At 35.9% G+C, this 72,089-nt stretch overlaps 4 protein-coding genes and 2 pseudogenes across 4 annotated transcripts; 1 reads left to right on the top strand and 5 right to left on the bottom strand.

The window, feature by feature from the left end:
* Positions 1–2,751: 2,751 nt before the first annotated feature.
* On the bottom strand, positions 2,752–4,207 carry LOC113913566 (annotated as a pseudogene).
* Positions 4,208–8,328: 4,121 nt separating this feature from the next.
* Positions 8,329–9,297, bottom strand: LOC113914945 (olfactory receptor 10AG1-like). Its single transcript, XM_027580573.1, has one exon. It carries the CDS (start codon positions 9,277–9,279, stop codon positions 8,329–8,331), a length of 951 nt encoding a protein of 316 aa, XP_027436374.1. The 5' UTR covers positions 9,280–9,297.
* An 11,897-nt stretch (positions 9,298–21,194) lies between these two features.
* Positions 21,195–22,142, bottom strand: LOC113913565 (olfactory receptor 10AG1-like). The gene has a single exon (XM_027577867.2). It carries the CDS (start codon positions 22,125–22,127, stop codon positions 21,195–21,197), a length of 933 nt encoding a protein of 310 aa, XP_027433668.2. The 5' UTR covers positions 22,128–22,142.
* Positions 22,143–38,999: 16,857 nt separating this feature from the next.
* LOC113913564 lies at positions 39,000–40,007 on the top strand (annotated as a pseudogene).
* Positions 40,008–54,136: 14,129 nt separating this feature from the next.
* Positions 54,137–55,015, bottom strand: LOC113914951 (olfactory receptor 10AG1-like). The gene has a single exon (XM_035723012.1). The coding sequence runs from the start codon at positions 55,013–55,015 to the stop codon at positions 54,137–54,139; it is 879 nt and encodes a 292-aa protein (XP_035578905.1).
* Positions 55,016–65,238: 10,223 nt separating this feature from the next.
* On the bottom strand, positions 65,239–66,196 carry LOC113913563 (olfactory receptor 5F1-like). Its single transcript, XM_027577866.2, is given in 2 exon segments — positions 65,239–66,114; positions 66,116–66,196. Coding segments are annotated over 2 exon segments (957 nt in total).
* Between the last annotated feature and the right edge of the window lie 5,893 nt (positions 66,197–72,089).

Genomic DNA, 72,089 nt, shown 5'->3' on the forward strand with positions numbered 1-72,089 from the left:
TTGGAGATGTCCCCTGGCACATATATGCTTGCATTTCTGCTGGTACATACCTAAGAGTAATATTTTCAAGATGAAAGCAGGCTGTCATACCAGCGTGGGGCAAGAGTTCCCATTGCTCCACATATTTTATGCATGTGATATGATTGGTCCTTTATTTTGTTTTGTTTTATTTAATTTTTGTCTTTCTGGTGGGTATGGTTGTGATATTGTGACCTTAATAAGAAATACATAGTGACCTCTGGCCCTGACTGCTGACACCAGGCTCCTGGAACTCTTGTTATTTCCTAAGTGATAAGCACACTTGGAGCATCTTTTGTTCTAATATTTGGTCTTTAACCCTGGTTCCTGACACAGTGCTCCTGAAACTCTTGTAATTTTTTGGGCAGTAGGAGTGTCTTTTGTTCTAAAGAAGCAACTTTGGGTGAGCTCCTGGATAGCTTTCACATGAGGATTAATTGATCACCAGAAAAACCAAGCTATGATTAGAAACTTAGAATTTTCAGCTCCCCTTACCTCCATTTTGTTGAGAAGAGAGAGGGGCTGAAAATGAAGTTAATGGCCCGCCTTGCCTATGTAATGAAGCCTCCATACACATCCCCAAAGCTGGGGCTTGGAAAGCTCCCAGGGGGGTAAACATATCCATGTGTCTGAAAAGTGACAGATCCCACTGCATGGGGACAGAAGTTCGTACACTCAGGAACCTCCCAGACCTTGCCCTATGTATACATTTTTTCATGGCTATTCATCTATATCCTTTGTCATATTCCTTAATAAACTAGTAAACTAGTAAACTTTGTCATATTCCTTAATAAACTAGTAAACGAAAGTAAGTATTTCCTTGAATTCTATGAACCACTCTAGGTATCTCATTGAAGCCTAGGAGGAGGTCATGGAAAACTCCAATCTATAGCTGGTTGTGGTGGGAAACCTCCATCTATTTGTGACCAGAAGTGTCAGAAGTGAAGCATTATCTGTGAGTAGTAAAGGAGACTCACAGGAAAGAAACATACAGTAGGGAGGAATGGGGTTTTCCTTACAACAGCAGGGAAAGACTGAGTTTTTCCAAAAGAGTCCTAGTTTCTCATTTGGTTTTCATTATGATGGTTTCTCTCTCTTTTTCTTTCTTTCTTTCTTTTTCTTTCTTTCTTTCTTTCTTTCTTTCTTTTTTCTTTCTTTCTTCTTTCTTTTTCTCTTTCTTTCTTTCTTTCTTTCTTTTTTCTTCTTTCTTTCTTCTTTCTTTCTTTTTTCTTTTTTCTTTCTTTCTTTCTTTCTTTCTTTCTTTCCTTCCTTCCTTCCTTCCTTCCTTCCTTCCTTCCTTCCTTCCTTCCTTCCTTCCTCCTTCTTTCTTTCTTCTTTCTTTCTTCTTTCTTCTTTCTTTCTTTCTTTTCTTTCTTTCTTTCTTTCTTTCTTTCTTCTTTCTTTCTTCTTCTTTCTTTCTTCTTCCTTTCTTTCTTTCTTCTTTCTTTTCTTTCTTCTTTTTTCCTGATTATTTGGATTATTCTCTTTTGTGAAATACCTCCTTAAGTTTCCTGTCAATTTTTCTCCTGAATTTCCTTTGTTTGTAATTTGGAACACTTCTTTATATATGATGCATTTGAAACCCTCGTGTTGAAAAATGTCTCTCTGAATGGCTCCCTTGGACGAAGAAGTATTTATTTTATGCAGTTCAACTTATTAGTGTTTTCCACTATGGCTGCTAATTTTATTAAAATATTTTTCTCACCCAAGGTCATAAAGATAATTATCCATTACCTTTGAAAAGATTCATTGTGTTGCATTTCAAGTTCCGTTTTACTGAAAAGGTATTCAAAGTATTCAAAGTATCAAAGTATTCAAAGTATTTAAAGTATCTAGAATTTTTTTTATAGATGACATGAAGTAAGGGTCAAGTTCTTTTCTCTTTCTTTCTTTCTTTCTTTCTTTCTTTCTTTTTCTTCTTTCTTTCTTTCTTTCCTTTCCACACTTACATCCATTTAAATCAATATGATTTAAAAGGCCATCTTTTCTACACTAGTCTGCAGTACAAACTTGTACATGTTCAGATGTGTGCATATTCTATAGTCATTCAACAAATATTCTTTAAAAGCTTCCCATATATACTAATCTTGGTTAGTTGATTTTTTAAGAAAATGAATTTTTAAGAAAATGATAATGATAAAGATAATGATAAAGAGGGACAGGAACTAGAATATACATTAAGAATTTTAGGGAAAAATTTGGAACATGAATTACTAGATAAAAGGTACTATATATTTTAGTAAATTCTCAGATCAGTATTGAATTTGTGTTGACAGAAATTAGTCCACCAAATATGAAATTTAATGAAAAATTCATTTCTAGTTTTAAATACAACTACTTTGGATATAACCCTGCTACCAGAAAGTCCAGCATAAAATGCCAAATTCAAGAATGAGTAAAGATAGTCAATTCATATTCAAGCAGGAAAGTAAGCTACAAAACAACTTCTGATTAGACAACAGCAAAATGAAGTGGAAAGACAAATTAGTTCAAATCATTCACTAATGCAGGAAACATTAAGGTAGCCATTTTCTCAAGGTCATTACGAATCCTTATCTTCAGAGTGTATATCATGGGGTTAAACATCAGAATGACAGTGGTATAGAAAGAGACATAAATTTGTCTGTTCTGAAAAATATGTTTGGATTTAGGTCATAAATATGTAACAATTTCAGACATGTAGAATAAAGCCACAACTATGACATGAGATGATCAGGTGGAAAAAGCTTTGATTCATCCTGTTGCTGATGGCAACCTCAGGATGGTAGAGATTATTTTACTGTAGGATCCAAGTATCAACAGAAAAGGGATCATAACAAAGAGCACAGTGACTGTCAAAGCCAACATCTCATCCAGGAAAGTGTCCCCACAGGCCAGTTTGAGTAGTGGGGGAATGTCACAGAAGAAGTAGCTGATTTGGTTAGACCCACAAAATGGTAGAGAAAATCTGGCATGTCCTCCCTATTTTGACTAGAACTCTACTGATCCAAGAGTCAGTCAACATCAGCTGGATACAGAGTTATGGTTCATAATTAGAGGACTTGGCAGAATATGACAAATGACCATATAGTGGTCATAGGCCATCACTGTCAGGAGAAAGCAATCTATGTTTCCAAGCATAAAAAAAGAACATATTTTTGTAACACAAGCAGAAAAAGAAATGTTTCTTTTCTGAATCCAAAGGTTAGGAGAATTCTACAAAGAATGACGAATACATAACAGATTTTCAGGAAGGAAAAAATAAAGAACCTGGTCAACTCTGGTTATGAGAATAATGATACCATTTCCCATAAAGATTATCATGTAGACAAGAAAAATATCACAAAAAGAAACATTCAGATTGGGAATTCAAGAAAATCCCAAAACAACAAATTCCATCATTGAAGTGAGATTTGCTTCTGTGTGTGTGTGTGTGTGTGTGTGTGTGTTCCATCTGTGAAAATAGTGAAATTATTCATTTATGCTCTTAGCTTAAACCATTTTCTATCCACTAGAGGAGTTTGAGGAATTAATATATATCATTTATCTCCATTCAAATTCCAGCATTTGATATCCTAGCATCAAAGAGCAAAACTGAATCCAAAGGTGAATGTATGCTAAATCCTAAGCATATCAACATCGTTAACATATATTAGTAGGTTTGAATTTTATAGTGTTCTAAAATAAGTGAAGAATATTAATACAAAATGAAATTGACAAAAAATAATTCATACTTTCTCTTCTAGGTTTAGTTATGGCTGCTTTTTCCTCCCTCAGTAGAACAGTTTAAGTAAATACATTTTATATATATATTATATAGATAATATATAATATAAATATATACAAATATGTATATAATCATATATATGCAAGAAATTTGTTTTAATAAGAAATTTATCTTTTCTCTCATAACTGAAACTCATATTTATTTCAAAATATACATGCTTTCAAAATACCAAGTTTCTTTTAAATAAAAACATCCCTTTTTTTCTACTGGTTTTATTTCTTTTTCATGTATCATCTTAACTTTTTGTTTACCATTCATTCTAATTTGCTTTTCCAGACATTCTGGACAAAGGCATTCTTATGGACAGTCACCCTATGGAATTCAGGTCCCCTGGTCATCCACCTTACCCCCATACCAGATCTTGGCAGGGAGCAAGAAAGCTCTTGAGAAAGCAGCACCACTTAATTGTCCATTAATATTCATTGGAGAATATCCAAACTCAAATTGTGCATGTGAGACCCTTTTTTTTAATCTCCAGTTTTCTTAATGTTTCTCCCTTGATCTTCCACCTGAGCCTTGAATAAAGCAACACTAGACTTCTATCATTATTACATGTGTGTGTTTTATTTGTGATTTATTAATTTTCCTTTTTTTTTCCTTTTAACTGACACAATCCTGACTGGAATATTAATTAATTATTTTTTAAAAGATTTACTTATTTATTTATTTATTTATTTATTTATTTATTATATGATGAAATCTCAGAGAGAGAGAGAACATGAGCACGCATGAAGGGGAAGAGGACCAGAGCGAGAGGGACAAGTAGACTCTGCTCCAACCCACAACCCTGAGATCATGACCTGAGCTGAAATTAAGAGTTGGATCCTTAACTATCTGGTCTGCGCCACCCAAGCACCCCTAATTAATCATTTTTTAATGGTTGTCCAAAATAAGTGTTCTTTCTTTTTTAAAAAAAGATTTTATTTACTTATTTGAGAGAGAGAATGACAGAGAGAGAGCATGAGAGGGAGGAAGTTCAGAGGGAGAAGCCAACTGAGCTGGGAGAAGGGGCCCGACACGGGACTCGATCCCGGGACTCCAGGATCATGACCCGAGCCAAAGGCAGTCGCCCAACCAAGTAAGCCAGCCAGGTGCCCCAAAATAAGCATTCTATTTCAATTTATACCTCCAGTCTGTGTTCAAAATAAATATTTTAAATAGAAAATTTATCAGAAGAAAAAAAAAAAACTACAGTGGCTGCTATGGTTGCCAGTCTACTTCCTTAATCTGTGTGAAAATTATCTGTTGGATATAACTGAGATGTGTCAATTTACTCCCATAGCACGTTCTAATTTGCAATGAAATGTTTGGCTCATGTTCTTTCTTTCTTTTTTTCCCCTTTTCTCTCTCTCTCTCTCCCTCTGGTTCCAAGACAAAACTCCCCAGGCTTGCCTCAGTTTCTAAATTTTTAAATGAAAGTAAGATACATTTTCGATTGATTTTCAAAAAATTTCGAGAAAATCTTTTGCCTTTTTCTTTGAGTTATAATTGCAATAAATTATATTATAATTCTAAAATAACTGTAAAGGCATTGGGCAGATGTAATTAAGGTGAAATATTAGTTGACCTTCAATTAGGGAGGTTATCCAAGTGGGCTGACCTAATGACATAAGTCCTTAAAATCCAGGTATAGCTGTCTGATCCAGAAAAAGTAGCAAAGATTCAAGGTGAGTGAAGTGGAAGAAGGAAGGAGGCAAGGAATGCTTTTGGCTTCCTGCAGCCCAGGGCTGGAGTGTTGGAAATGGTGGAAACTGGTACATATTATTTGCCTTTAAATAAAATCCTTGTGTGAGTACATTCTGTGGAGTCTGATGAATCCTTCCATCATCAAACTGGAGAAAAGAATGCAACTGTGTTTATTTTTTTAGGGTTAATAATAACTATTTTCATGGATAGAAAATATTTGATTAATGATTTGGCATATTCAGAAATATATAATTTCTTAATTGGATCAATATGGTGAAATCTCAAAAAATTAACTCTTTTATTGTCATTAAGTCTTAATTTGATGTTTCATATAAGCTTTATTTAATGAGATTTAATTTCTAATATTTTTAGGTTTCTTTGGAAGATTTACATTTTTGCTTTTTTTATTCTCTTATTTTTTCAATTTGCAAATTATTATTGTCACAAGTACATAAAAGCATTTTTATACATCGTTTTTAGTACTGAAAGAGAGTAATGCCCAATTTATAAATTTACCACCTATTTAATCTCTGATAATCATGCACATTCATTTTTTTATTTGATTTGTAAAAGTCCAAAAAGTTCTATTTATTAATATTTGTATAATTTTTGTATTCTATATTGTCTTTCTGATTTGTCAAATCCTGAGAATCCCTTCATTAATTCTATACTCATTGACATTTTTCTCTTTTCTTCCTTTTTTGATTTGAAGATTTTCTTATTTATTATCATCATTCAATGATGACTGACAGGCATTTATTTTTAACTATGTCCAGTTTTATAATCTTAGATTTGTCCATCTTTACATCTATTGTAAAAGGCCTTTTAGTTAATTTTATTTTTATTTTCTTTTAGTTATTTTTAAAATAAATTACCCTAAATGTTATATATCCCAATTCCTTTTAGTTCATAAAAAAATCTGTTGATTCTTTCAAAAATTTAAGATGATTTGGCTGATATTGAAATTTCTCTGCTAGATGCTAAATATTCTTTAAGACTTCAGTAACAATAAGAAAGAGAGTAATGTAAGAGTTTTCTTTTATGAGTTTTATGTCTACTGAGTAAAAAGTTATTATTTCTCATAATTTACATATTCCATTCTTTTTGTAATACATCCAAACTATAAATAAAATATAATAAAAAATGAGAAATCACTGAAATCCTGGCAGTGTAAGGAAGTCAATATTTTCCTTAAATCCACATCCTCCCAAATACAAAGTGGGCTAATATGCATAACACCCACTATCGACTTGCACATGTAAAATATTGTATGAGATAATGGAATGCTAACCTTCTTCGTTTTATAAACATAGTTATGTTTTATACATACATTTACTTTCTCACATGTCAGGAAAGCTTGGAATTTCTTCAGTGAAGGGGCTCTAAAACATTATCTTGGAAGGCTGTGTTTTACTATATGATGTAGATGTACTCCAGTGTCTTAATACGTTCCAACTGAGAGCACCTTCCCTTTGCTTCTTGTTTTCTTTTGCACTATAAAATAAACCTTTAATAAACACTCTTGAACAAACACACTTAATAAAAATTCTTAAACAAATACAGGCAGTAATTATTCTTGGAAAATATTATTTCTACAAGATGAGTTTTCATTGATACAGTTTTTAAAATAAAAGGATAAGTATTTTGATTTTTAATTCGAAAGAAAAATGCCAAATTACTTCCCAGGAAGGATACAGAATTTATTCCAGAGGATTCAAACAGAAGCACTTCAATGAAAAGACTATTTACATGGTGCATTACTTTCCTAGTAATCTATAGTAACAAAATATCATAAGTTGAATGGCTTACAACAACAAAGACTGAATCTCTCACAGTTCTAGAGTCCAGACTCCAAAAATCACAGTGTCGGCAGTCTCTCTTCATTCCCTCTAAAAGACCGAAGGGAGACTCATTCTTTGTTTCTTCCAGCTCCTGGTGGCTCTTGATCTGTTTTTGGCTCTTGGTTGTATTACTTACATCTCTACCTCCACCTTCACATGGTGTTCTTCTCTGTGACTCTATTTTTTAAACTTCCTTTACCTTTCTGTCTGAGGACATTGGTCAAGGGATATAGTGCCCACCTTAAATCAGGGTGATCTCATTTCCTTGACTTGATTACATCCACAAAGTCTTTTTTCTTTTTTTCCAAATAAGGCACATTTGCAGATTCTAAATGGACATTTACTTTAGAGGGACAAACATTTCAATGTGCTACACATTCATTTGGATAGTTTATAGTGAAAATTCCAGAGATTTAGAATACTAAATAGATATTATCAAAGCAAAACCTGAAGCTACAAAGGGAGGGAATGATGTCACCAGAGTAAAGGGGAAAATTCTCAGGATTTGTAGTCTTAAAGCAGTATGGACAGTGACAAGAGAGAGAAAGAAGGGCAAATGCAAAGAAAATACTAAGATTCTTCTGCTTCCACCATCTTGGTTATTGCTGGGTTTTGTCATTGGCTAAATTCAATCATAGGTACAAAGAATGGCAGCAAATATATCTGAAGGAATGGGAAGTTTAAAAAAAATGATCACAGCACATGACCTTAATCCTTGGTTATAAGACACACCGAGTTAACTATCATTGTATTGCTCAGGCAACCTCTTAATTCACTAGCTCACAGTAGAGGACAGATGGATCTTCAAATTAGACTGTTGCAATTGACATAATTTGTGCTTTGATTATACAGAAGCCCTTAACTTAATCCTATGAAACTAAGGTTCCTTAACATAATATGAAGATGCTATGACGGCGTTAATAATCATTATTGAGAAATAAAACTAGAAGACTTTTTTTTTCTGTTGCCACTACATGAGGAACATATAAGCAAATTCTGTAAATTCAAGTATTTGAGTCACGTTAATAATTTTGTTAGTAGTTTTCTCAGTGCTACCATGATGTCTTTGTTCCTCAGAGTATATATAATGGGATTCAATGTTGGGATCAAAACAGTGTAGAAAAGAGAGATCAATTTCCCAACTCCTTCAGATTGATTTGGTTTGGGTCGTAAATAAGTGATGGTAGCCGTTCCATAGAATGAAACTACAACTATCAGGTGAGAAGAACAGGTAGAGAAGGCTTTAGCTCTCCCTTTGGCTGATGACAATTTCAGAATGCTGGATATAATTTTGCCATAGGAGAAAACAATCAACAGAAATGGAACCATGATGAAGACCACTGCAACTACATAGATTGTTATCTCATTCACAAATGTGTCCCCACAAGCAAGCTTGAGTACTGGGGGGATGTCACAGAAGAAATGATTAATTGTGTTAGACCCACAAAAAGGCAGCGAGAAAATCTGGCATGTTTGCCCAATTACAACTGGAACCGCGCTGATCCAGGACGCAGTCACCAGCTGGATACAGACCTTCTGGTTCATGACTAGAGTATAGTGCAGAGGGTTACAAATGGCCACGTAGCGGTCATAGGCCATCACTGTCAGGAGAAGACACTCTGAGCCTCCAAACATAAGGACAAAACACATTTGTGCAGCACAGGCAAAGAAAGAAATATTTCCTTTCTGGGTCAATAGGTCCATGAGCATTTTTGGGATAGTGACTGTTACATAACAGATTTCTAAGAAGGAAAAATTGCTAAGAAAAAAATACATGGGGGTCTGGAGAGCAGAGTCAATTCTTATTATCAATATTATGATGCTATTGCACACCAGGATAGTTAGGTAGATGACTAAAAATACCCCAAAAAGAATCCACTGGAGATTAGGAATATCAGAAAACCCCAAGAGAACAAACTCCACAATGGTGGTTATATTCAAAATTTCTGTTTTTAATTTGTTCTCCATCCGCAGATATGGTAAATTCAAGATAGTTAATTCACTAACATTTTTTGTTTGTTTGTTTTAGAGAGTGCAAGCAGGGTTGGAGGGGAGGGAGAACAGAGAGAGAGAGAGAGAGAGAGAGAGAGAATCTCAAGCAAGCTCTGCACCAGAGTGGAGCCGGACACATGGCTCAATCTCATGACCCTGAGATCATGACCAGAGTCGAAATCGGGGTCGGAAGCTTAACCAACTGAGCCACACGGGTGACCTGATTCATTAACATTTTTGAACCACATTTTTCTCTCCTGTTACCTAGAGTAGATGCATGAATGTATTTATGTAATCTCAAATTATTTCCATCATTACTTTGCTCTGTTTCTAGGAAATGATATGTGAAACCTCAGAAATGAACTGATGTGCAGTTAAAATCAATTCAAGAAATAAAATCCTAATATATATGTTTTATACTTGCATGTAATAATACTAGAGATAATGAGAAGTGTGCATTGTTATTTACAACATATTGTGCAGGAATAATATGTAGTTATTTCACCCCTATTAAAAGTGGAATTGTTTTTCTATTGCTTTTGTCTGGGTTCATCATTTTTTTTCTGTATTGGTTGGGTTATTCCATCTTCTTTCAATTCAAATATTTTCCCTTAAAATTTTGTTTAATTTTTATTCAAAATGAGTTTTAAATTTTCCCATTTATATTCCAATGAGACTCAATTTCTTAAGCCAATCCTTTGTTCCTGAGGGAATAAATATATGCAATATTATTGTTCTACTTTATGCACCTCTCCCATCACTTCTGCTAAATATTGAAAACATTAATCTCATCATGCTGCTCAATAACCTTCCCTATTAGCACACCCTGTGCAATGCATGATAAATATCAATTAAACTTTAATCCGATCAATAAAAATGACCCATTCATCACAATCTTTTTCCATATATTGCTCCTTACCTATGTAAGATTCCATTGCAACCAAATGCAACTCCCTTTCTTTATATCCCTTTCTTTTTAAGATTTTATTTATTTATTCATGAGAGACAGAGAGAGAGAGAGAGAAGCAGAGGGAGAAGCAGGCTCCCAAGGAGCAGGGAGCCTGATGTGGGACTCGATCCCAGGACCCTGGGATCATGACCTGAGCTGAAGGCAGACGCTTAACCATCTGAGCCACCCAGGCGCCCTATATCCCTTTTTTTAATGTAACCTATTAAAGTGCAATTTTTATTAAACCTAATTATTATTTATTCTCAACATGCAAATGGTCAGAGCATTAGAATGAGACTAACACACACGCGCGCGCGCACACACACACACACACACTGTCTTACTTCACTTCATATTGTCATCTAATATTAGACAGTCAATACTGCTTAACAATTCCATTACACTTTATTAATATTTGTTCTCCAACTTTCCAAAACAAATATGTGTTTTCCTACTTCATCAAAACCACTACTCCCATCTCTACCTTATATCCCTCTCAACTGATGTTTTTGCCTTAATACTTTGATAAATAAAACTGAGCAAAAAATTTTTTTAAAAAATAAAATAAATAAAACTGAGCGAATTCTCTCATATCTTCCCATTTCCATTACAACTAGTTTTCAAAATTATCTTAAATGAATAATCTTTATAATAAATATAATAATTACTGTTATTGTACATATATCTAATATTGCTTTATCATTAAGAAAGGTAAGAACTATATGGATTATGTTAAGTAGTGGGGAGTGCAGGGCAGGCTGCCTCAAAATATGCCAAATTGGCATAATGATTATTTTGTATTAAAGTTCCTTAAGAAACAGCCAGTGCAAGAACACTCTGACATACCCTTCTTTTGTCTCCAGAAAGCAGGAAATAAATTTCCCATATGAAAGGAGCTGTAGCAGGATGTAGAGAGACATTCTTATCTTCAGAGATAGGGAACTCAGGGTGGAAGAAACCTATTTAAACAAATCTTGTTACTTTTACTAATTACGACCCCAGCCCAAATTCTGTTTGGAATTCCTTTGTCTAAAATGCATAAAAGCAAAATGATCACTTCTTTAGGTCTCAATTTATTTACTGGGCTTCTGTGCACACAGAATTAAATTTTCTCTTCTCTTAATCCGTCTCATGTCAGTTTCTCTTAGGCCAGCCAGAAGGATCTTGAGGGATAGAGAAAAATATTTCCTCCCCAAGAGTAGTTAACTCATTTTCAGATAAAGATCTCAAAATTTTATGCTTTTCTATTTTGTTCTTTGTCTCTTGAGCCTCAAATTTAGAAGTATCCTTAAATAAAATTGTCTAGCAGCACAATTATAGCTTACCTTTATGGATTTGCATGAAGCTATCTATGTGAGAGTAGGTGTTTTGTAAACTGTAAATTTTTAAGTTATTTTTTTCTGTCAGTAATTCACTGTAATTCTACAGTACTATTGGTGGCTTCAAACATTAGTTGCTTTTAAATAGGAAGTCATCATGCTCATCCTGGGGGACATCTTCTCTCGTGTATCATTTTGATTTCCAGGAAACTTCTTTTGTTGAGCAATCATTTGAGTTTATTTTTTAAAAATTTCTCTGTAGATGACCTGTCCTTCTCTTCAGGCCTTTCTGGGCAAAAAGCTCCCCCACTTGGGGGGACTCCCTAGGTAGAGAAATGCCACTTCATTGTCTAGTATTACTTTCAGGAAAAAGTTTAAAAATCTTTCTATTAGTTTTCATACCTTTAATAATTGGTGTGGATTTGCTTTTCTTACTTTCATTCTGTAATTCATCCAGATCTAGATCATCCACAACCTTGGGAAAAATGTGTCACATGTTTTATCAAATGAACGTGGTATGCTTGGTTCTTAAATATATTAGGTGGTGAGATCCATTTTCAGAAGTAGAGAGCTCTGTTTCTAGATTAAATTTTGTGGAAATTGAAGCATGTCGTGTCTGCTGACAAAAATCAAGATGCCTTTATGTTATGGCATCTACTCAGGCATCAGGGAAAGTATCTGACTGATTCAAAATGTAAACTACCTCAAAAATAAGCATTTTAAACAAAATTATTTAAGAAAGAAAGAGAGAGAAAAGAAAAAAAGAAACTTTCCTGTCAAAGTTATTTTCCTAATTCAGTTACTTCTAGGTAGGTTTGGAGATAAAATTATCATGCATAAAGTTGCAAACTCAATAACTACTTCTACTTGCAATTATATTTGTTTATTCCTTCTTGGTGTTCTTTGACTATTTGTGAAAATTGTGTGCTTCCATTTGTCAAAATAGTGCTTTCTATTTGTCCAGATAGTATGTTTCCAAAACTGCCTTTCCTTTCTGTATTTTAAGCCTGGTTCTCTTCACTATAACATGCTTCTTATACATTGGCCCTCTGTACTCTATTGTGACTAATTTGATATTGCTGGGGGACTTCCTTCATGTTTATATCCAAATAGGAACTTCATTCATGATTTGCCTCAAATAAGATGTCAGTTACTTACAGGCTGGGCATATTGAATGTCCATCCCCTATTGGAGTAGACTGAGCTAATCCCTATCCTATCCTTAAGACAGAAAATTGAGTGTTTCCTTATTCAATTACGTATCACTATCACTAAAAAAAATAATAATTTAAAAACTGAATGCCTTAGATATATCAGTGGTTTAACAAAATAAAGAAGCATCTTTCACTTTTACTACAGTACAATTTTGCGATTAGTAATTAAGAAACTATGGTTTCTTTCATCTAATGATCCCATTGTCCCACATCTTTGTAGTTCCTTATTGGACCTTCAGCATTCAGACAGCTGAGGGTAAAGATAGAAGATAAGGAAACCAATACGGTCTTAGGAGCCTCAACACAGAATAGACACATCACTTCTATCCTGTGCTATTGTAGAAACTAATCACATGGTCTAATGTTAATATGAGAAGGCTAGGAAATATTGTTTACTGCAAGTCAAAGAAATGGAAATATATTTGGAGAGCATCAAGTCAGACTCTGGCACAGGGTTCGTTTTCGGTCACTGGCAGTGTGCTATAGCATGCTATAACATGTAAACCTTTCGACTGAAGTTCTAACATAGCATTTACCTAACAGTAATTATTTGTGGTACATATCTATATTTTAGCATTTTTCAAGATATACTCATGTCTAATGCAATGTCATATTATTTTTATTCTTAAATTAGCAACATTATTGAGACATAGTTTATATAAAATAAAGTACAACCTTTAAAATACATTCAATGAAATTTAAAATTTGATGAAATCCAACAAGTATATATATATATATATATATATACACTTGTGAAACTATCACCACATTCAAGATACAGAATATTCACATCATCTTGAAACATTCTGATGTACAGCCTCATAATCTATTTCCCTTCTATGCCCAAACCCAAGAAATCACAGATCATATTTCTGTAACTTTAGATCATTCATAATAAGTTAGAAAGAATAGAAAAGGAAAGGAAAGGAAAAGAAAGGAAAAAGAAAAGGGCTGACTAAATGAAAAAACAGCTTACAGCTAAGGGAGGGAAATCATCCTTTAACCATATGAGAAGACAGTCAAATCCATTCATGAAAAAGTAAAGGAATTTTATTTATTTATTTTTATTTATTTATTTATTTATTCTTTTAAAGATTTTATTTTTTTGACAGAGAGAGACACAGCGAGAGAGGGAACACAAGCAGGGGGAGTGGGAGATGGAGAAGCAGGTTTCCCGCTGAGCGGGAAGCCCAATGTGGGGCTCCATCCTAGGACCCTGGGATCATGACCTGAGCTGAAGGCAGCCGATTAACGACTGAGCCACCCAGGCATCCCAAGGAAAGAAATTTTAAACTGCACGGAGGTTCAGTTTATTAAAAACTAAACATTTCTATGCAGTCACTTAGGAAAACACATTATTTGCCCTGATGTGTGCACTCTGAATCAAACCAACTTGCATGCCTGTGAGTTTAAGCAGGTTTGCATTTGGCAACACTATTGTATCTGCAAAAGATGTACTGTATGGTGAATAACATAACATAATAAAAAAATTATAAAAAAAAGATGGTCAACCAACTAAGTATGATCATGTCAGTTATCACTCTCTGACTTAATGAGCCTTAATTTTGATATTGTCATCTATTCTATTTTTCTTCCACAGCTAATCTGATACCTTCCAAATAGAACTTTTATAGGTTATCTAAATTTGTCTAATGGTTTCAGCAGAAAAATCAGCTTGCTGTGACCATGTGCATCACAACCAGAAATGGAAATTATTTTTGTATTTGTTTTAAATGTTGGAAATTATATGTGATTTGGTTTTAATTATGTCCCTTATACACATTTGATTCCTTTATCCAGCACAATTCAGTGGTATCACCAGTGCTGGATCATGAAATTTTTGTTTAGTTATTATGATTGTTAAGGAAAAGGGCGATTGATTTTACTGACTTGGTTTCAGGCCAAAACAAAAGCATGACATTAAAAGAATAAAGAGCATTAGGTTTTTGTTTTCATTACCAACAAGATGTATTCATTAAAGAAAATGAAGACAGGAGGGGGAAAATCTAAAACAACAAAACTGTCTCTTATGTGTGAACATTTTGATTCATCTCTTCCATCTTTTTAATACAGAGTGTGTTTGATTCACATCCTATGTGCTGCAGAAAAATTTATGAATTGTCATCCATGTGAATCTATATAAAGCAAACATCCTTGTAACCACTGCTCAAGTCTGCTAAAGAAAAATATAAAGGATGTAGCTGCCTCATATTCCTCTTCCTAATGGGAGCCATTAAATCTGTAGGCATCCCCAAATATTGTCTTTTAACATTACCTAAAAGGACATATACAGTATGCTTATGTTTATGGTTTATTTTGTTCACTGATAGACTTCATTCAGGTTGTATATAATTGTGTTCTGTTCATTTAGATAGATCTCTGCTTTTTCTTTGGGTGAAATTTACACAGTTATGTTACAATTTTGATTTGATAAGTGTTTGCTATTCTGAAGGATCCTAAAATAAACATTCTTAGAGGGGTCCCCAGCATCCATGTGTATGCAATTTTGCCGGATACATACCTAAGAGTAGGATTCTCTAAATGAAGGCAGACTCTAAATGGGATCACAATTCATATGCGAGCATCAGATGAGAGTTTCCATAGCTCCACATCTTTAACACATATTCTATGATGTTTTCTCGTTTTTCTTTTATCATTTCATGTTTTTCATCATGATAAGTATACTCTTTCATACAAGTCCCCTATTTCACCCATCCCCCCACCTACCTCCCCTCTGGTAATCATCAATTTGTACTTTATCAGTTGAAAGTCTGTTTCGTAATTTGTCTCTCTATAATTTTCCCTTACTTATTTGTTTTGTTTCTTAAATTCCACCTATTAGTGAGATCATATGGTATTTGTCTTTCTCTGACTGACATTTTGCTTAGCTTAATACACTCCAGCTCTGTCCACGTCATTGCAAATGGCAAGATTTTATTCTTTTTGATGGCTGAGTAATATCCCATTGTATATTTATACCACATCTTCTTTATCCATTCATCAGTCAATGGACATTTTGGTTCTTTCCATAACTTGGCTATTGTAAATAATACTGAAAAAATATAGGGGTGCATGTGCCCCTTTGAATCAGTATTTTTGTATCTTTTGGATAAATACCTAGGAGTGCAATTGTTGGGTTGTAGGGTAGTCCTATTTTCTTTAAAGCTTTATTGTGTTGCATTTCATATTCAGGTTTACAAACTACCTGCATTTTTTTTTTTTTATAAATAGTGTGAAGTATGGGTTGCTTTTTTAAAACACATTCACTTCTAATTAAATTAGCACAATTTATAAAAAAACTTATTTTTTCTACATTATTCTGCAATTTTTACATATTCAAGTGAGTCCATGAACTGGGTATGTGTTGGGCTCTCTATTATGTGTCACTGGTCTCTTTATTGTTGAATTCTTTCCTTTTGTCTGAATTCTCAGTTTAGAATGTGTCATGATGCCCAATAAAGTAGGTGCTCCCACTTTACTTCTCTTCAGCAGTGGTTTGGCTATTGCTGGCTGTCTTCATTTCCACAATGGTTTTAGAATCAGCTTGATAAGTTACACACACACTCATGCACACACAGATGAGATTTATTATATTTTATTGAATTTGTGGTTCATACTGAGGAAAACTGACATCTTTTCAATATTGAGTTTTAATCCATGAACATGTCATCGCAATCCATTTACTTTTTTCTCCAAAACTTCCCTTGAATTATCTTTTAGTTTACTGGGTAGACTTCCGGCATGTTTTTTTTATTAGATTTCTCTTAAGTATTTGATATATTTGATCCTATTTACATAGTGTTTTAATGTTAGCTTATGTTTGCTTCTTTTATATGGAAATAAATTGATTTTTCTAATTGATTATGAAATCAGCACATATGTTGAATTAATTTATTAACTAATAATTTCAATGTAGATTCTGGAATATTTCTATATTTACATTTATATAATTTTCCAATAATTAGTTTAATATCTATCTTTCCAATTCTCATATTATTTCTTTTTCACTGCAGAAGCTAGTATTGCCTGTAAAATGATGACTACAAACTCTAAGGAAAAGCATCTTTTTCTTGGTCCCAATTGCAGAAAGACACATTTCAATATTTTTTTACATAATTATGTTTATCAGCTCATATTGCAACACATGTCTCTTTCTTATTGCCATGTATATGTGCTGTACCTTATATGAACTAGTGAGTGTGGGACCCTTCCTCTCTTTCTTATCATTTCTTCATTGTCTTCACTTATCATTTTTAACTTAATAATATTTTTTTCCCTAGGTGAGTCTTATTGGTGAGATAAAAAAAGATACTTTAGTGCCACTCCTGATGAAAAATATTCCTTAACCTCTGATTACCTAAAGTAAATTAAAAAGTGTTCTAAAACAAATGCAATCTCAATCACTTTACTGTACATAATTTTTGACTATCTTATTAATGTATTTTTTAAAAGATTTATTTATTTATTTTGGAGAGAGAGAGAACATGAGTGAGGGGGAAGGACAGGAGACAATCCCCAAGCGGACTCTCCACCAAGTGTGGGGCCCTAAGTAGGGTTTGACCTCACAACCCATGAGATCATGACCTGAGCTGAAACCAAGTTGGATGCTCTCAACTGACTGAGCCACCTAGGCTTCTCTCTTACTAATGTATTTATTTAAGTATTTAACTCTTTCTTCCCATGTATACATAAGTTACATAACAACTAGATTTTTTTTCGCTGAAATCCACCATTGTAACCATATCATATTGTAATACATAGTAATATATAGTAATACAAAACTATTTTAGAAATTACAGATCAGACCAGTTACCATCTGATACTCCTTAGTGACCACAGTCAGTGTCACATGGCAGAATATCACTCAGTGGATCCCGACCCAATTCCGGACCCATATTCTTATGAGGTACCATAAAGTGATGTTTTAAGCTACAAACCTAGGGTGTGATTTGTTATGCAACAATAGAAATCTGAAACTGGGCACTTCAAAATGGTTACAAAATCAACATTCTTACCTTTTCTTCCATTCTTTCTCTAGATGGGTAATATGTTATTGTCACAGTTGCTGTCTGAACATTCTCTTCTCTGAAACGAGTGCCGTAATTGTTCTGTGTTTTTAGATCTTTATTGACACCATGATACCACTTTATTTTTTTAAATTTTTTATTGTTATGTTAATCACCATACATTACATCATTAGTTTTTGATGTAGTGTTCCATGATTCATTGTTTGTGCATAACACCCAGTGCTCCACGCAGAACGTGCCCTCTTTAATACCCATCACGAGGCTAACCAGTCCCCCGACCCCGCTCCCCTCTAAAACCCTCAGTTTGTTTTTCAGAGTCCATCGTCGTTCATGGTTCATCTCCCCCTCCGACTTACTCCCCTTCATTCTTTCCCTCCTGCTATCTTTTTCTTCTTTTTTTTTCTTAACATATATTGCAATATTAGTTTCAGAAGTACAGATCTGTGATTCAACAGTCTTGCACAATTCACAGCGCTCACCATAGCACATACACTCCCCAATGTCTATCACCCCGCCACCCCATCCCTCCCACCCCCCACCACTCCAGCAACCCTCAGTTTGTTTCCTGAGATTAAGAATTCCTCATATCAGTGAGGTCATATGATACATGTCTTTCTCTGATTGACTTATTTCGCTCAGCATAACACCCTCCAGTTCCATCCACGTCGTTGCAAATGGCAAGATCTCATTCCTTTTGATGGCTGCATAATACTCCATTACTCCATTGTGTAGATATACCACTTGTTCTTTATCCATTCATCTGTCGAAGGACATCTTGGCTCTTTCCACAGTTTGGCTATTGTGGACATTGCTGCTATAAACATTGGGGTGCACGTACCCCTTTGGATCCCTACATTTGTATCTTTGGGGTAAATACCCAGTAGTGCATTTGCTGGATCATATGGTAGCTCTATTATCAACTGTTTGAGGAACCTCCATACTGTTTTCCAGAGTGATTGCACCAGCTTGCATTCCCACCAACAGTGTAGGAGGGTTCCCCTTTCTCTGCATCCCCACCAACATCTGTCATTTCCTGACTTGTTAATTTTAGCCATTCTGACTGGTGTGAGGTGGTATCTCATTGAGGTTTTGATTTAGATTTCCCTGATGCCGAGCAATGTTGAGCACTTTTTCATGTGCCTCTTGGCCATTTGGATGTTTTCTTTGGAAAAATGTCTGTTCATGTCTTCTGCCCATTTCTTGATTGGATTATTTGTTCTTTGGGTGTTGAGTTTGATAAGTTCTTTAGAGATTTTGGATACTAGCCCTTTATCTGATATGTCATTTGCAGAAATCTTCTCCCATTCTGTCGGTTGTCTTTTGGTTTTGTGGACTGTTTCTTTTGCTGTGCAAAAGCTTTTTATCTTGATGAAGTCCCAAAGTTCATTTTTGCCCTTGCTTCCCTTGCCTTTGGCGATGTTTCTAGGAAGAAGTTGCTGCAGCTGAGGTCGAAGAGGTTGCTGCCTGTGTTCTCCTTGAGGATTTTGATGGACTCCTGTCTCACGTTTAGGTCTTTCAACCATTTGGAGTCTATTTTTGTGTGTGGTGTAAGGAAATGGTCCAGTTTCATTCTTCTGCATGTGGCTGTCCAATTTTCCCAACACCATTTGTGGAAGAGACTGTCTTTTTTCCATTGGACATTCTTTCCTGCTTTGTCAAAGATGAGTTTACCATAGAGTTGAGGGTCCATTTCTGGGCTCTCGATTCGTTCCATTGATCTATGTGTCTGTTTTTGTGCCAGTACCATACGGTCCTTGATGATGACAGCTTTGTAATAGAGCTGGAAGTCCGGAATTGTGATGCCGCCAGCTTTGCTTTTCTTTTTCAGTATTCCTCTGGCTATTTGGGGTCTCTTCTGGTTTCATTCAAATTTTAGGATTATTTGTTCCATTTCTTTGAAAAAAGTGGATGGTATTTTGATGAGGATTGCATTGAATGTGTAGATTTCTCTAGGTAGCATTGATATCTTCACAATGTTTGTTCGTCCAATCCATGAGCATGGAACATTTTTCCATTTCTTTGTGTCTTCTTCAATTTCTTTCATGAGTACTTTATAGTTTTCTGAGTACAGATCCGTTGCCTCTTTGGTTAAATTTATTCCTAGGTATCTTATGGATGATACCTCTTTAAACAAGAGAACTAACTGATGTATAAATTATGGATATTATTTAAGCATATATTATAGAAAAAAGATACAGAGTTTAAAACAATAAAATTAAGAAAAACAAACTGTATACATACTGCATTATTTTCCAACCAAGTTTGATTGAAAATAGATCCAAATGGGTTTCCTGTATTTTAATGGGAAACACCTAAATAAATGCCAGACTTTTGCTTCTTAATGGTAACTTTTGTTTTAGTATAATGATTCTCTCTTCTCAGTTTACCTCTTTTCATCCAGAAGAACTTGGAAAAATAATGCAGTAAATATCTGAAGTGCTTCTATATTAATCTCTATTATGTACTCCACCAAAAGAATAAAAAAAAAATCAAGTAGTCTTTGAGAATGGGTGAATCCATTTGGGAACAAAATAGTTCAATCCCATACATATTGTATCTCTGAAAAGCACAGTGCACTCATATTTTTTACATTAGTGAAATATAAGGTAAAAATTACCAAAATGTCATGATTCAGCCATGTAGAAAAAGCATATGTCAAAGAGAAAATCAGGCTGGCATGTAGGAAAAAAGCAGGTGGTAATAGATTCATTGCCATCCTATCAATTTCTAAGTATCAATCATCAGAGGGTTTTTGTATATTTTAGTCTTTCCTTTGGTTTTCTCTAAATCATAACAAGGAAAATTCTGTTTGATGAATGGTAAAATGTCTAAAAGTATAAGCATATAGACATTTAACAAATATTCTCTAAAGGCTACAATATACACATCCTTTACAATCTAATAATTTCATGAAAAGTAAAAAAGAGTGTTACATAAAGGGGAAAGTATCAAAACATTCACTATACCACCCTTAATTGCAAGTTCCAGAAATAAAGCCTATTTTCTGTAAGTTAAAAAAAAAATGACTATAGTTTTTATGTGGAAAAAAGTATGCGACATTAATATACTAGATAAGAGATATTACATTTTTCAGCAAAACGTACCCATCACTAGTGACTTTGAGGGAGAAGCAGAGTGGTGGCCTGAATATGAGATTGGCTGAATACTTAGTGTCTTAATTTCTTAATGTTCATGACAACCCTGCAGATATAATCCTGATATCAGAGTCCAGCACAGAACAACAAGCTCAACAATGAGTAGAAGTAATCAATGTAGAGTAAGGTAGGAAAAAAAAACCTGAATATTAATTTTTGATTGCACAACTGCAGAATTAAATAAGAAAACTGACAAGGAGTTCAAATTGGCAGCTAATACATTAAATATCAAGGCAACAATTTTCTCAAGGCTATCATGGCATCCTTATTTCTCAGAGTGTATATCATGGGATTAAACATTGGGGTGACTATGGTATAGAAAAGAGAGAGAAACTTGTCTGTTCTGGAAGAATGTTTAGATTTGGGTCGTAAATATGTAATAATTGCAGATCCAAAGAACATGGCCACAACTATGACATGAGATGAGCAGGTGGAGAAAGCTTTGATTCGTCCTGTTGTTGATGGCAACCTCAGGATGGTAGAGATTATTTTACTGTAGGATCCAAGTATCAACAGAAAAGGGATCATAACAAAGAGCACAGCAGCGGTAAACACTAACATCTCATTCAGGAAAGTGTCCCCACAGGCCAGCTTGAGTAGTGGGGGGATGTCACAGAAGAAGTGATTGATTTGGTTAGACACACAAAATGGCAGAGAGAAAATCTGGCATGTCTGCCCTATCTCGACAGGAACTCCAGTGATCCAGCAGGCTGCCACCAGCTGGACACAGACCTTGTAGTTCATAACTAGAGGGTAGTGCAGAGGGCTACAAATGGCCACATAGCGGTCATAGGCCATCACAGTCAGAAGGAAGCACTCTATGTTTCCAAGCATAAGCACAAAACCCATTTGTGTTGCGCAGGCAAACAAAGAGATATTTCTTTTCTGAGTCCAAAGATTTGTGAGCATTCTGGGGAGAGTGGCAGATACAAAACAGATTTCCAAGAAGGAAAAATTACTAAGGAAAAAATACATGGGAGTCTGGAGAGTCTGGTCAACCTTGGTTATGAGAACAATAATGCCATTTCCCATCAGAATTATCACATAGACAAAGAAGAATATTACAAAAAGAAAAATTTGAAGATTGGGATAATCAGAAAATCCCAAAAGAGTAAATTCCGTCATTGAAGTGAAATTTACTTCTGTTGGTTTTTTTTCCATCTGTGAAAACAGTGAAATTAGCCATTTATCTTTTGAGGCCTGTTTTCTAATTTGTTTTCTAATTTCTAATGGACTAAAGGGATGTGGGGGAATTAGCACATAAAATTTCTATTGTTTACTAATTCCCATCTTTTTATATCCTGGGCTCAAAGAACACAACTGAGGTCTAATGGAGAATACAGGCTAAATTCTAAATATATCAACATATTTAACACTTAATACTAGGTTTAGATTTGAATTAAAGTGATGTGTTCTAGAATTATTAATTTTGAATTTTTGTATGTATGCAGACCAAATTAGTCCATTTTTTTCTTCATATTAACAAACGGAATACTGAGGCAGAAACTTTTACATTACATTTTCTCAGTGGTATGTTACCATCAAATTTCACATTATATTTTTTTGTAATTTCTCAATTCTTCCATGAAGCCTTCTGTAAGTACAAGGCATGCCTTCCTTTCTGCATGGTACAGCTGTAGTTGTTATTATTCGTGCATGCATGTTATTTGAAACCATTCTGGTTTCATTTATTTATCAAAATAAAATAAACAACATGGTCATCGTGTATTATAATGCAAGATCTTTTATTTATCTTATTCAAAGATGCAGTAAATGTTTGATAAGTATTTTTTGACCTATTGGTTATTTAAGTAATAATAACAATATTGAAGGAATTACACTGATGATACGATTTTTGAAACTCTGCCTAGTAAATTTATCCTCCAGTGACTTGCTACCTGCCATGGGCCATTTTCATTTAACAATTTTCATTTTAATAATATGTCAGAGATGAAAAACACAAAAATCATAATGGAATGCTATAATTATTTAAAAATATCATTATTAGTTTCCAGAAATACCAAAGGCAGAGAATATATATTTTAGCTAGAGAGTGAGCAAGTGTATGATCATGAGTAATTAATAAGACCTACAGAGACTCAATAATCTTCTCATGTATTGAGATATAGGTGGACAATATAAAACTTTAAACAAGAAAGACAATTATATTATACCATTAAATAATATCTGGGAAAACAAAGGACAAAACTCATTTTAGTTAAGCTACTATTGTGTTGATCAAGGGCGTGCAATAAGATCTCTCATTTAGTCTAAAATAATTTTGAATTAAATGTTGGTGTCCTCATGGTACATTATAGATGGAAGTACTTAGGCTCAAAGGGTTGTATGACTAAACTAAAATTAAACTGTTCTATTTGGGTCCCAAGATTCATGAGCATTCTGGGAGGGTAATAGATACATAGCAGATTTCCAAGAAGGAAAAACTTTTTTTTAAAGATTTTATAAGGAAAAACTTTTAAGAAAAAAAAAAAAACCTACCTGGTAATCTGGAGAGCAGGGTCCAGTTCTTTTTTTAGAAATATGGTGCCATTGTCCATCAGCATAAGGATATAGACAACTAAGAACAATCCAAGTAGAAACCACTGGAGATAGGGACATCAGCAAAGTCTAAGAGAACAAATTCCATGAATTTGGTTCGATTTTCCTTCAGGTCATTTTTCCTGTCTTTTTATCTGTGGAGAGAGAAATTTAACATGAGCTTTTCAATTTACCTTCCTTGACATTGATTGTTCTTCAGATTGCCTCAGTGTCCAAATGGGCTTTTGTGATCATTGCAATTGTTACAAGTTTAAGGGTGTTACTATTTATATGTGTCCCACTGTTCAGGTTAAATCCTGTGGATTATCACTATAAAAGCTTCCCTGAAAATTCCTTTAGGGCCATTCCATTATACTTTCTGAATACAGTCCAGAATAAACAAACTATACCCCACTCAGCAGAGGTTCTGGAACATTGGCTACAGTGGAGACAGACTCAGAGCTTTGCTATATGACCTTACACTTAATTAACTACACTTTTTGACAGTCCTATTGTACTTCCCCATGCATTTTTCTGTTCAGTAGCACTTTTTCTTAAAGTGTCTTTTCACATATATTTTCAGCTACCTATTTCAGGCCTTCATTCCTCCGTCCTCACTTTTTGATCTTGAGCAGAAATATCCCTGTTATTCAGTCCCAATTATTAGATTTTTTTAAAATTTTTTATTGTTATGTTAATCACCATATATTACATAATTTGTTTTGGTGTACTGTTCCATGATTCATTGTTTGTTCATAACACCCAGTGCTTTTTTAAAATGGTTAGAACTCTTATCGTGCTCATGAGACTATCTCTTAGAAGGCTTCTAGGTGGAAAACATAAGAGCGTTTTATTCAGAAAAATTAACTGGAGAACACTGATTCAGGGAAAAAACATTAAAGGCAGTGGGCCCTGGGCAAACAGGGATAGCCAGGAACGTGTTCACTACCCGTGGTCTGTATGTGTGTGGGTGCAAGGAAAAAAGGTGTCTGCATCTGGTTTAACCTTGTGCTATGTGCACCCTCCATTGTCTTTGTTGGTGCTCCAAACATACTCCCTCATCACCGTTCCTAAACTCCCTTCTTTAGAGATAAGGATATTGAGTATCATGAAATGTGGATCGTTGACCGATTCCGTACATGTTCGTAATTGCAAGCTAGCAACTTTTTTTTTTAATCTTTGAATCCTTTTACCATGATTTATCATTTGCGTGATATTAAGCAATCATTCAAGCTTCCTAATTTTTGCTTCCTCATTTGTGAGAAATGAATGGGAGACGACTGATAACATTATTACCTATCAAATTTAAACTGATTACTTATTAGTTGGGATTAAATAATTACAATTATGATTATATTTTTTCTTTGACTGTACTCTCCAGGGTTATAGTGCATTGCCTAGCAAAATTGCATGTAATAGAGTTATTGCAGGCCCTTGTCAGTGATTACTCTTTTCCACTCTTCCCTTTCACCTGGGCCAGGACTAGCGAGGAGAGGGAGGCTCTGGAGAGTGACTTTAAGAGGGGCTCAGTCACGCTCAGTTCTGCTCCTGGGCTTGTACAGATCTATCTCCGTGTGACCGCCTCCTTGGATATTGCACCCCCATGATGCTTGGCTCACCACGAGGTCCTCAGCCTGTCTCTCATCTCTCCATCTTGATGGGAGTGGACATCGTCCATGAAATTTAGCATCTGTGCAATGTCATAGGTAAGGAGTAGAGTCTTCTCCAGATAGACGGAACTGAAGCATGACCACTCCACTGCTAGTTTGTGACCTGATGCAAGTTACTCCAATCTCTCAGCCAAAAGCGGTCCAGCTGTTGTTCCAATGTTTTGGGTCTTTACTTGAATTAAATCATTTAACAAATGCAAAAAACTTGAAGAAGCCCTGGCGTTTATAAAAGTTTACACAAATGCTAGTTATGATTGTTATAATTAAAAACTAGGTTTTATTCTTCTGAATTACACTCAAAATTCTACACAACCTGGAAAAATACCCTCTAAGTAACTTTTCTTTGTATCACACAATTATTCGAAAAATTCAGTGAAATTTTAAAGAAATCATCAAATGTTATAAAAATCCCAAACAATTCAACACTCAAGTTGTAAATTCTCCTGAATTCTCATGCCAATATATAGAGTTTTGAACTATTATCTTTGTCTACAAGATGCATAACTATTCAAGCCTTAGTGCTGCAATTTGCTAAATTCCTTTTGTTTGCCTTTCTTTCACTGATACTAAATTATCTGAGAGAAAGGGCTGTAATTCCTTTTCTACTTGGAATCCATATAGATCCAAAAAAAAAAAAAAATACAATGTACCTAACACGGTGCTCAATATTTGATTCTACAATGAACTGAAGAGGTGGATGCTATTTAAATGGAATCATCACTCTTAAAAGGGATAAAAGAATTAGTGCAAGAAAGAATAAGAATCTAATATTTGTGCATCGCTTTTAAGAATGACAGCATTTAGTTTAAATATTTCACTCTAATTACTTCAATGTAACAGCCTCCAGTGCTGAATAAAATATGATTTCTAGTTGCACAAATCCAAATTTTTGACACTTAAATTACCAAGGTAAAACATGAAACATGTAAGATTTGCATGTTACTCTCATGTGGGAACAGAGTAGAAAGAGCAAATATTCACTCTGTGTGCTCTCACAAAATTCTATTATTCTCCTTTTTTGTAAATGTTTAAGTATTCATCAAGAAAAAAATAAAAATGTTCTAATATAGCTATTTTTTCAAACTCAAGCTTCTATTCTCTGGAAAAATCCAAATGATTGAGGGACGGGGCAATATTACTCTAAATCAGTTTGATATTGGTCATATCAACATCTCTACCTACTTCAGTTATGTTTGTATATTTACTATTAATTAACAAATTAAAGCCTGTAATTAATTTTAAAAACATTTTTTTATTTTAAGGAATAAAATATTCCTTGGATTCCCCTAAAATTGTGATTGTATTAACTGAATTGCTTCATTTTAAAATCTCTTAGTACAATATCACCAAGACTAAAATTAAGAAATAAATGTGTATTCATTACCAAGTCTTGGTTCAAAAGGAAGTTTGTCTCTATTATTTATTTACCATACTTAGAGAAAATATATTATTATTATTCAAGTTTTCAGTATTTCAAAGAGATTTAATATCACTATTTAATATTATTAACTGTAAATTTTATTTAATATAAGAAATATGTAGGACTTGCTTTAATATGACACATTTGTTACTATATATTTAATATTAATTTTTAAAACTTAAATATGACTAAAGCTTTTATTAGTATAGAACAGTTTTTATTTACCTTTCTTAGCTGGGATGATGCTGATTTTTTTTCTCACTGTAGAGGGTTTAAATATTCATATTACTTTAGATGAAATCATTTACTCCATCAAAGACATTCAACTATAAATTGTTCTGTTCTTTCCAAAAATAAAGTGCTCTTTAAGTAAAAAAAATAGTTATCTTTACACTATGGGATCTCTCCAATCAGACACACTTAAATTACCAATTAAAAGCATCACTTTGGCACTGTGTAATTTGTTACATTTTTTCCAGATAGCTCTCACTCTACCCAGAATACGTTCTCTTCAGCCTCTCCATGGAATAAGGTGCACAGCACATCTTATTTGTTACCTATGAATAGGGTATTGAGGAATATCATTTAAGAACATCCAAAATTGACATGCATCCAATTCATCCTCTGTTATGAACACTCCATATTGAGCTTCTGTTTCTATGGACTCGCTCCCATCACACTTTCCTAAACCGTTTTTCTCTTACTCTCCTCTATAATAGATCCCTTCCTCCATATTCAGGGTTCTGCCTGAGTAATAGTTGTAAACGTCCTGATGACAGATAATATTTTAACTTATCAAACTGATATTTTATTGACTTCTTCATGAGCACCAAGGCAGCCTGAAAGCTAGCTGTTGGATGTATTATATCTACTTTAAAAAATTAATTTGGGGGGAGTGCACCTGGGTGTGGCTCAATCAATTAAGCCCTCAGCCTTCAGCTCAGGTCATGATCCTGGAGTCCCAGGATGGAACCCCACCCTCGGATCCCTGCTCAGCGAAGAGTCTGCTTCTCCCTCTGCCCCTCACTCTGCTCATGCTCTTTTTCTCTCACTCTCTCAGATAAATAAACAAAATCTTAAAAAAATAATTTTGGTATCAATAGCACTATTGATACAGGGAAATTCTTTTTAATACAGCATTTTGCCATCTTCCCCTAATTTTATTTCCAGTTTGAACCCACTTTTAAGTGGAAATACTACCAAATATCATGTAGGATAATAAATTATTTGATTTTTCCAATTGAAGGGGTAGCAAAGATGCCAGGAAGAGTTGGTGTCTTCTAGGCTTCAATTCTGGAAAAGGCAATGGTTTCCAACACTTAGATTGTTTAAGAATCATGGCTTGGGATCAATTCCTCATGTCAAAAACAGGATGTTGCTTCTTGTTATTTAACAAATAGTGATTTCTATGAGTTTATGATTAGGAAGAGAAAATATTTCCGAGAGAGAGAACTCCTACAAGTAATGTGATAAGAGAGAGTGATCAGGAAAGCTAATTAGGATATATCAGGAGGAGGGTGACAGTTCACACAGGGAAGGCAGAGGGGACCGAGCTAGTGAGTGAAAGGTGGGCCAGGCAGGAGCTACTGAGGATGTGCAACCAAGAGGCAGCTCTGCTGAAAGGCTCAAAGCCTCATAATCAACACAGTGTAGTACCAGGCGTGGGTATGGAGATCTTCTGATGCCATAGAGTAGAAAAAGCTCAAATACGAATGAGAGTTTGTCATTCAATAAAGCTAGCCTACCAAATTGGCAAAATGTGGACATTTAAAATACATGTTATTGGGCTAGCACAGAAACCTTTGAAGAAAAAGTACAGATTTTTAGTAATACATCATACTACAGTAAGGAAATTTTCTAATGAGCCATATGTTTAAATATTTTAGAAAATAAGATCACGAAAGAGTTCTAGAATTTTGAAGCACTGAAAGTTATGTAGCTTTGGCTCAAGATTAGAAATGCAGGACATAAAAATTGAACAAAAAAGAAAACAGCTACATAAAAATAAGCAATTCTACGTGGTAGAAACAAACTTGAACCAAAAGTAAAATCAAAATACTATTGATATTGTTGGTAAAACGTAATATCTCAGATAAAGTGCTATTTGCCATTATTAATAACCTCTACTTAAATATCAAGAAGTCCAAAAAGAAAGAGAAAGAAAAAAAGGAAGGAAGGAAGGAAGGAAGGCCAAATAAATGAAATGACAATTTATAAAAAGGGGAGGAAAATCATCCTTTAAACATATGAAAAGATGTCCAATTTCATTCAAGAAAAAAGAATACAATTTTAAAGGACACAGATATTTAGTTTATAAGAAACCCTAGGACACTTTCCCAATGTAATCACTTGGAAAAACACATTATACATACTAATGGTGAGGGTGTACAAGCCTTGTGGGGAGGGGGGGCACTATCACTTATTCCTTGAACAATAAAACTTGCACACATACGAGTTTGAACAGTTTTGCCTGTGGAAACGTAAGCAATTCTGCTGGATACATACCTAAGAATAAGAGTCTCTAGACGAAGGCAAGCTTTTTCTAATTGGAGTACCAGTGTTTGAACATCCATTTATTTATTTCTCTTTAAATTCCTTCAAATTATTTTATAGTTTACTGGATGAACTTCCCACACATTTTTATTAGAACTATAATACTCAAGTATTTGATATATTTGGTCCTATTTGCACAGGATTATTTTGCACAGCACTTTAAATATCTAATTATGTTTGCTTCTTTTAAAAAATAAATTGATTTTGTTTACTGACTGTTTTCAGCAAACATGTTAAACTCATTTATAAACTATAATAATTTCATTGAAGATTTTAGAATATTTTCTCTATATACATACATTTACATCCTATGACAATTATAGTAGGTGTAGAAATTTTTACTCTTTCTCTCCCTCTTTTACATCTGCACTTTACTATCTTTTTTCTTTTTTTAAAAAAAAACTTAATCACATGAAAATTTCTGTTGTCTAGATGGAAGTTTCATTGGTGACATAAATGAAATGCATAATGACATTTATAATGGGAAAATGTTTTGTAATCTCTCATTACCCAAAATAAACACCACCAAATACCGCAAATACAATTTTTATGCATATGATTGGGTTTGATTTATTTCATTATTTTATATAGTCTTAACAATTTTTTTTTTATTTTAACTGTTTTTCCCCAATAGAATATAAGTTACACAAAACTGGATTTTTGTCAGGCCATTTTGTACATTCTAGATCAGGCTCATCACCATCTGAATACCCCTGAGTGACCACCGTCAGAGCCACAGGAGATAGAATAATCACCCAGCCATGCTCTGCCTGAATTCTTGACCTATATACATTTATGAGGTACAATGAAGTGACATTATTCTAAATTAAAAAGTCTGGAGTACTTTTTTATGCAGTAGTGGAATACTGGAACAGAAGCATTCCATATTGTTATTAAATCAACTTTCTTGGTGGCTTTTCTTCCATTATTTCTCTAGATTGGCACCATGTATAGACATTTGATCATCAGTTACTATTAACATTATGAGCTCTGAAATCATTGTCTTCATTGGTGTTGTTTTTGTAAAATGATATTACTGGAACCATATCTATTTAGATTACAAAAGAACTAGCTAGGTAAGTTAGGGTGTATCAAAAATAAATAGTTCAAACAAGTATTATGTTAAAGGAGAGAGAGATTACAGAAAAAAAAAAAACCCTCGCTCATACTTCATTCAGTACTATTGAAAATGGATCCAAATGAGTTGGCAGTGTTTAGTGGGAAACATCTGAAGGAGAACAAATAAACAAAACTTGGCTTCCTTAAATGTAACTTCTTGCTATTTGTTTGAGCACCATAATGATCTCCTTTTCAGATGTCATCTTTCTCAACCAGGAAGACTTGGCAAAATGATGCAGTGAATGTTTCTAGCACAATGATTTTAATTCCTATTAATATTCTCCACCAAAAGAATTAATAGTTAAGTCATGAAATTTTAGAGAATAGGTGATTCCATATTTGAGCAATATAACTAAATTCATCTCATATTATTTCTCAAAAAGCAAGCATGCGTTCATATTTTTTGTATTAGTAAAAGGCATAAAGCTCTGGGGATTTCAATATATGATTCCATCATATATTCAAAGCATTTCTACAAACAGAAAATAAGGTTAACAGAAAAATAAAACAGAGAGATGCAAAAAAAAAAAAAATCCTGAACTTGTTCAAATAACTAGTTCCAATTTCTCCTAAGGTCTATCCATCTCCATTAGTTTAAAATTTTAGCAGTTGGAAAAACAAGCAATACATTACCATACTGAAAAACCTCTACAATGTCTTTTTGTAAAGGTTTTATTGTTCATTTGTTCTTAGATTAATTATAAGTTAAATTTTAAATCAGAAAGAGACAACATCCATCTGTTGAATGGGTAAAACTTGTAAAAATATAAGCTAGAATCATTCAGAAGTTATTCTCCAAAGGCTTACCATACAATATTCTTTATTAGTTGATGTCTTTTTGAAATGAATATAAAGTACATGATGGAGGGAAGGATATTCACAATAACTTTTTTTAGGGAAATAGTATCGGGACATTAACTATTAAATAAGAAATACTTTATTTTCTCAGTAACACATTCCCTAATTACCAGTGTTGGGTTGGGGAAAGTAGACTAGCTCACTAAATATGAGATTTGATGAAAAATTAGTTTCTTATGGGCAGCAGAAATGCTGTGGGTATATCAGAAATTCCAGCATAAAACAACAAGCTCAGGTATGAGTAAGGATAATGGGTGTACACAGTTTATCCATTCACTAGTTGATGGATATTTGGATTATTTCTAGGATTCAAATAAATTGAATAAAGCTGTTATAAATATTGCAATAAGGACTTTGTATGAACATATGTTTTCTTTTGTCTTGGGTAAATAACACAGAGAGAGATTTCCAGGATATATGGTAAGCATATTTTCACTATGTAGGAAACTGTTAGATTGTTTTTTTAATGTGGCTGCTCCATTTTGCTTCTTACTAGCAATGGATGAGGGCTCCATTTGCTCTGTATCGTTGTGAGTACTTTCTGTTGTCATTTACTATTATACTTTAAAAATTCTAGTCCTTCTAATAAGTGTATGAGGTCATATTGTGGTTTTAAATTATATTTCCCTAATCTCAAATGCTATTGAACAATTTTTCATGCACTTAGTTGACAGCTGTGTATCTTCTATGATGATGTGTTTAAGTTTATGTCCATTTTTATTTATTTTCTTTTATTTTCATATTATTGAGTATTAGGGTCTTTACATATTCTGGATATACACTCTTTATTGGGTAGCTATCTAGCAAATATTTTGTACAAGTCAGTGGCTGGTTCATTCCCTCAACAGTGTCTTCCACTAAGCAAAGATTTTAATTATGATGGACAGTTTATCATTTTTTCTCTCCTATGATTCATGAATTTTGGGTTTTATGTGCAGGTTTGTGACTAACCCATAGTCACACAAATATTTTTTCCTCTCTCTACAAACATTATAGTATAAGGTTTTATATTAAGGTCTAAGATCCATTTTGAGACAAGGTTTTTATATGGTGCAAAGAATGAGTCACTGTCTCCTTTTTGTGGTATAAGGTCATTCTTCATATTCAGCATCATTGTTTTAAAGACTATCTTTCCTCCATGGATTTTCCTTAGAAACTGTCAAAAATTGGTTATATTCTGCGAATGAAATTCTGAAGACTATTGCACTCCATTGATCTAGATGTCTATCTTTTCACCAATGCCACACCCTTTATTATTTTAGCTTTGTAGTAAATCTTGATGGACTCATGTGACTCCTTCTAACACTTTTATCCTTTTTCAAAATTGCTTTGACTACCTTATTTCCTTTGAGAGTCCATATGAATTGCAGAACTACCCAGTCAATTTCTGCGAAAATGCTTGTTAATTTTAATTAGAGTTACATTGAATGTGTGGATAATTTGGAATTGCATTTGATGAATAGATCCTTTGTTCATAATTGGACTGGTTACAAACACCATCTTCTCAGCTGGGATGTCTACAGATTTTTTCTTCCTTCCTGTCTCCCTATCTTCCTTTCTTTTCCTTTCTTTTCCTTTCTTTTTTCTTTTCTTTTCTTTTTTCTTTTTTCTTTTCCTTTCTTTTCTTTTTCTTTTCTTTTCTTTCTTTCTTTCTCCCTCTCTCTCTCTTCCTTCCTTTCCCCCTTTCTTTCTTTGTTTCCTTTCTTTTTCTTTCTCTCTCTCTTCCTCTCTTCATCCCTTCTTCCCTTTCTCCTTTTATCTCTTTCTCTCTTTCTTTCGTCTTTCTCACCTGGATTCCATGGTCAACATTCTTTAACTACTAATTTAGAATCTCTGAGTGTACAGTTCAGGCATCTATGCATTGTTTACAATTTTAAAAATTTAAGTACATAACTAGGTACTAATATATAGATTAGTATATGGGATCCCCAAGAGAACACAAAACCATACACAATGCAAAATGTTTGACATTTATTTCTGCCAGATCTCTAATATTCTAATGTTGTACTATATAAAATATGACAGTCTTCTGTACACTGCATTATATCTCCTGTCGATACTTTCTTTTCACGTATTTTTATTGTAGCTCCTCGAACTGCCAATGAACTTAAATATATCTCTTGTACCACTTAGATGTATAGCACTTTAAAAGTTAAATAAGGGGGTGCCTGGGTGGCTCAGAGGGTTAAGCGTCTGCCTTCGGCTCAGGTCATGATCTCCAGGTCCTGGGATCAAGCCCTGCATCGGGCTCCCCGGCTGGCTCAGCGGGGAGCCTGCTTCTCCCTCTCCCTCTGCCTCTCCCTGTTTATGTGCTCTCTCTCACTCTCTCTCTCTCTCTCAAATGAATAAATAAAATCTTAAAAAATAAAATAAAAATTTGAAAAAATAAATAAATAAAAGTTAAATAAGTATGGTAAGATTTATTAAGTGATTTTGAAGTGTGTTCTAGGTTATGCTTTCATATTATTCATTATGTACATGCTTACAGAATTTTGAAAGACGTAAACAGGTGTTAGTCCCAGGAAGAGGAAGCTGGATTTTCAGAGAATTTAAGTCATCAGCCCAATGGCACATAATTATTTAGTATCAGAACCAGGATTATGTCATGTTGTTTTAGATTTCTTTTCCAGCTCTATGCATTTTTTTTTTCCCACTGAGGATCAGGTTATTCCAGAGGCCAAAGTGCATCATATAATCATTGTTCTCATGTAGTTAATTACTCTGGAACTAGTCACCTGTTCATTATGGAAAAAAAAATAAGTCATCTTGTTACTTTTCTGTCCCAGAAGAGTTTATTGTGTTTTGTCCTTGTGGCATTGTTGTGGACTTCAAGAAGACCTTGATAATCTGGCATACAAGTCCAAATGCTTAATATTTATAGTGTGCCTTAACTGAGCGAGCAGTTCATTTCCACAGGTAAGAGGAAAGGATTTCCATCACTTACAAAATATTTTAGAAGCTATGACCTTAAATCTCAAACTAGATTCTACATTTTAAGTTTAGATCTAAGATAGAAATTTCTGGTCAACTCACTGTTGAATTAAAAATTGAATGAGGGTATTCCAGGGAACATAGTAGGGGAAATAGGAAACACTTCCCTTATATTTAGGTCACTAGAGCTATAAATGAGAAAATTGCTTCAATTTATTTGATGGAAAGTAACAGTGAGAATGAGGATAGTAGAAAAAAAATGGCTGTATTTAAAATTTAGGAAAATTATTAAGTAGAAAAATTATCAACCAGCCATTGAGTATATGTCATTTTGGGATCATAAATCAACTTAAAATTTATTTTACTAGTTAGTTAATTGATCTACAAGCTACTGCAGGTTTTTATTTTGTGTGTTTTAATATTGTAGTGTACTTAAGCCTGATGGCTTCCTAAAGAAATTCAAGTATACGTAGATGTTATATTGTATTGATTCTAGGGGATAACATTTCCAGAATAGGGCATGTCACAATGAGTCTGCAATATGGACAAGTGGAAGTAGCTTAAAATGTGTGACAGTACCTGGTGCCATCTGATCATCCCAAAGGCAACTCCATTCCCCAAGGATAGGTGCTTCCCCTGCTCCCCAGCAACGACATCTGGGCAACGGCCATTAAGCTGCATTAGTAAAGATGCTCCAGGAGTGTGGTCCAGCCAAGGCTCTTTCCAGCTCTAAATACTAGTGATGCCACCATCTTCTTGTGCTGTAGACTAAACCACAACCTCTAAGCTCCGTGTGGCATTGCCTTACCCAGAAGTTATGTTTTCCTTTCATGGTCTGTCCTGGCAAGAGACGCCTCTTGAATCAGGAGATTAATATGGTTCTTCAGGAAAGGACCTAGGTGAACTGGGGTTATTACCACAGGCAGTGGCCTTGGTTCACCAAATTTGTCTCTGTTTTGAAGGGGCTTGGTCCAGAGTGACTTGCTAATTTACTCTTAACTGCCTTGTGTGGTGATGGGTAAGTATACTCCATACACTCAATGCAAGTGTCCACTGGGTAGATTTAGCAGCCCTTCCCCCACTACTGAGTGTGAAGGCAGGCTTGATTCAAAACTTCCTTACCCTCCCTACCCAGAGAACTCTCTGACTTCTAGGAGGAAAGGTCAGAAATACCTTATCTTTGGTTTTGTGACTCCCACTTTTGGTGTAACTTGAGAGGCAGCAGGCTGCAGGCTAGGCTGGCAGAAAAGCTCAGTGGCCTAGTCTGGTAGTCCTGAGGAGAACTTGGAAAACCTGTACACATACTGGATTGTGGTTTAATGGATAATGGATAAAGGCTGCATTTTCCCATGTGAGAAGGATCCTAACAAAAACGCCTGTTTTTTTAAGTTCCTGGAGGTCTTAAATGTTCAGAATCCCCAACGATAGACATTTATTTCCCTATGGGAGTGGAACCGTAACCTCACTCAGTCACATTGTAGGGGCCGGTATAGCTGTGGAATTTTCTTAGAAACGCAAGCTTCCAAAAACACCTATGTAGTTAAAGCTGGGAAGAAAGCAGATAAGAATAAAATCAAATTTATTTTTTTATATTCATTAATAAATGTTGTTGTGCCTGGAAATGATCGATCATATAACATGTCAGGGGTTTGTTTTGTTTTGCTCTTTGTCATCTATTGTGTTATTTATATTTCCAAAAAGCTGAATAAATACAATTTTTATTTAAAAAAAAAAAACAAATGTGTGACAGAGACACCTGGACTTTAATCCTGCCTCTGTTAGTAATTTACTGTGTGAGTTGAGTTAAGTTACAGCTCTAGTTGGTTCTCAGTGATCTCATTTATAAAAGGATCCGAATTATTTAGTTTTAGGTTGCACAAGATGAAATACACAAAATTCCTAAACTCTCATGGCCACTTTATAATTTGTGGTAGTTGCCATAATAGCTTGCTTTCTTCTCAAGCTTAGTGTTTGTAGTAGAGTTCTCATGGGTGACCATATGGTCTGTTTCTAACTGTGTTAGAGTTGAGGAACTCATTTGATTTTAGTTTGGGATCTGTATTTTTGCCTTTCAAACTTCTGTATCTCAAAGCAAAATCAGCTAGATGTAAAAACAATCAGTTCTAATTTCTTTAAATATTAGTTGACAGAAATGCCTGTTTGAAGAGCCATCTTGAGTGAAGTAAATGAGCCTCATATTTTGTGTCCACATAATTTCTCTAATGGGGCATTATTTGGAATAAAATTTACCTTCATTCATAAACTACCTTCTTGCCCTACACATATGATCAGATATCAAGAGTTATGAGAAATTATTATGGATAAAATTATGAGGGGGATTTAAATAAACATAGTATTATTTTATTGACATGCTCAAAGCCAGAATGCAGTGACAGAGATGCATTTTTAAAATGTCTGATACCATAGAATATTGGAATTCATTGGGTTTAGTTTCATGAGAATGGTATTTTAATATGTGTCCTATAACACACATATGCATAATAAAAGAAGAAACACTTGGGATCCTTTCATTGCTCAATGCTTTGATGAAAAATTGATTTTATAACTCCCTATTTATTTTGCTGTAGTTAAATAAAATTTGGAAGTCCTATATCATATGTATGCATCCCTCACATATAACAAACACTTTACTAAAACATATTTCAGTGCATCTCATATATAAGCACTCTGCAGTCATATGGTGTTCATGTAGCTGAACAAAACATGCACAAAAATTTTGGTTAATCTTAATTATTCTTTGGTTAGGGGGATAAAGTTACTATTCCCAGGTCATACTAGGTGCTAAATCTGGGAGTTTAATCCAGGGTTTTAGAGTCCAAGTATAATGTTCTTTGTCTTCTACAGGTGTGCTACCTCAGACACATCAATTAAGGTTAGAATTGTATTGAAGCTGGAATTTCCCATGTGTATGTCAGTCAACATGAATTTTTATTGGATTCCTTTAGTAAACCACTTATTAGTCCATTTTTCAAAATTTGCTTGCATATTTCAATTTCTTTTCACTCTGCTTCTTTCTATCCGCTTAATTCCTATTTTGTATCTGATTCTCCTTAGTAAATATTTTTGTATGTAATACATGGATTCTGGGAAAAAAAAGAGAGAAAGAGAGAGAAAACAAAATTTTTTTAAACATAAATGTATTTTTTATGGTCAAACAATACATTAATACATTTTAATGTTGCTAACTGATGGTTTTATGCTGGTTTATTCACATAACCAAACTAAGCTAAAATTTTTTATAAAGCATTTGTGTGTGTGTGTGTGTGTTCTTCTTGAGAAATGTATGAATTATCTGAATTAACACAAAAGTCACTATTTAGCTTAATTACATTTTTTTTTTTTTTTGCTTTGTAATTCTCTAAGGGTCACAAAAACTTTTTTTTTTTTGGTTTCATAATCCCACATTTAAAAAGATATTTATTCTACATATTGAGAAAATTTTCCACATGAATCTGGGAGGGATTTTTGGGGGAAAATAAAGAAATGTGGATTTCTTTTCCTTCTAATAATAGTTTTAAGCTGATTTGCTCATTCTCTCCTTGATGTATGGATGTCTCGATATAATAAAAATAGTGTGTTTAATGTTAGCAATATAAATCATTGCTACTCACTGAATTCAACCAAGTCCTATGCACCACAGATTTTTCACTCCTTTATAAATGTTGGTCTATGACATGCTGAGGAAAAGCAGGAGTCGACATGCTAAAGTCTTGCTTTAAATATGGTAGGTGCAATATTTAATTATGTTTCAGGAACGGAGGCTTTCAGGCCAGATACTGGTGACTCCTCAACATTCTGTTATGCACTTTCTTTTCTACATGCTCCACTGAGTAAGAAACAATCTGACAGTACAGAAAGATGGAGTAATAATAAAACACTATGTTGTGGCTTATGAAATGATTTTATTGTTTTAGCAATCACTTCTATAAGCAATTTTATTATCTATTATCAAGTGATATTTGTTTTATAGTAAACACAGAAACTCTATAACATAGTAAAGTAATGGCCGTGAATTATTTTTCAAGGAAATGTATCTTAAAATACACCCAAGGACTTTGCAGGGATAATGACTATACCTGCAGAGGAAAATCTTAAATTGGTGCTAAGTAAAAATTTGAAAAACAGTAAGAGTAAAATAAACAGGGACAATAATAAACAGGCCAAATGGGGCAACTTACTGTTATGTGTTTCAAGAAACAAGACTGGGAAAACAAACAAACAAACAAAAACATTGCTCTGTCTTTGTTTGCAAACAAGGTGCATCTAGTTCCATAAGGTCTTTGGTTCTGCCCATCACTGTTCTCTAGAAATACTAATGAAATGACATAATAGCCAGAAAACAGGACATAAAACAGTTTGGTTGGAAAAGCCTGCCCCATATGACAACTTGCAAAATAAGTCTATTTTCCTAGTAGGGGAAACTTAAAAATTAAATAATTTTCACATTGCTTTTGTCATGTAAACCCAATCCAATCTTGTGAGGTAAGTGTATTTGCTCTCATTCCACCAGTTGTGAACATTAAGGAAAGACATTCCATGTACACCATGAAGTATCTAGGATTAGCACTCAGATGCCTATTTTCTATTATATTTTTGTATTCAAAAATTCCTATATTTAAGTGTCTTTCTGAATGTTAAGATGATGTAATATGTAAACAAGAGGTATTAAATTTAACAGAAAATAAACTGGAAGTTCAACCACATAAAGTGCCACTACTTTTCACACAGCAAATTTAGCTGACAATGAAGTGAAATAATTTATTTAATCTGTTTGTACAGGGTAATGCATTCACTTGGACCCCACTTTTTCATCGCTGCCTATCTCTTCAGGACCAAAGGTATCCATACATCATTGTAAGAGACAAACATGAGGATATGATTGAGTAAATCATATATTCAAAAAAATATTGTCTTTAAAATCTATAAATAAAAACCGAAATGTCAGTGGTGCCATCAGATTTAGGCTTATATAGGATTTGAATGGAAAATGTAACTGAAGTCACCACATTTATATTGATGGGCTTCACAGATGATTTTAAGCTGCAAGTTTTCCTATTTTTGCTATTTCTAGCAATCTATCTTTTTACTCTGGTAGGAAATTTGGGACTGGTTATATTAGTCATTGAGGATTCTCGGCTCCATAACCCCATGTACTATTTTCTGAGCATGTTATCATTCCTGGATGCCTGCTATTCTTCAGCTGTCACCCCAAAAATGTTAGTAAATTTCTTATCCGAAGATAAAACCATTTCATTCCTTGGATGTGCAGCAGAAATGTTCTTTTTTATTACTTTTGGGACCACGAAATGCTTTATTTTAGCTGCAGTGCCATATGATCACTTCGAAGCAATCTACAACCCTCTCCTGTATTCAGTTAGAATGTCACCCAGAGTCTACGTGCCACTCATAATTTCCTGCTATGTTGCTGACATCCTACATGGTACTTTACACACTATGGCTACTTTTACTCTATCCTTCTGTGCATCCAATGAAATTAGGCATGTCTTTTGTGACATCCCTCCACTACTCGCCATTTCTTGTTCTGACACCCACACAAACCAGCTGCTAGTTTTCTACTTTGCCGGCTCTATTGAGATATCCACTATCCTGATAGTCTTGGTCTCTTATGGTTTCATTCTGTTGGCCATTCTGAGGATGCATTCTGCTGAAGGGAGGCAGAAAGTCTTTTCTACATGTGGCTCACACCTAACTGGAGTGTCAATTTTTCATGGTACGGTTCTCTTCATGTATGTGAGACCTAATTCCAGCTACATTTTGGATCATGATATGATAGTGTCAGTGTTTTACACAATTGTGATTCCCATGCTGAATCCCATCATCTATAGTTTGAGGAACAAAGATGTGAAAGACGCAATGAAAAGAGTATTTGGTAAAAACTGCTTTGCCAATAAAGTATACTTTTCACACTAAACATCAAATTGAAAAAAATTAAGACTGATGTAATTGTCTTCATATCAAAGAACTATGATTAAATTGTTTTGTTTTCATTTATTAGTGTCTTTCTATTCTTCTTGGACATTTTTAAAATAAAGATCAGAGTTAACTCACTGCCAATGGAGTTTTTAAACAAGCAGAAACTGTCATCGATTTGCTTCTCTGGACTGAATAAAGGAAAACCCATTTAAGATGGAGTGAGGAGGCCAGCAGGAGGAGCATTACACTCTACCACTTGTGGTCAGCAACAGAACCAACAGGAAGAGATGTATCTTGTATTTCCAGCAGGAAGAATTCTATACTTTACTAACCACAGCAAGAGGAAGAAAGGTTTCCTCCTCCCCTGCAAACAGCCCAGCCAATGAAAGATTGTCACAACCCAGCCAATGAAAAACCACTGTACTTGGAACTCTCAATTTAATCCAATAGACTTTTGCTCATAACAGCCTTTCCCAACTCCCGTCTTCCTCTATAGAAGAGCAGCTCCTCTCCTTTGTTGTCTGGACTTGCCAATGTTTTAACCCTAGCCTGCATGGCCCAAAGTGCAATTCTCTGCTACTCTTGAATAAACCCATTTTGCCACTAAAATAACCGGCTGTTTTATTTTTAAGGTTAGCACTCCTTAATTATATGCGCATAAACATGCACAAGCACACATGCTTATAAAATATATATGCCGATACTTGTATTGGTTTGCTAGGGCTGCCACAACAAAGTACCACAGGCAGGTTGGTTAAACAACAAAAATTTTATTTTCTCACTGTTCTGGATACCAGAAACCTAAGGTCAAGGGGATGCCAGGGTTGATTTCTCCTGAGACCTCCCTCCTACATTTATAGATGGTAGTCTTCATCCTTTGTCTTTAAGTGATCTTTTTTCTCATGTCAGTGTCTTAATCTCTTCTTCTTAAGAGGCTAAGTCATATTGGATACAACATCGTTTGAAGCTAGTTACTCCTCAAAAACCCTATCTCTATATACAGTTATATTCTGACGTATTAGGGGATAAGATTTCAGCATACAAATATTGGGTTTATTTACACCCACACATACACACTCGTGGAGTCCATATGCATGTAATCTTTACGTTTAATTGTCTAGTATTATCTTTCATCTCCATATAACTCAAATTGGATAGGTACCCATAGTTGTAATTTTAAGTAAACGTTATACTTATATCTGACTAGCTTGAGCAAATACCACCTCATTCATAGCAAAACCACAGATCACATAATCCCAATTCACTTTTCAAGGAGTCACTCGTACCCAACTCCTGATCAAACGCTCCGGTCTAACCTTGAATATGTGCGTTGGTAGCAGTCTGATCCGAGCCTCTGATTCTGGGACAACAGATCGTGTGTTCAAGTGCCTGGGGTCATTACTGTGCTCTTTGTGAGGATGCATTTCTCCCCCTTTTATTATGTCATACAGAGCATGGACATTAAATCCACTTTTACTTCCACATAGACCACAGAGACCAGGCTTTAGCAATAATCTAAATTATACTTAAAATCACAAAAAAACAAAAGACAAGCACAATTCAGGATAAGGAAAAAATAGCTAAACACAACTAAACCCCAACCCATCTTGACAGGTTTCTCTACAGTCTTGCTTGGTTCAAACTCAGCTTTGGCTCTGGTCTCCCTACCACCCTCTGATGCCCTTTCACGTGGCACCACTCCTCAGTGCCTAGACCTGAGAACCAAGGCACAGAAGAGAGTCTCTACTATACAGACCTTTAGCCCTGCTTTCAACAGGCCTTATTTGCACTGTAAGGATAGATCCCCTTCAAAGTTAATTATAGGCACACCTCAGAGACATTGCGGATTTAGTTCCAGACCACTGTAATGAAGTGAATATCACAAGTAAGCAAGTCAAATGAGTTTTTTGGGGTTTTTTTTTCTTGGTTTCTCAGTGCATATAAGAGTTATGTTTACACTATACTGTAGCTTAAGTGTGCAATAACATTATGTCTAAAAAAACAATGTTCATACCTCAAGTTAAACATACTTTATTGCTAAAAAATGCTAACCATTATTTCAACTTTCAACAAGTTATAATCTTTTGGCTGGTGGAGCGTCTTGCCTCAGGGTTGATGGCTGCCCACTGATCAGGGTGGTGGCTGATGAAGGTGGGGGCGGCTGTGACAATATCTTAAAATAAGACAACAGCGAAGTTTGCTGCATTACTGACTCTTCCTTTCATGAACGATTTCCCTGTAGCAGGTAATGTTGTGTGATAGCATTTGACCCACAGTAAAAGTTTCCAGATTGGAGTTAATCCTCACAAAAACCTGCTGCTGCTTTATCACCTAAGTTTTCAATTCAACAATCTTTACAGCTTCACCAGGAGTAGCTTCCATTTCCAAAGACCACTTTCTTTGTTCATCCATATAAAGCATCTCTTCATTCGTTAGTCTGATCTTGAGATTGCAGCAGTTCAATCACATGTTCTTACTCCCCTTCAAATTCTGGCTTTCTTGCTATTTCCACCACAGCTGGAATTCCTTCCTTCACTAAAGTCTTGAATCCTGCTGCTTCCTCCACTAGAGGTATTTGGAATGGTGAATCCTTTCCAGAGGGTTTTTCAGTTTATTTTGCCCAGATCCATCAGAGGAATCACTATGAATGGCAACTATAGCCTTACAAAATGCATTTCTTAAATAATAAAACTTGAAAGTTGTAATTCCTACCTGATCCATGAGCTGCAGAATGGATGTTGTATTAACAGGCATGAAAACATTAATCTTGTCCATCTCCATCAGAGCTCTTGGGTGATCAGATGCATTGTCAATGAGCAGTAGTATTTTTTTTTTAATTTTTTATTGTTATGTTAATCACCATACATTACATCATTACTTCTTGATGTAGTGTTCCATGATTCATTGTTTGTGCATAACACCCAGTGCTCCATTCAGAACGTGCCCTCCTTAATACCCATCACCAGGCTAACCCATCCCCCCACCCTCCTCCCCTCTAGAACCCTCAGTTTGTTTTTCAGAGTCCATCGTCTTTCATGGTTCGTCTCCCCCTCCGACTTACTCCCCTTCATTCTTCCCCTCCTGCTATCTTCTTCTTCTTTTTCTTTTTTCTTAACATATCTTCCATTATTTGTTTCAGAAGTACAGATCTGTGATTCAATAGTCTTGCACAATTCACAGCGCTCACCATAGCACATACCCTCCCCAATGTCTATCACCCAACCACCCCATCCCTCCCACCCCCCACCACTCAGCAACACTCAGTTTGTTTCCTGAGATTAAGAATTCCTCATATCAGTGAGGTCATATGATACATGTTTTTCTCTGATTGACTTATTTCACTCAGCATAACACCCTCCAGTTCTATCCACGTCATTGCAAATGGCAAGATCTCATTCCTTTTGATGGCTGCATAATATTCCATTGTGTATATATACCACATCTTCTTTATCCATTCATCTGTCGATGGACATCTTGGCTCTTTCCACAGTTTGGCAGCAGCTGTATTAGCTCCTGATGGGAGAGTCAGCCTGTCCTTTGAAGCTTTGAAGCCAAGCATTGACTTCTCTCTAGCCTAGATGGCATCTTTCAATAGAAGGTTATTTCATCTATATTGAAAATCTGTTGTTTAGTGAGGCCACTGTCATGAACATCATAGCTAGATCTTGTGGATAACCTGCTGCAGATTCTCTCTCAGCACTTGGTGCTTTACCCTGCACTTTGATGTTATGGAGACATCTTCTTTCTTAAATCTCATGAGTAAACCTCTCCTCGCTTCAGACTTTTCTTCTGCATCTTCACCTCTCTCAGCCTTCATGAAATTAAAGGGAGTCAGGGCCTTGCTCTGGATTGGGCTTTGGCTTAAGGGAATGTTGTGGCTGGTTTGATCTTCTATGCCAACAACTGAAACTTTCTCCATGTTGGGAGGAAGGCTGTTTCACTTTTTCATCATTTATTTGTAGGTTCACCAGAGAAGCACTTTTAATTTCCTTCAAGAACTTTTCTTCTGCATTTACAACTTGGCTGTTTGGTGCAAGAGGCCTACCTCTCAGCCTATCTTGGCATGGACCTTGCCTTCCTCACTGAGCCTAATCATTTCTAGCTTTTGATTTAAAGTGAGAGATGCTGGGCGCCTGGGTGGCTCAGTTGGTTAAGCGACTGCCTTCGGCTCAGGTCATGATCCTGAGTCCTGGGATCAAGTCCCACATCGGGCTCCCTGCTCAGCAGGGAGTCTGCTTCTCCCTCTGACCCTCTTCCCTCTTGTGCTATCTCTCATTCTCTCTCTCTCAAATAAATAAATAAAATCTTTAAAAAAAAATAAAGTGAGAGATGTGTGACTCTCCCTTTCACTTGAACACTTGGAGGCCATTATAGGATTATTAATTGGCCTAATTTCAATATCGCTGTCTTTCAGGGGACAAGGAGGCCTGAGGGGAGGAAGAGAGACAGGGGAACGGCCTGTTGGTGAAGTAGTCAGAGCACACACATTTATTGATGAAGTTCATTGTCTTATACACATACAGTTCATGACATCCCCCAAAATTACAAATGTAACATCAAAGATCAGATCACAGAGCGCTATAACATATATAATAATGATGAAAAAGGTTGAAATTGCAAAAGTGACCAAAATGTGATACAGAGACATGAAGTGGACAAAGGCTGTTGGGAAGAGAGTGCCAAAAGTCTTGCTCATTGCAGGGCTGCCACAAATCTTCAATTGGTGTAAATGCAGTGCCTTGTGAAGCACAATAAAGCAAAGCACATAAAGTGAGGTGTGCCTGTATAGACATCTTGGCAGGGCATCATTTCCCAAGAGTACCTGGCTTCTTCACTCCAGAAACATGTTTTGAATGTTGCCTCCACGAGACGTGTTCAAAAGATAAATAGCCACAACCTCCTGGACTCGTCTCTGGCATGGCTGCTCTCCTCATCCAGGAAGTCAAGGTGAACCTAGAAACTCCACCTTTTTCTGTGGCATTCACATGACTAAGGAAACCCTCCAGACTACACAAGGGTTTTGACCCTTTCAATAGCCTTTCTATAATATTCCTTTTCTTTCATCCTTCTCAGACTGGATGTTCCATATATAGTGTCTAATACGACATTCTAAGGCTAGACGTTTTTAGAAGGAAATAAAATTCTGATATTCATATATTGACTGAATCCATAGTTTAGAATACCAACACTGTGCACCCCAATACCCACCCTTTCTTCTGTTGCTACAGACAACTTTCAGAATTTTAATATTCCAAACATGATAGACAACTCTCATCTTATTGGGGGAGGGCACAGTTCTAGAGGTGACATTGCTAAATCATAAAAATGAATGGTCTCCCTGATATTTGTTTTTGTAGCACTTTCACATGGAAGTTAAGAACATCTCTAAGATCTATTTCCTTATGACATGTTTTTCTGTTTCTCAGAGACAAAGATTTTTTGTTAAAATTTGATACTATTATGACCTTGATAATTGTTTCTTAGTATTTGTTTTTCATTTTTCTTCTTTAAGTTGAGGTTTTATGCCAGGGAAGAATTGTAGAGAAGTTGTGTTATGTGTACTCACTCTTGCTTCTAAAAGACTCTGATGATAAATGCAGCAGGGTGATGCAGAGGTAGAGGGGAGTGAAGGTACTCTGTGTTTTGAAAGGAAGAGTGTGGGAAGCCTGGTGGGAGTACCCAAGGGCCTGGAACAGTTGGTGCCCAGAGGTTTACAAAATTCAGAATTGTGTGGAAGAAATGGTTGTGGGAAGAACAGTGTTGACTAATAGGAGTTTTATAAATTTTGTTTCTTTCTTTTTTTTAAAGATTTTATTTATTTAGTTGAGAGAGAGCAAGAGTGAGAGAGATCATGGAGGGTGAGGAAGAGGGAGAAGTAGACTCCCCACTGAGTAGAGAGCCTAATGAGGGGCTCGATCCTGGGACCCTGGGATCATGACCTTAGCTGAAGGCAAATGATTAACCGACTGAGCCACCCCCAAATTTGCTTCTTTAATGTTCAAATTTACTCTTTCCTGTCTTCCTGCACAGCTATTTCTTTCAGTAAGACACTATAGAATTTATTTTAAAAAAAAGAAAGGGAAAGCACTGATTTCTCCTTCAAGAAGGGAGGAAGAGCTAAGAAAAGTAACTTACACAGCCCAGAACAAACATTTTAATAGTTTTATAAAAAACTTGTTTCCATTACTCAGATACATTTATCTGCCCCCCTACTTGTATCCTCTGTATACATTTATAATCTATATATCTATATTGAAGTTACAATCAAGTCTTCTAATTAACATAATAAAAGTAAAGGGGATTAGCTAGTATTCTAGACTAAGACTGGATTCTGGAACTGAGATAGTGTGCCCCCTTTTTTCATACATGAATTCAGTTTTAGGGAATTAGCTGATGAATCTCCAATAAAAACAGATGGAATCAACTCTGTAACAAATCAACTCTACTCACTGCTGTTAGATTCAAATCCTTCCTTTCTTTACATGACCCCCACCTAATTATAATGCAATTTTTGTTCATGAGCAGATAAAATATCAGTAGTTCAACGTTTGCTATTAGTTGTCCTTTTAATCTAACAAAGTTAATTAGATGTCTGTTATTTTTCATACAGTATGTTGGGACTGGAGATATAAAGACGAATAATCTTTTTGTGAAATAGAAAACGTTGGCCATATTCTAAAATCTTGAAAAAGCAGAAGCAAGCACAACTTTTAATAACTTCTATGTGTTATTTTAAATATTTCAATACCTGGGATTAAGTTTGCAATTAATTTAGTATTTAAAAATAACAGCCAAAATTATTTCACAGGAGATAAAAATATGACAACACTTACATAGAATAATTAAGACTCATGGCAGGAGCAAGATGGCGGATTGGTAGGAGACCTGGATTTCGTCTGGTCTCAGGAATTCAGCTGAATAGGGATCAAACCATTCTGAACACCTACACACTCAACAGGAGACCAAAGAAGAGAGTAGCAACAACACTCTGAACAAAGAAGCGACCACTTACTGGAAGGTAGGACTTGCGGAGAAGTGAATCCGAGGCGATATTCGGGAGGATAGACGGCGGGGGAGGGGGCCTCCGTCGGCCACTTCTGGCAAGTGCCAGAGCCGCGGAGCACAAAATCGGACCTTTTAGAAGTCGGCTCCGCTGAGGGACGTCGCTCCAGTGGCTAAGCGGGGGATGGAACCCTCGCGGGACAGTGTGGTCTCAGGACCCTTGGGGTCAAGAAAGACCAGGGGTGCCTGAGTGCGGCAGAGCTCCCAGGTATCGGAGTGGGAAAGCCGGCTGCAGAGACGGAGCCGAGGCGCGGGCTCTCAGCTCGGGGTGGCCATAAACTGTGATCCGCGGCCCAGTCGGGCCACTGCTCCTCCAGCAGGGACCCAACAAACAGCAGAGGCGGGGAGACTCCCCTTCCTCCCCCAGGAGGAGCAGTGCGGGAGCGCACCGCAGGGATCTGCTGGGTTTGGAGACTCCACACGGAGTCGGGTGCCAGACATAGAAACGCTCAGTCACAGGCCGGGTGAGCACGGAGTGTGGTCGGAGACCGGGGAGACGGGAGTGACTGCTTTTCTCTGGGGGCTCACTGAGGAGCGGGGCCCCGAGTTCTCAGCTCCTCTGAGTGGAGATTGGGAGGCCAATATTTTCACCCTGGTCCTCCAAAGCTGTACCAGAGCTTGCAGGGAACAAAAGCTCCCGAGAGCAAACCCGAGCAGATTGCTTAGCCGGGACCCACAAGGGCGGGGCAATTCCGACTCCAGCAAAGACATTTGGGAACCACAGCAACAGGCCCCTCCTCCAGAAGATCAGCACGAACAGCCAGCAAGCCAAGACCAAGTTTACCGATCAAGGAGAACGGGAGAACTCCAGTGCTAGGGGAATACTGCACATAGAATTCATGGCTTTTTTTTACCATGATTCATTAGTTTTTCAAAGTTAATTTTTTAACTGTTTTTTTAATTTTTCTTTCTCCCTTTTTCAACCAACATCTTATCAATCCCTCTTTTTAAAAAAACATTTTTTATCTTTCATTTTTAGGGTCATACTTTATCCCTTCATTGTAGTTACCCTTTTTTTTGCATACATATATAAGTTGTTTTCTCTTTAAAATTTTGAGATACAGGTTCTTCTAACAGATCGAAATATATCCTAAATCACTAGTGTATGGCTTTGTTCTAATCTCCTGCCTGATCACATTCTCTCCCTTTTTTTTTTCGGTTTTCCTTTTTTTCTTAAATCTTCTTTCTTTTCTCAAACAGCTTCTTATCTTATCAATTCCTTTTATAAACTCTTTTATAATTTTCATCTTTACAGTCATCTTCCATCCCTTCATTGTATCAACCCTTATTTTGTACATATATGTCTTCCTTCCTTTAAAATTTTAGGAGGCACTTTTTTCTAACAGACCAAAATACGCCCAAAATCTAGTGTGTGGCACTGATCTATGCAGTAGCCTGATCATATTTGATCATATTCTGTTTTTTTTGTATTGTTCTGTTTTTGTTTCTATCTTTTTCTTTTTGTTTTGTTTCTTTTTTCTTTCTTTACCCTTTCTTCTTTCTTTCCCTTTCTTTTCCCCTGGTTTCAGGTCTTTTCTGATTTGTATAGAGTATATTTGCTGGGAACGTTGTTAACCTGTTAGCATTTTGTTCTCTCATTCATCTATTCTCCTCTGGACAAAATGACAAGACGAAAAAAATCACCTCAGCAAAAAGAACAAGAGGTAGTACCGTCAGCCAGGGACCTACTCAATACAGACATTAGTATGATGTCAGACCTAGAGTTCAGAATCGTGACTTTAAAGATACTAGCTGGGCTTGAAAAAAGTGTGGAAGTTATTAGAGAAACCCTTTCTGGAGAAATAAAAGAACTAAAATCTAACCAAGTCGAAATCAAAAAGGCTATTAATGAGGTGCAATCAAAAAAGGGGGCACTAACTGCTAGGATAAATGAGGCAGAAGAGAGAATCAGCGATATAGAAGACCAAATGATGGAAAATAAAGAGGCTGAGAAAAAGAGAGAGAAACAACTACTGGATCACGAGGGCAGAATTCAAGAGATAACTGATATGATAAGATGAAACAATATTAGAATAATTGGGATCCCAGAAGAAGAAGAAAGAGAGAGGGGGGCAGAAGGTATATTGGAGCAAATAATAGCAGAGAACTTCCCTAATGTGAGGAAGGAAACAGGCATCAAAATCCAGGAGGCACAGAGAAGCCTCCCAAAATCAATAATAATAGGTCAACACCCCGACATCTAATAGTAAAACTTACGAGTCTCAGAGACAAAGAGAAAATCCTGAAAGCAGCTCGGGAGAAGAGATATGTAACCTACAATGATAGAAATATTAGATTGGCAACAGACCTATCCACAGAGACCTGACAGGCCAGAAAGGACTGGCATGAGATCTTCAGAGCACTAAATGAGAAAAATATGCAGCCAAGAATACTATATCCAGCTAGGCTCTCATTAAAAATTGAAGGAGAGATAAAAAGCTTCCAGGACAAACAAAAACTAAAGGAATTTGCAAACACGAAACCAGCCCTCCAAGAAATATTGCAAGGGGTCCTCTAAGCAAAGAGAGAGCCTAAAAGCAGCATAGATCAGAAAGAAACACAGACAATATACAGTAACAGTCACCTTACAGGCAATACAATGGCACTAAATTCATACCTTTCCATAGTTACCCTGAATGTACATGGGCTAAATGCCCCAATCAAAAGACACAGGCTATCAGATTGGATTAAAAAACAAGACCCATCCATATACTGTCTGCAAGACACTCATTTTAGAAGCAAAGACACCCCCAGATTGAAAGTGAGGGAGTGGAAAACGATTTACCATACTAATGGACACCAAAAGAAAGCTGCGGTGGCAATCCTTATATCGGACAAATTAGATTTTAAAACAAAGACTGTAATAAGAGATGAGGAAGGACACTATATCCTACTTAAAGGGTCTATCCAACAAGAAGATCTAACAATTGTAAATATCTATAGCCCTAACATGGGAGCAGCCAATTACATAAGGCAATTAATAACAAAAGCAAAGAAACACATTGACAACAATACAATAATAGTGGGGGACTTTAACACCCCCCTGACTGAAATGGACAGATCATCTAAGCAAAAGATCAACAAGGAAATAAACACTTTAAAGGACACACTGGACCAAATGGACTTCACAGACATATTCAGAACATTCCATCCCAAAGCAATGGAATACACATTCTTCTCTAGTACCCATGGAACATTCTCCAGAATAGATCACATCTTAGGTCACAAATCAGGTCTCACCCAGTACCAAAAGATTGGGATCATTCCCTGCATATTTTCAGACCACAATGCTTTGAAACTAGAACTCAATCACAAGAGGAAAGTCGGAAAGAACTCAAATACATGGAGGCTAAAGAGCATCCTATGAAAGAATGAATGGGTCAATCAGGAAATTAAAGAAGAATTTTAAAAATTCATGGAAACCAATGAAAATGAAAACTCAAGTGTTCAAAATCTTTGAGATACAGCAAAGGCAGTCCTAAGAGGAAAGTATATAGCAATACAAGCCTTCTCAAGAAACAAGAAAGGTCTCAAATACACAACCTAACCTTACAGCTCAAGGAGCTGGAGAAAGAACAGCAAATAAAACCTAAACCCCACAGGAGAAGAGAAATAATAAAAATCAGAGCAGAAATCAATGAAATAGAAACCAAAAAAATAGTAGAACAGATCAACAAAACTAGGAGCTAGTTCTTTGAAAGAATTCACAAGATTGATAAACCCCTGGCCAGACTTATCCAAAAGAAAAGAGAAATGACCCAAATCAACAAAATCATGAATGAAAGAGGAGAGATCACAACCAACACCAAAGAAATACAAACAATTATAAGAACATATGATAAGCAACTCTATGCCAGCAAATTAGATAACCTGGAAGAAATGGGTGCATTCCTAGAGATGTATCAACTACCGAAATTGAACCAGGAAGAAATAGAAAACCTGAACAGACCTATAACCACTCAGGAAATTGAAGCAGTCATCAAAAATCTCCCAAGAAACAAAAGCCCAGGGCCAGATGGCTTCCCAGGGGAATTCTATCAGACATTTCAAGAAGAATTAATACCTATTCTCCTGAAACTGTTCCAAAAAATAGAAATGGAAGGAAAACTTCCAAACTCATTTTATGAGGCCACAATTACCTTGATCCCAAAACCAGACAAAGACTCCATCCAAAAAGAGAATTACAGACCAATATCCTTGATGAACATGGATGCAAAACTTCTCACCAAAATACTAGCCAATAGGATCCAACAGTACATTAAAAGGATTATTCACCACGACCAAGTGGGATTTATCCCTGGGCTGCAAGCCTGGTTCAACATCCACAAATTAATCAACGTGATACAATACATTAACAAAAGAAAGAACAAGAACCATATGATCCTCTCAATAGATGCAGAGAAAGCATTTGACAATGTACAGCAACCATTCTTGATCAAAACTCTTCATAGTATAGGGAAAGGGGGTACATACCTCAATATCATAAAAGCCATCTATAAAAAACCTACAGCGAATATCATTCTCAATGGGGAAAAGCTGAGAGCTTTCCCCCTAAGGTCAGGAACACGGCAGGGATGTCCACTCTCACCACTGCGATTCAACATAGTATTAAAAGTCCTAGCCACAGCAATCAGACAACAAAAAGAAATCAAAGGCCTCCAAATCGGCAAAGAGGACGTCAAACTCTCACTCTTTGCAGATGATATGATACTGTATGTGGAAAACCCAAAAGACTCCACCCCAAAACTGCTAGAACTCATACAGGAATTCAGTAAAGTAGCAGGATATAAAATGAATGCACAGAAATCAGTGGCATTCCTATACAGCAACAACGAGACCGAAGAGAGACAAATCAAGGAGTCGATCCCATTTACAATTGCACCCAAAACCATAAGATACCTAGGAATAAATTTAACCAAAGAGGCAACGGATCTGTACTCAGAAAACTATAAAATACTCATGAAAGAAATTGAAGAAAACACAAAGAAATGGCAAAACGTTCCATGCTCATGGATTGGAAGAACAACCATTGTGAAGATGGCAATGCTACCTAGAGCCATCTACACATTCAATGCAATCCTCATTAAAATACCATCCACTTTTTTCAAAGAAATGGAACAAATAATCCTAAAATTTAATGGAACCAGAAGAGACCCCGAATAGCCAGAGGAATATTGAAAAAGAAAAGCAAAGCTGGCAGCATCACAATTCCGGACTTCCAGCTCTATTACAAAGCTGTCATCATCAAGACGGTATGTTACTGGCTCAAAAACAGACACATAGATCAATGGAACGGAATCGAGAGCCCAGAAATGGACCCTCAACTCTATGGTCAACTCATCTTGGACAAAGCAGGAAAGAATGTCCAATAGAAAAAAGACAGTCTTTTCAACAAATGGTGTTGGGAAAATTGGACAGTCCATGCAGAAGAATGAATCTGGACCATTTCCTTACACCACACACAAAAATAGACTCCAAATGGTTGAAAGACCTAGATGTGAGACAGGAGTCCATCAAAATCCTAAAGGAGAACACAGGTAGCAACCTCCTCGACCTCAGCCGCAGCAACTTCTTCCTAGAAACATCGCCAAAGGCAAGGGAAGCAAGGGCAAAAATGAACTATTGGGATTTTATCAAGATAAAATGCTTTTGCACAGCAAAAGGAACAGTCCACAAAACCAAAAGACAACCGACAGAGTGGGAGAAGATATTTGCAAATGACATATCAGATAAAGGGCTAGTATCCAAAATCTATAAAGAACTTATCAAACTCAACACCCAAAGAACAAATAATCCAATCAGGAAATGGGCAGACGACATGAACAGACATTTTTCCAAAGAAGACATCCAAATGGCCAACAGACACATGAAAAAGTGCTCAACATCGCTCGGCATCAGGGAAATCCAAATCAAAACCTCAATGAGATGCCACCTCACACCAGTCAGAATGGCTAAAATTAACAAGTCAGGAAACGACAGATGTTGGCGGGGATGTGGAGAAAGGGGAACCCTCTTATACTCTTGGTGGGAATGGAAGCTGGGGCAACCACTCTGGAAAACAGTATGGAGGTTCCTCAAACAGTTGAAATTAGAGCTACCATTCGATCTAGCAATTGCACTACTGGGTATTTACCCCAAAGATACACATGTAGGGATCTGAAGGGGTACGTGCACCGCAATGTTTATAGCAGCAATGTCCACAATAGCCAAACTGTGGAAAGAGCCAAGATGTCCTTCGACAGATGAATGGATAAAGAAGATGTGGTGTATATACACAATGGAATATTATGTAGCCATCAAAAGGAATGAGATCTTGCCATTTGCAACGACGTGGATGGAACTGGAGGGTGTTTTGCTGAGGGAAATAAATCAATCAGAGAAAGACATGTATCATATGACCTCGCTGATATGAGGAATTCTTAATCTCAGGCAACAAACTGAGGGTTGCTGGAGTGGTGGGGGTGGGAGGGATGGGGTGGCTGGGTGATAGACACTGGGTATGGTATGTGCTATGGTGAGCGCTGTGAATTGTGCAAGACTGTTGAATCACAGATCTGTACTTCTGAAACAAAGAATGCAACATATGTTAAGAAAAAAGAAAAAGAAGAAGATAGCAGGAGGGGAAGAATGAAGGGACATAAGTTGGAGGGGGAGACGAACCATGAGAGACTATGTACTCTGAGAAACAAACTGAGGGTTCTAGAGGGGAGGAGGGTGGGGGGATGGGTTAGCCTGGTGATGGGTATCAAAGAGGGCACGTTCTGAATGGAGCACTGGGTGTGATGCACAAACAATGAATCATGAAACACTACGTCAAGAAGTAATGATGTAATGTATGGTGTTTAACATAACCATAAAAAAATATAAAATAAATATTCCTACCAAAAAAAAAAAAGAGTCATGGCAAAATTGGAAAAAAACCAACTATGAGTATATGAGGATTGTGATAAATAAGAAACAAATTTTATAAAGTTATGCTTTTGAGTCATAGTACAATCCATTTTGATAGGAATTTTTTGAGTGCCACCATAACATCTTTGTTTCTCAGACAATATATTATGGGGTTAAACATTGGTGTCACAATGGTGTAAAAAAAGAGAAAGAAACTTGTCCATTCCTGTTGAATGGCTGGACTTGGGTCTCAAATATGTCATGATGCCTGATCCAAAGAATAAAGCCACAACGATGAGATGTGAGGAACAAGAGGAGAATGCCTTGGTTCGCCCAGCTGCTGATAGCAGCCTCAGGATGGTTGAGATTATTTTCCCATAAGATCCAAGAATCAACATAAAAGGAATAGTGACAACTAGAACAGCAACTGTATAAACCAACATCTCAATCATAAAAGTATCCCCACAGGCAAGCTTAAGTACTGGAGGTATGTCGCAGAAAAAGTGATTCAACTGATTGGACCTACAGAAGGGTAAAGAGAAGATTAGGTAGGTGAACCCTATGTGTACTGGAATTCCAGTGATCCAACAGCTAGCTGCCAATTGGATGCACAGCCTGTTGTTCATGATTAGGGGATAGAGTAAGGGGTTGCAAATGGCAACATACCTGTCATAAGCCATTGCGGTCAAAATGAAGCACTCAGTGGCTCCAAAGGCCAGAAAGAAATACATTCGAGTAGCACAAGCCAGATAGGAAATATTTCTATTTTGTCTACAAAGATCTGTTAATAATCTGGGGACAGTGACTGACACATAACATATTTCCAAGGAAGAAAAGTTCCCAAGGAAAAAATACATGGGAGTCCGGAGGGAGGGATTGACCTTGGTTATTATGATAATGAGGCTATTTTCCAACAGAATAATCATGTAGATTATCAAGAACACCCCAAAAAGAAATCCTCGGAGGTCAGGAACATCGGAAAAGCCAAGCAGGATGAAATCCATTAATGTAGTGTGATTCCATTGTGGAGGATTTTGTCCTGTGGACTCCATCTAGAAGTAAAATGATTTCAGGGCTTAGAATTCACTTCAATTGCTGAGCCCAGATGCAGAATGGGACATATTAAATAGATGATTTCAAATCCACTGGTAAAGGATATTTATTCAGCTTTATGTTTTTTTCTTCGGCTTTATTGTTTTTTGTTTTGTATTTTTGGCAATAGATTTCAAATCCAATATCCCCAAATTCCAGTACATAAAAACAGAAAGTAATCTTCAACTCTAATCTTCCTGCTAATATTAATAGTATATATACATACATATATATATATATATATATATATATATAAATGAACAATATACCAAAACAGACAACAATAAAATAAAAACAAAACAAGTCAGGTAGCCTATTCTCAAGCTAAGAACTGTGCTAGCTAACACAGGACATTCTCTAATGAGAAATGTATCTCCTTCCTAGTCAATCCGGTATCTATTGTACTTTATTTGTATTTTTTCTGCCTAGCACCTTTTTTTTAAATTAACTTATAATGTATTATTTGTTTCAGGGGTACAGGTCTGTGATTCATCAGTCTTATATAACTCCCAGTGCTCATTACAACACATACCTTCCCCAATACCTATCACCCACCCACCCCATCCCTCCCATCCCCCTCCCCTCCAGCAACCCTCAGTTTTGTTTCCTAAGATTAAGAGTCTCTTATGGTTTGTCTCCCTCTCTGGTTTCATCTGTTTCATTTTTTCCTCTTTTCCCCTATGATCCTCTGTCTTGTTTCTTAAATTCCACATATCAGTGAGATCATTTGATAATTGTCTTTCTCTGATTGACTTATTTCACTTAGCATAATACTCTCTAGTTCCATTTACATCATTGCAACGAAGTATATGATTCTTTTATGTTTGGTTTGATGTTTCCCCTGTGAACTGCCTCTCAGATAACCACAAGGCAAGGTGGTCAGTAAAAATGCATAGCCAGGCCCAGTTCAGGCTAGCCTGGGCTGCTCACTATCTGGGAAAGAGACTGAGGCTCTGATCAGGAAAACAGGGAATATTGCTTAGCTTCCATCACAGAAAACTATTTCATTTAAGATATACAAAGTTATATTAGAAATCACGCATCATAGCAAGTCATATGTTTACAATGTAAAATAAATTATATAAGATTTGATTATACTATGTCCTTAACCCTACCATGGCCCCCCAAAATCTTAGTAATTTTACTTATATTCTAAATGTTATGACTTTAGGGATAATTAGATAAGTTTAGGGCCTTTACCAGATAATTAAATAAGGAAAGGGGAAAATAAAATGTGCAAAAGACTTTGATCTTGGGGTTGACGCACCTGCTGCCAGACAAAATGTGAAATTTGTTTTTATATACCTTTTTTGTCTTCTAAGTTTGAGTTTTTGAATATATAATATATACTATTAATATACAATATATTATTCATTTAAACATATATTATGAACATATCAATCGATATATATTTTGTAGTATATATTACAGCTTATTTTGAATAAATGCTGTGTGTTATGAATATAATAAATCCAGTTGACCCTTGAACAATGCATGCACCAATCCCACTCCAGGCAGTCAAAATTCTGCGTATAACTTTTGACTCCCTCAAAACTTAATTACTAACATAAATTATCGATTAACTCATGTTTTATATGTTATATGTATTATATACTGTATTCATACAATGAAGTAAGATAGAGAAAAGAAACTGTTGCTAAGAAAGTCATAAGGAAGAGAAAACACATTTACAATGTGTACTGTAAAAATCTGTGTATAGTGGACCCATGAGGTTTACACCTGTGTTCAAGGGCCAACTGTATTCTAAATATCTACAGCTGACTAACCACCAGGAAGCACAGTGCTAAATGCAGTGTAGACAGGTTCTACCCAGCTCTTTCAAGAATTAAGCGTTTTTCGACCCCTTGAGTTAGGTCTTTCTGCCACGGCACTGCACGCTAGACACCACATCCGTTTTTGTGATCTCCATCTAGATTTCATTAATGCTAACCTCTGACCTTTTTCACAGATTGTCACATGCTCCGAAACCCAGATTGCCATGGGTTTTAAAGTCTCTTCCTCAATTTCCCAGGCTCCAAATTTGCCTTCCTTCCTTCACCATACAGCCCCCCCGTTCTTCTTTTAAGACCTGGTTCCTCTCACCTCTGACAGATCCCAAATGACTGACAATTTACAATTTCTACTTTGTGTTTCTTTCTTCTCACCAATCCTAAATGTGTGGTTTATTATGGATAAACACTGAGTGTCTTCACTACAAAGTAGACTAAGGATACTAATGGCAAATAACATGAGCCCAGTTTCCATCTTTACAGAGTTTACAGAAGTCAGTAGTCAGCTGTCACTGGAATGTGCACAGTCTATGTAGAGAGAATTACAAGGTGTTGTGGGAGCGCCAGACAATTTCTTATGGCCATGTCTAATCTGGTACTTCATCAGATTTTAAGGTATCACAAAAATCATTCTGTGATCTTTACTCTTAAGTAAAAATAGTAAAGCATATTCCTGGAACAAAATGCCCTCATGTGCTCATTCAGTTTCATATTCCAGTGGCTAGTCAAGTGCTTACATGGCTGAATGGTTTTTAAATATTTCCTCACAGGTAATGGCACAAATGAAGATTTCCTATTGATCTCAGCAATCATGCTGCATTCAACTAGATTCAAATTCACTGACCAAAAAATTTCATATTGAGTGACTTACAATGGAAATTATGTATATTCTGGCAATATGTCCTTATTTAATGATCAGAGCTTAATTTTCCTTGTTTGAAAGTATATGCCATAATGATAACATGTAACTCAGGAAGTTGTCTTGTGGACTAAGTAACATAGATTGCATTAATCACTTTACTTAAAATAAGTTGTAGTTCTAGTAGACACTACTATGATCATTATCCTTACTGTAATTATCATTATGATTTTAACTTATATCTTTTTTTTCTTTTGAATTTTGCTCATCTTTTATTCTCCCCTGGAGTAGTGTTTTCTAAACCTAGGAGAGGAGAGAATGTATGGGGTAGTGTTTTAGCAGGAAAACGGAGATTAATATCAGTAGACTCTTCTATGCTAGATAGACACTAACCAGCAGCAATACCTGAGGAAAAACCACCCTAATTTACTGGACTTTTATTTTCAGGTTTTTTTTCTCTCATCTCTGCCAGTCTCCTGTACTTTGAGCAAATAAGAGAAGTAGGCTTTGTTATAGATATATTAGCAAAATTAAATTTCAAAGTCTAACCCAAATCCTATTCAATATGTAAAAGCATCCTCAGAGATAACTTTCTTTGACTATTTTCTTTTCTGAAATTGATCTATTCTCTTTATTAACAATGAATGGTATTTTTCAGTTATAACATGAGAACTTGAGTTCTTTATTTACCAATATTTCTATGTTAGCAAGAATGTGCATTGCTATGGACAGTAGAGAGGCCTGATTATTTGAAACTCTTTTTATTATTGTTAGGTTTTGAACATTTATTATGTGCTAACCACCCTGTTAATGACTTTCCCTGTTATCTCATTTATTGTATTCTGAATGAAGTAGGTACTGTTATTACTCACATTTTGCATAAAGAGCCAGAGGCATACAGGGATTAAGTAATTTGCCCAGTATCAGGAGCTATCACGTGACCTGACTTCAAACTCAGCCATGTAACGCCAGGGTCCATTTTCTTAATCAAAACTCAGTGGGCTTCATAGAATTGTATGCTGACAGATTGTAGCTACACTTGTAGTGAGCATAGAACAATGTACGGAGTTGTTGAATCACTGTGTTGTATATTTGAAACAAATGTAATGTGTGTTTGTGTGTCAACTATACTCAAAAAACAAAACAAAACAAAACACCTCAATGGGCTCCATAGAATATTCAATAGGAAATACAACTTTGAATTTAATATTTTTAGTAATATCAATATAACTAAATATAAAACTTTTCATAATCACAAAAGGACTTCATGTCCATTTTGTATCTCATTTACTCTTATAAAAATGAAAGATTGATTACTTGTAGCTATTGTGTATATTGCAAGTTTAGAAGATTTATCTCATAAAGGAATCTGATTAGAAGAAAGTGCTTTCTAACTTTTGATTCTGAATTAAAAAAATACAGTGCAATAAAATGAGTGGGGTAAAGTAATTACTGCTTACCGGGTGCCTGGGTGGCTCAGATGGTTAAGCATCTGCCTTTGGTTCAGGTCATGATGCCAGGGTCCTGGGATCGAGTCCTGCATCGGGCTCCCTGCGCCTTGGGAACCTGCTTCTCCCTCTGCTTCTCTCTCTCTGTCTCTCATGAATAAATAAATAAAATCTTTAAAAAAATAATTACTGCTTACCTTTTTCATATTATGGAGAAATCACTGTGTCATTTTTTATAAAGACAATGGTCTTATGTATTACAAATTTTGGTTTTGAATTATTCAAGGAACAAATTCCAGCCATTCTTATTTTTCTGTGAAACTGATACTTTACTTAAATCGGTCAGTGGAACTTTGGTAGAAAATAGCTCCTTATTCATTGCAGGGTTATCTTCTCTCCATGACATAGTGCAACTTTAAGCTCAATAATCTGTTTATCAAGCGGTAACTTAGAGAGTAACCAAGGCTGTCTCTGGTTGGCCCAGTGCTACCTTGAAGATGCTCTCCCTATGGGGTATGGTCTGAGGAACAGTAGCTTCCTGGCCACTCCTCTCTACCTTTCTCCCCTTCCTCTCCATCTTTGGAGAATACAGCAATTCCCCTACTAGGACATTCACAGACTTAAAGTTGGTCTATATTTATGTATGAAATCTGAGAATACTAAATTTGAAATTATTAAAATGCCATTCCTTAAACTCAAGTAATGCAATTTTGAAATTATCTAGAGTCCATGCATCATCAGAGTTGTTCATGTGTTAAGGTCCTCAGTTCATGCCATAGGTGGAATTTTTTAGTTACATATACTTACATAAGAAAAAAATGAATTTTGATAAGAAAACACAGTACACCGGATTTCAAGTTTTCTGTATCGTGAAGCTGAAGATGGGAAAATGACATTATGAGGACTTTAAAACTATTAGGAGAGAAAGGTAGAATGAATTTTTATTGTTGCTATAAATCTTTTGTAAGGTATCAAAATAATTAGCTAATGCATTCAGCTTTTCTCTATTTACTGAAACATTCAACAAGTATCTAACTACATAAGGTGTTGTGCTATATACTACATGAGACACAGAAAACTCTGTACTCTCTAGACTACCAAACATGTGTTCCTCTGTAAAACTGAGCTAGTGTGTCATATCCCAAGACAAGTGACCCATTATTACTGCAGGCAAGGTAAAATATTTCTACTCTAATGCTCTCATATCCCTCCTATACAACTAGTTTGACCCTTATGATATTATGCTTTAATTTTTATTCCTGAATTTAACCTTCTCTTCTTGTCATGAGTCCCTTGATTCCAGGGCATTTGTGTTGTTTACTGATGCCCATCCAGCTCCAAGTATGGAGCCAGCAACATAGAACACTCTGGGGCTATTAGAGACTCAATAATTCACACCTGTACCATTTAATCTTTCTAAGTCACTAATCATCTGTATTGTGTTCTCTTCCATCGTTAACAGTGACTAAAATGTCTGAAAATGGGACGATATAAGAACCCAGTATACTGTGGCATGGACAAGAGTGGAAGCCAGGAGACACTCAAGTAGGAGGAGGATGGATTTCAGTAATCTATGTGGGAGCTGATGGTGGCCAAGATCAAGGCTGAGGTTGTGTATCCATTGTGAGATATGGTAACAGGATTTACATAGATTATGCCTAAGCACTTTCTTCTGTTTGGATTCGCAATTTTATCATACATAAAATCAGCTAAATTAGAAAATATGACATATTTATCATTCTTCATTACTTTGCCCACATTATCTAGTTAGTCATCAAATTATGTTGACTTTATCTTCTAAATATCAGTTAATTCCACTCATATCCCCCTAATCTCATGGACACTTCCTTAGTTCATATGCTTGCCATCTTTTTTAACTAAAATACTTTTTAAAAATGTATTCTTTCTTTTCAGCATTATCTCACATTCATCAATGTTTTCTTTATTATTTCAAGGATAACACGTTTCTATGATCTAAATTAAACCATGCCTTTTTCCCCCTTAATTTCCTTTATTGGCTTTCCTTGGTTTTCATGATTGTATCATGCACCATGCTAGAAACTCATTGTGTCTATGAAATTCAATTTTCCTTCGTTTCTTTCTTTTTATTTCCATAGAAGCGAGACTGTGTTTCCAGCGTCTCTTGCACCAAAAGAAGAAGAAGAAGAAGAAAAGAAGTAGAAGAAGAAGAAGAAGAAGAAGAAGAAGAAGAAGAAGAAGAAGAAGAAGAAGAAGAAGAAGAAGAAACAACTAGGACATGTTTCCAGTGTCTCTTGCACCTTGCCTGACTTAATTCTTGGCAATGAAATAGGAGGTAAAACACTGTGTGCAGGTTTACTCACTTGCTTGAGAGGATGTTTGCTGGAGTTGTGGTGGAATGTCAATTTTCACCATTGAAGAATCATTGTAGGAATTATGGATTTTTTCACATCAAATACATTATGATCTGTGCATCTGAACTGATCAATAGTAGATAGCTACTTCATATGGGTCTCATACAAAGTTATCAGCATATCCTTAGGGGATAAATTTAACACACATGCAATTTTTAAAGGGAAAAAAATTAAGAAATAAGAAAAGAGTGTATGTTGCAATTTAGTTTACATGTTAGAAAAAAATCACTGACAATAGCCTCTTAAAATAAAACTTGTTTCTTGTCACTCTGCTTCTAATCTCTGTTGGCACCATCTTATGAGCCTTGTTGTCCATATTGGACCCTACCAGTGGAGGTACAGCTAAGTCCCTGCAATCAGCCATAGATATATCTGTAGCATTTGCTTCTTAAATTTGTTGTTCCTTTTGCCTACTCTCACCAAATTTAGCATCTAGGATAATTCTGACACACAGTTCTCTTCTGTGATACATGATTTGGGCATGATAATGTTATGATTTGTAAAATCAAACCTCAATCTTTATCTCACATGTTTTTAATGCTGCTTATTCTGTTTCCAAGGTAAATAAAACTTCTGTTTCCTTATCATCTCCAAATCTGTAACTTCTTTTTATCTCACTGCTTCTCCCATCTGTGTATAAATGAATCTGACACACTCTCAACACAACCTTAGCTAATAAGTTATATTTTATTAATTTTACTTTACAACACATGGTTAAAATGATCATAAAACTTCAAGAGGTTGAGGGCTTGGAGCCCAATTTGGAAACTCAGCTTTTGACATAGATCTTCATCCAGTTGATCTCCTGTTTGCAAAACCTCAACATTACTTGGTCAATATTCACTACCTTCCTCTTTAGGGAAGATCTGGATGTAATAATTTTTGTTAGGTGGCTGAAATATACCAAGAATTCTTCTGAAACTTTGAGATGGTACATGGACGTATGCAATGTTTTCACATTAAGATTAAAATCACAAAATTTAAAGAGAACCTTGAAGATAGTACACATCAATTTCCCAGCCAAAATGGTAAATGATACCTAAGTTTAGCAACAGTGAACACATTTCTGCTTTCTGTTGCAACATGTTCTATTTGATGTGTATTCCACATTTTCAATAAACCTACTTGTTTAAGATTGTTTCTATAAAGCTATATATTTCTATAAAGCTATACATTTTCTTTTTTTAAGATTTATTTATTTGTTTGGGGGGAGGGGCAGAGAGACAGAGAGGGAGAATCTCAAGCAGACTCCCCGCTGAGTGTGGAGCCAGACATGGGGCTTGATCTCATGACCCTGAGATCATGACCTGAGCTGAAATCAAGAGTCAGAAGCTCAACAGACTGAGCCACCCAGGTGCCCCAAAGCTATACATTTTCAATACAGTTCTTTGTACATTCCTTTTCTATAGGTTACATCTTCTCACATCAACTCAACTACTTTAATTTTTTCCCATTCACCCAACCACTTGGATATTATCTTCTTGACAAAGTATTACTTATCTCTATCCTCTGAAAGATGCTTATTATGAGTTAACATAGTATCTTTTATTTTATTTGAGCAGCATGAAATTAAATAGGATTATTACTTCACTTACTTCAGCATCAAGACTTTACTTAATTATTGTTTACAAAGGTATACCTGCCATTTTTAATGGAGAACGGAAATTATGTTGTCCATGTTAACTTATGCTTAACAAACTAAATACAAAATTATTTATATATAGATAATATAAAACTGTACAATTTTTTTTGCCTAAATACAGGATTTCAATATTAATATTTCCTTTTTTTGGTTGTTTATTTGGAGCTATGTGATTCTTGAATATTGATTCTTCATTATTTCCAACTTGTCTTTTCACTCAGTATAATACCTAGAAGTCTCAGTGCTTTCACAGATTAAATTTATTTTGAGTTAAAGAAAATAAACAATATTTGGAATATTTTTCACATAAATGCATTGTACAATAGACAAGAAATTATGATAATTTAAAAATATTTTTACAAGTTTATGGGTTAAAGAAATAATAAAAATTTACATAAGAAACACGTATTTAAGTAATTAAAAAGCAGGCAATATATTTAAGTAATTATTGCCCCCTAAATTGAAAGTATTTGTAGACTCTGTAAATAAGATTAAGTAAATGTAAAAAAGCTAAATTAGAGAGCAGAGAATTGGCCTAAAATAGGATATGTCTAAAAACCAAATCTCATAGTAACTGATTTTTTTCTCCCAAACATTCTTTCTATTGTAAAATTTTTCTAGAAAATAAAACACCTAGTGGAAGGAATATATTATTGCCATTAACTTGTGAAATATCTTGGTCCTATATGTGATTCCACTAAATACTGGGGACAGGGAACACAGAAAGAATCTAGCCAGTGAGCAGCCAGCTGGTGCAGAAGACTATAGGCAAGCCCCGCAGCAAAAGGACAAATTATCTCAGAGAACAAACTGATCATTCTGCTGCAGGGTGTTCAGTCCAGGTAACCACCTGGGACCTGGGGAGTGAGAGTAAATCCCACAGGTGCATAGACAACACTCATGATATCACAAACACCTGTCTGAGCAAGGTCACCTACATAGGTCATTGGGGACATTGGATGTTTGAGCTAGATGACCTCTTTGTGATGGGACATAGTGTATGCAGTGTCTACATCCCAGATGACATGGACATCACTTCTATTTGGTGCAACATCATTGACAAGGGCAAGGGCCATGGGGAATTTCTCTCCAAAAACTTGAAGTGTAGTTGTTTCTTTAGAAAGTGCTAGCCCCTACTCAGTCTCTGCAAAGTTCCATTAAGCTTACTCCCAATTTACCTCCATATTAGCAAAGCATGGCTTTAATATTAAGTTAAATTGATTTTTATTGGCAACTGATAAATATCTATAAGCAGGAAATTCATGAGCTAATTGTAAAGGATTGTGTCAGACTCATCCACTGAACATTGATCTACATCCTTTGGAGATATGCACTGATTAAACTCCACAGCAGCTGAATGTGTATGTATGTAACTTTGTCCTATGTGTCAGTCCAAGAGACAGGAAGGGAGAGAAAGGTTGGAAATTTTGAAGACCAGAGAAGGGAATATGAGAGTTGTAATTGGTGCACTCTAATGAGATGGTACTTCTCCTGATACCACATTTTGGACAAGTTCACACTTATTCATTAGTAAATATATATGTGTATGGGGAGAAGGATATGGGGGAAAAAAGTAAGTTTATATCCGCAATTAAACCTGTAGTCCTAAAATTTGATTTAAGCCTCCCTCCAGAAGATAATTCAATAAATTAAAATGTAAATCTATTCTAAATTCAAGTCATTTTACACATAAGTGATACATAACAGTCTCTTACAGATCACAAATAGGGAAATGAAAATGCATGGGAAAAAAGTGAACAATTACAAATATTCTATATGGTTAGTTTTATGTGATATTGTCACTTTTGATTCTAAATATTGAATTCCTTTCCTTCTCTAACCAAGACTTAGAAATAAGCCCTATTTGTGAAGACCCAGCAAACATAAACAACAGTTACATGAAAGCCTGCAGTCCGTATATAAGACTGCTGATTTACTTTGTACCTAAATGGGTCCACACACTTGAGTATTAACAAAAAGCAATTACTTAGAAATATCGTAATGAAAAGTGTAGGATTCAATCTACCTAGAAAGTTCATTTAATACCTAGGTCAGAAAATTTGCCAAGCAAATCCGAGAAAGGAGGGGATCCTTGTTCTGGTAGTTACATTCCATAAAGCTTTCTTTACTTCCTTGTTCCTGAGGCTGTAGATCAGAGGATTCAACATGGGGATCACCACTGTGTAGAGCACAGAAGCCACTTTGTCCTGATCGAGAGAATAGCTGGAACTAGGTCTCAGGTAGGTATAGATGGCAGTGGCATAGAACAGAGTTATAGCTGTCAGGTGAAAACCACAGCTTGAGAAGGCTTTGCGCCTCCCCTCCCCTGAGTGCCTGTGGAAGATGGAGAAGAGAACATAGGAGGTCAGGATGACCAGCAGACTTCCCACCATATTCACACCAGCAAATGTGGAAAAGATGCTTTCATTCAGGTGTGCGTCAGAACATGACAGCCTAAAAAGTGGAGGGCTGTCACAGAAGAAATGATGAATGACATTAGAACTGCAGAATGGCAAGCTGCTCACATAACTTGTGTTAACCATGGAGTTCAAGAATCCTGCTGTAAAAGGCCCTGCTGCCATTTTGAGGCAGATTGTCCTGGACATGACCAAGGGATAAAGTAGTGGGTTGCATATGGCCACATAACGGTCATAGGCCATTAACCCAAAGAGGATGCATTCAGTTGTGGCCAAGGCAATGAAGAAGTATAGCTGCAGGAAGCATCCTGCAAAGGAGATGGTTTTCTCTGATAATATGTCTACCAGTATCTTTGGGGTGATGGTGGAAGAGTAACAAACATTGACAAAGGACAGGTTAGCCAGGAAGAAATACATGGGTGTGTGAAGTCGGGAATCAATCTTGATTAGGAAGATCATCCCAACATTCCCCAAAACTGTAAGTGTGTAAATCACCAGAAAAAGCAAAAAAAACGACAATCTGTAGCTCCATTGTGTCTGCTAATCCCAACAGGATGAACTCAGTCAGTGAAGTATGGTTTCTTCTGGTCATTTGTTACATGTATATAGTTTGCTTAAATTTCCATTAGGTCAAAATATTTTCCTCTCCTAAGTTTATAAGAAATAGAAATGTTAATGAGGTCATTCATACATGGGGAAAAACACAACCTAGGATAACACAACACAGTAAATCGAGTAAGAGGAAATTGGGGGACAAATAGATCAGCCTTTGAATGTAATGAACAAGTGTCTGTATTGAATCAGGGTTAGGGGTCTCTCAACTCACTAGTGCAAGACCACACACTCCCATTCAGTTTCTGCAAAAGCAACATGTGTTGTTCTGTTCTTTCATTCCAGCCAACACCCATATGCAAATGATAAAAATATTCTTGCTTCAAATTCTCTCATTCTGTGAACAGACGTGCGTGTTTAACTGAAATCTATTTTTTCACTCAAGACCACTCTGAATATTCTTCAACACCAAAACTCCCAGAAATCGTTCTTGTCTACCCCAAGTAGCAAATATAATGACCATTTCAAATAACCAGTATTTTGACACCTCTCATAGTCTTATTAATGATTTTGTCTTATTAATGATTTTTTTGTCTTATTAATGCTTTCCCCCTAAAAGGGAAGGGAAAGAGGCAATTTTTCTTGTTGCAAATACAATCTCAAGTAACATCATGTAGTAGCAGACATGCTACTTGTCCACCTCCATGAATAACGGCATCAAATCCTGCTAAATTCCTTCCTAGTGTCTTACCTGTGTAGTCTACTATTTTCTTTTTTATTAGGAGTTCTCAGTTGAAGCTTAAAAATCAAAAGTAGAAAATTTTTATTTTTTAAATGAAATGCAATACAACGAAAATGCAAATTAACTATTTGTTAACTATTTGAATTCTAGACACCTTAATAAATACAATTGCCATGCATTTATGTTGACTTTTATAAAAAGAAATGTGTAACCATGGGAACCAGATTATGGATTTTAATTGTGAGTCAATCCTCTAAAGGCAGAAACTCCAGTCTCAAATGAGAACATATCATAATCACATGCATATATATGGAATCAAACATTATGTGGACCTTGTATCATAAAAGGTGTTCCTGATCTCTGTGTTACTTTAAAGTCTTGCCAAAATAACTGATGAATCACTATATTATATACTATATATTAACTACATTAGAATGTAAAAAATTAAAAATAGTCTTTTGTCAAAGTAAAAAATTAATGTTAATAATTTTAATTGGCTATTTATGTTTTCTCTCTCTTTGCTGCTTATTCCAAATGAGTACATGGCCCAATACCAATATATTATTCTTCCCTTGCCTTTTCAGTAATTGAAAGAATTATTTTTCTTTTCCATTTCCTTTGTGTGTATGTGTGTGTGTGTGCACGTTTCCCTTTGTCTTGGCAAGTATATGCTTTAAACCAACTCTCTTCTTGAGTGAATTTAAGGACAATGAGAAATTAAATTCATTGTACAATGTTAAGATATACCATGCCCTGAGCAAATAATACAATGGATCAGAAAACCTAAATTCTTTTTTTATGATTTTAGAATTGTGTTGGCTTTTGCAATTAATGTCTGTAATTCTGATCCTATAAGGGAATGAAACAACAGATTTTCCAGATCTAAATACAATAAAGCAAAGTATAAAAACATAACAAAAATGAAACATATGGAGCATCTATACATAGAGTCTATTTCCATAGAGAAGCCATAACATATTAAAATTTTCCACTTAAATTCCCAATCAATCCTCCACACCAGCCTTTGAGGTTACATTACTTTTTATCTTTAAATTTTTTATTTTTATGTTAATCACCATACATAACATCATTAGTTTTTAATGTAGTGTTCCATGATTCATTGTTTGTGCATAATACCCAGTGCTCCCCACGCAGAATGTGCCCTCTTTAATACCCCTCACCAGGCTAACCCATCCGCCCACCCCCTCCCCTCTAGATCCCTCAGTTTGTTTTTCAGAGTCCATCATCTCTCATGGTTCGTCTCCCATTCCGATTTCACCCCCTTCATTCTTCCCCTCCTGCTATCTTCTTTTTTTTTTCTTAATATATATAGCCTTATTTGTTTCAGAGGTACATATCTGTGATTAAAGAGTATTGCCAAATTCACAGTGCTCACCATAGCACATACCCTCCCCAATGTCTATCACCCAGCCACCCTCTCCCTCCCACCCCCCACCACTGCAGCAACCCTCAGTTTGTTTCCTGAGATTAAGAATTCCTCATATCAGTGAGGTCATATGATACATGTCTTTCTCTGATTGACTTATTTCCCTCAGCATAACACCCTCCAATTCCACCCACATCCTTGCAAATGGCAAGATCTCATTGCTTTTGATGGCTGCATAATATTCTGTTGTATATATATATATATATATATATATACCAATTCCTCTTTATCCATTCATCTGTGGATGGACATCCTGGCTCTTTCCACAGGTTCGGTATTGTGGACATTGCTGCTATAAACATTGGGGTGCACGTAACCCCTCGGATCCCTACATTTGTATCTTTGTGGTAAATACCCAGTAGTGAAATTGCTGGATCATATGGTAGCTCCATTTTCAACTTTTTAAGGAACGTCCATACTGTTTTCCAGAGTGGTTGCACCAGCTTGCATTCCCACCAACAGTGTACGAGGGTTCCCCTTTCTCCGCATCCCCGCCAACTTCTGTCCTTTCCTGACTTGTTAATTTTAGCCATTCTGACTGGTGTGAGGTGGTATCTCATTGAGGTTTTGATTTGAATTTCCCTGATGCCGAGCGATGTTGAGCACTTTTTCGTGTGTCTGTTGGCCATTTGGATGTCTTCTTCGGAAAAATGTCTGTTCATGTCTTCTGCCCATTTCTTAATTGGATTATTTGTTCTTTCGGTGTTGAGTTTCTTAAGTTCTTTATAGATTTTGGATACTAGCCCTTTATCTGATAGGTCATTTGCAAATATTTTCTCCCATTCTGTCGGTTGTCTTTTGGTTTTGTGGACTTTTCCTTTTGCTGTGCAAAAGCTTTTTATCTTGATGAAATCCCAATAGTTCATTTTTGCCCCTGCTTCCCTTGCCTTTGGTGATGTTTCTAAGAAGAAGTTGCTGCGCTTGAGGTCGAAGAGGTTGCTCCCTGTGTTCTGCCTTAGGATTTTGATGGACTCCTGTCTCACATTTAGGTCATTCAACCATTTGGAGTCTATTTTTGTGTGGTGGAAGGAAATGGTCCAGTTACATTCTTCTGCATGTGGCTGTCCACTTTTCCGAACACCATTTGTTGAAGAGACTGTCTTTTTTCCATTGGACATTCTTTCCTGCTTTGTCAAAGATGAGTTGACCATAGAGTTGAGGGTCCATTTCTGGGCTCTCGATTCTGTTCCATTGATCTATGTGTCTGTTTTTATGCCAGTACCCTACTGTCTTGATGATGACAGCTTTGTAATAGAGCTGGAAGTCCGGAATTGTGATGCCGCCAGCTTTGCTTTTCTTTTTCAACATTCCTCTGGCTATTTGGGGTCTTTTCTGGTTCCATTAAATTTTAGGATTATTTGTTCCATTTCTTTGAAAAAAGTGGATGGTATTTTCATGGGGATTGCATTGAATGTGTAGATTGCTCTAGGTAGCATTGACACCTTCACAATGTTTGTTCTTCCAATCCATGAGCATGGAACGATTTTTCCATTTCTTTGTGTCTTCCTCAATTTCTTTCGTATTTTATACTTTTCTGAGTACAGATCCTTTACCTCTTTGGTTAGATTTATTCCTAGGTATCTCATGGTTTTGGGTGCAATTGTAAATGGGATCGATTCCTTCATTTCTCTCTCTTCTGTTCTGTTGGTGTATAGGAATGCCACCGATTTCTGTGCATTGATTTTATATCCTGCCATTTTACTGAATTCCTGTATGAGTTCTAGCAGTTTTAGGGTGGAGTCTTTTGGATTTTCCACAACAAGTATCATATCATCTGCAAGAGTGAGAGTTTGACTTCCTCCTTGCCGATTTGGATGCCTCTGATTTTTTTTTTTTGTTGTCTGATTGCTGTGGCTAGGATTTCTAATACTATATTGAATAGCAGTGGTGATAGTGGACATCCCTGCCGCGTTCCTGACCTTAGGGGGAAAGCTCTCAGTTTTTCCCCACTGAGAATGATATTCGCTGTAGGTTTTTCATAGATGACTTTTTGATATTGAGGTATGTACCCTCTATCCCTATACTCTGAAGAGTTTTGATCAAGAAAGGATGCTGTACTTTGTCAAATGAGAGGATCATATGATTCTTGTTTTTTCTTTTGTTAATGTATTGTATCACGTTGATTGATTTGAATATGTTGAACCAAACTTGCAAGCATGGATAAATCCTACTTGGTCATGGTGAATAATCCTTTTAATGTACTGTTGGATCCTATTGGCTAGTATTTTGGTGAGAAGTTTTGCATCCATGTTCATCAAGGATATTGGTCTGTAATTCTCCTTTTGGATGGGGTCTTTGTCTGGTTTGGGGATCAAGGTAAGGGTGGCCTCATAAAATGAGTTTGGAAGTTTTCCTTCCATTTCTATTTTTTGGAACAGTTTCAGTAGGATAGGTATTAATTCTTCTTGAAATGTCTGATAGAATTCCCCTGGGAAGCCATCTGGCCCTGGGCTTTTGTTTCTTGGGAGATTTTTGATGACTGCTTCAATTTCCTGAGTGGGTATAGGTCTGTTCAGGTTTTCTATTTCTTCCTGGTTCAATTTTGGTAGTTGATACATCTCTAGGAATGCACCCATTTCTTCCAGGTTATCTAATTTGCTGGCATAGAGTTGCTTATCATATGTTCTTATAATTGTTTGTATTTCTTTGGTGTTCGTTGTGATCTCTCCTCTTTCATTCATGATTTTGTTGATTGGAGTCATTTCTCTTTTCTTTTGGATAAGTCTGGCCAGGGGTTTATCAATCTTGTGAATTCTTTCAAAGAACCAGGTCCTAGTTTCGTTGATCTGTTCTACTGTTCTTTTCGTTTCTGTTTCATTGATTTCTGCTCTGATCTTTATTATTTCTCTTCTCCTGTGGGGTTTAGGTTTTATTTACTGTTCTTTCTCCAGCTCCTTTAGCTGTAGGGTTGGGTTGTGTATTTGAGACCTTTCTTGTTTCTTGAGAAGGCTTGTATTGCTATATACTTTCCTCTTAGGACTGCCTTTGCTGCATCCCAAAGAATTTGAACACTTGAGTTTTCATTTTCATTGGTTTCCATGAGTTTTTTAATTCTTCTTTAATTTTTCTGGTTGACCCATTCATTCTTTCATAGGATGCTCTTTAGCCTCCATGTATTTGAGTTCCTTCTCACTTTCCTCTTGTGATTGAGTTCTAGTTTCAAAGCATTGTGGTCTGAAAATATGCAGGGAATGATCCCAATCTTTTGGTACCCGTTGAGACCTGATTTGTGACCTAGGATGTGATCAATTCTGGAGAATGTTCCATGGGCACTAGAGAAGAATGTGTATTCTGTTGCTTTGGGATGGAATGTTCTGAATATGTCTGTGAAGTCCATTTGGTCCAGTATGTCATTTAAAGTCTTTATTTCCTTGTTGATCTTTTGCTTAGATGATCTGTCCATTTCAGTCAGGGGGGTGTTAAAGTCCCCCACTATTATTGTATTGTTGTCAATGTGTTTCTTCGCTTTTGTTATAATTGCCTTATATAATTGGCTGCTCCCATGTTAGGGGCATAGATAATTAAAACTGTTAGATCTTCTTGTTGGATAGACCCTTTAAGTAGGATATAGTGTCCTTCCTCATCTCTTATTACAGTCTTTGTTTTAAAATCTAATTTGTCTGATATAAGGATTGCCACCCCAGCTTTCTTTTGGTGTCCATTAGCATGGTAAATTGTTTTCCACCTCTTCACTTTCAATGTGGGGGTGTCTTTGGGTCTAAAATTTGTCTCTTGCAGCAGCAT

Source organism: Zalophus californianus, chromosome 11 (genome assembly GCF_009762305.2).
Source record: "Zalophus californianus isolate mZalCal1 chromosome 11, mZalCal1.pri.v2, whole genome shotgun sequence".
Taxonomy (NCBI): Eukaryota; Metazoa; Chordata; class Mammalia; order Carnivora; family Otariidae; genus Zalophus; species Zalophus californianus.

What these genes read in the sequence shown, in the direction of transcription:
- LOC113914945 (XM_027580573.1), bottom strand. Translation starts at nt 9,279, where the DNA reads ATGGAGAACAAATTAAAAACAGAAATTTTGAATATAACCACCATTGTG.
- LOC113913565 (XM_027577867.2), bottom strand. Translation starts at nt 22,127, where the DNA reads ATGGAAAAAAAACCAACAGAAGTAAATTTCACTTCAATGACGGAATTT.
- LOC113914951 (XM_035723012.1), bottom strand. Translation starts at nt 55,015, where the DNA reads ATGGAGTCCACAGGACAAAATCCTCCACAATGGAATCACACTACATTA.